General features: G+C 36.6%; 1 protein-coding gene across 1 annotated transcript; it reads right to left on the minus strand.

Annotated features, from left to right (window-relative positions):
• Positions 1-10596: 10596 nt before the first annotated feature.
• Positions 10597-59516, minus strand: LOC131067157 (prefoldin subunit 6). The gene is made up of 5 exons (XM_058002102.2): positions 59181-59516; positions 58993-59063; positions 58551-58675; positions 36666-36726; positions 10597-11158 (listed from the first exon to the last, which is right to left on the minus strand). Exons 1-5 carry the CDS (start codon positions 59254-59256, stop codon positions 11102-11104), a joined length of 390 nt encoding a protein of 129 aa, XP_057858085.2. The 5' UTR covers positions 59257-59516; the 3' UTR covers positions 10597-11101.
• Positions 59517-72089: the final 12573 nt, after the last annotated feature.

Below are 72089 nucleotides of genomic sequence, written 5' to 3' on the forward strand. Positions count from 1 at the left end.
TTGAACTTCCAGTAGACTTGGGAATATCTCCCATCTTCAATGTATGTGATTTGACAGCCTTCAAAGGATCGTTGACAGATGTAGCACATGATTCATCTCTTGGGGCAGAGGATGTAGAATGGATGAAGGATCTACCGCCTAGAAAGTCATTGGAGTTGGAGTGCATTCTTGACTCCAAGGTGATCAAAAAAACAAGGAAAGGTGTGTACAAAGACTATCTAGTCAAATGGAAGGGGCTTCTTGAATCTGAAGCTACTTGGATGAGCGAAAGTGATATCCTCAAGCATGGAACTGCAATCAACTGGTTGGCAACTCAAGGGACTTGAGTTTTCTTGTCTAGGGGAGTATGGTGCAGGAGCACTAGGACATGTGTCTACTTCATTTTGGCATGTGTCTACACATTTTGATTCATGGTTATGCTTAGGAATAGAATGTGCCATGTGTGTGTTTGAAGGCCTATTGATTAGGCCTAGACAATGTAATAAGCTATGAGGCTCCAAGGTGTGTCAACTTGGTCAAAGGCCTTGTATGGGCATTTTATAGGTATTTTTTATGTTTAGGGATTTGCAATGTGTAGTATTTTTATTCTTGACCTTTGGTGTGAAGGAAAATCCAGCTTGTAAAAAGTTGTCAAAAGTTGCAAAGTTGCAATTGTTGTCTTAAGCAACTTTTCTTGCAACATTTTGAAATATGGTTACTCCAACAGTTGGTCGGTTGCTTGTATGCGTTGGAGGTAGTTGGAGGACTCCCTTGGCATTATATAAGCCTGGAGGAACGATTCCTACTAAGAGAGATGATTTTGAATGGAATGCTTGTCTTCAAACAAAAACGGTTACTGAGATTTTCTGCATTTTCCTTGAATTTCCTGTTCTTGCATGATTCCTTGTGAATGGTGGGCATGAGTTAAGAATCTGACAAGTTGTAGGAGAGGTTCACAAATCATTTTGAGTTGGTTTGAGGTCTTGAAACATTTGGGTTCTAGAGAAAGAGGATTTTCCATCCCACTAGCTTGGTAAAACCCTTAAACCAAGGGTTTGGATGCAAATAGTGGCACAAATCAACATCTCTCAATGGGATCAACCTGAAACCTGGGAGTATGTTGATTTGGCATGTATATTAGATGTTCCTAGTGGTTGTGAAGACAGTAAGTGTCATTTGACTTTCCTAAGATGATGCCCTAGGCTTGACATCGATCATGTGGCAAGCATGTGTAGTAGGAAGAGAAGGTAGAAACCCTGAACAGTAGATTGGTGGATGGTCAAAATAGGAATGAGAAGGACCCTTGACAAGTTTCATTATTTCATTCCTTTATGATGAGTGAAGCTTTTGAGAGGCTAAACCCCAATACCGGCTAAAAGAGGCAAAAATAGGGTCAGTAGGGTTTGACCATCCGTACTCAAAACCCAGATGCAGAAGTTTAGAATCTTGTAGAATGCCCAAAAGGGTATCCAAATATCAAATTTATTCAAGGGTTTTTTCAGGTAGGTTGTGATACAAATCAAGAAAACTAAGAATGGAGGGCTAATTGCTTGTAGCCCTACTTCCTAGGTCTAAAAGGGGAAATGATACAAAAGGCTAATAAACACCCATCTGAGGGTTCAAGATCTATGAAAATGCCATATAACACATATGTAAACATTCACATAATCCAAATTCCACCTTGTGAGTAAAGATCATGTTGCTTGGGGTGTGGGGTTGTTAGGTGTCTTTGGTTGAAGGGTTGGAACCTAAGGGGTAGGAGACTCCCTGTCAATTGTGAGTTGTCTTGAGTGAAGGGATACTTGGGAAGGATCTAGGGCAAGCTCTAGTAACCTGGGGAAGGTTAAGGACATTGGTCCATTGGGTGGCACCAAGTGGAGACCCTTATTGAGCAAAAAAAACCAAAGAAAGTGATAGAACATCCCCATCCCTCTGCACCACTTGCCCATTAACACTTCCTTTTTCATTGATTTCCCTTCTTTTCAGAAAATAGCTACAATCAAAATCGTTCTTTTTGCTTCATGTTCTTTTATAATGCACTTTCATCTTTACTAAAATCTACACTCACTGCATTTTTATCTATCTTTTTTCAGGTTGCCTAAGGTTCCATACACCACATAAAAAAGCCTCAAAATACACTTCTCTCACATGCACGATATTTTGCCAACTTTTTTTTGTCATCAAACCTCTAAAAATGGCCTGATTTTTTAGTGGATCTCTCTTTTAAAGTGAACAATAAAACACTTTTGCGGTTTCTCGTCTCTTTATGTACATTTCACATTGCAAAAAAGAAACAATTTATTGATTTCTTGTATATCAAATATGTTTTCTTATTGCATGTTACAATAATCATGATCAATCTTTTTTCCCTCTCAAGTCATTTTAATGGAAAAGAAAATAACTATGATATCATCGATTGAAGCTCGTGGCAATAATGCGTTTATATTATTTATTGTTTGAAATATCAGTTTTATTGAGTGCGATAAAAGACACTATAGAAAAATGGCAAATCTGACAATATAGAAAATTGGTCTTCATGATATATTTTGTGATAGCATTGCATTGTCATTCCAAATATAACGTTTTTTACCTCTTTTTTTGGTTAAATAGCTGGATTTAAAAAAAGGAGACATTTTTAGAATATCTTCTTATTCATTTTAAATGAGATTATTAATGGCTTGCCCTTATTTGTGCAGGTTGATTCTATGTTTGAATACCTGACTCAAAACCCTATATTTGGAGTTGTGAATCTAGATAGTGTTTTCTATGCTCTAGTGATTGGGTTCTTTGCCTTAACTGGTTTACCTACTTCTGTAAGTTGAAAATTGCTATTTTTATTGCACGTGCTACAATTCTTTGCTTGCATATATTGTTAAGTGGTTGTTGGTTGCTTAACACGGAAATTTCTTCCTCGCGCTGTAGGGCTTCCTGTGCTACAAGTCTATTCAAGCTCCCAATAAAGTAGCAAAGGAACATGATAAGAAGGTTGGTTATCAATGACAGTTTATTGTTCAGTTAGATACTTTCCTTTTATACTTGTGCCCTTCCAATATTCACAAAGTATATACAAACTAAATGTAAATAAACAATTCCATGATCTTGATGGTCATTCTTTTTCTATATTAACTATTAATTTTGTTTTATTTTATAGTTGTCAAACAATAGCTACGTCCACTAATATATTTGATATTTAATTTAATAAAAAAATGTGCATGTTCTTATCTTCAATTTTTTAGCATTGAATAAGATAGCTGATATGCAACGAATTCCTATCTTGCAGTCTTTGAGGCTTGCTTACAAGGATGATTGTGTAGTCATGGTTTAGAATTATTCAATTCTGAAAGTCTTGTTCAATTTTAAGTTTTGAAAATCAAATTTAAGCATTGCCATGATTCCACCAGTTTATCTAGTTTATTGCATTCTCTTAAATATATACTTCTTTTGTAATGCACTTTTAACTTTGTCGAAGCCTCCACTGATTAAATTTTTTCGTTTTTTGTTTCGAGGTTCCCATATCTCACATTGACCATTTCACATAGCTCAGAAAGCTTCTTATAGATGCATTGCTTTGCCTTATTACAATTCTTGAATTTGGGGATCGTCAAACTTCAAACAAATATTCTTTTAGATGTTTTCCGATTGTGAATTTCCTCCTCTGATTACAATAATAATTGAACACTTTTTCATTTCTACTTTTTTATCTTCTTTCAGGTTGCCATCTCTCACATGTGCCATTTTAGAAAGCTTCTTCTAGATGCATTACTGTGTCATTTTACAATTGCTAAATTTTGGGGTCATCAAACCTCAAAAAAACTCTAGACATTTTCCAATTATGGATGTCCTTTTCTTATTGCAATAATAATAAGACACTTATTTCCTTGTCTATGTCATTTCTCTGCCTTTTGCATTTTAAAATTACTTTTTCTTGCTCTCATTAACTATGTTTGTTTAATCAGAATTGTTCGAACATAACCAGCCTATTGGCGCCCCATTGCTAACAAAAAAAACGTGCAACTGCTAGTTTTGATTTTGTTACTCTATTTTTTATTATTATTTTTATTTTATTTTATTTTTCTTTGTGTGTGTGTGTGTGTGTGTGTGTGTGTGTGTGTGTGTGTGTGTGTGTGTGTGTGTGTGTGTGTGTGTGTGTGAGAGAGAGAGAGAGAGAGATGCTCTTCTCTTGCATTTTAAGATGATCATGAGAATCATAATGGTTTGGCCACTTGTGTCTCATAAGGTGACCTTAGAAATCCAAAGTATTTGTGCCTTTCCTTTTTCTAGTTTTAGTGGGTCGCTCTCTTGAATTTCATCATCATGTGTTGACTAGACTCTATGTCCTAGTAAATTACACAAATCTCTTAGAGGAGTTGTCATTCTTAGATAAGCAATTATGAGTTTTAAGTGCATTATTAAATGAGGTGGTTTTGCCCCATTAATACCCAAGCCTTAAACAACACCTTTATATTACAAATATTACCTAAGGGTTGCAATTAAGGAAAAGACTAGACTTCTAGTTGTGCAAATGAAAAATAGTCCCACCATCTTAGATGTGAAACAGGTAGAGGGACAGTCCCTAAGGAGTGGTATGAAAGAACTTATCTTTTTTGCAATAAAGGGGTAATTGAAACTTAATTGAGCTTCATCTTTGAGTGTACAACATATGAGGATATTTGTACACAATATAAGGACAATTTGAAGGTGACAGCCTAAATTAGCTATTATTTTAGGAGCCAAGACTTTTCAAATTTCACAGGCTTCTAGATCAAGATCCACAATAGAAGAGTTGATAATGAAAAGAACTTGAAAATTGTTAATAACGATGTTCTTAGTCCCATAGACTTATGGTCTCATGGATATCATTTAGACTCATTCATCAGTTCATTCTTCTCTATTTTGAATACCCAAGTTTGAAAAATACAAAGGAAAAGATGATCTAGAGGGCATGCAAAAGAGTTTTTCATGGCATGCACCTACTTGATTAGATTATTTCTTCAATGTTTAAGATACCAAACTTTATAATGGTTCTTGCATCTTTCCAAGGGATCCATCACTACATTATGTAATTTAGCTAAAATATTTGTAAGAAACTTGTCATATTATTAGGAAAGATGCCTCAATCTTGCTCCTAATATATTAAAAAATGCAAATTTTAGACTATGAACACAAAAACCCAATTTCTAGGTAATACAATTAATTTTTAGGCAAAATACTTTTTTTGGGTTACTCAACATTCTTCAAGAGATGCTTATTGTGTAAATCTTTTTGAGCTCTACAATTTTGGACTCCCACAACCTTCTAGATCAAAATTTATGGCCTTTATAAGTTGGGCCTCCTGCATTGGAAATCTATAAAAATGTTGGACATAGAGAAGTATTATAAAAGGGAGTTACACTTGTTGACCAACTTATAATGCTTGTTTTTATATTAAAAGTAGCAAAACATGGGTGTTGCCCCCAAAATACAAAAACTACATAACCGCACATTAACAGCACATTAGCTGCAAGCTACGAGGGTCAAAACAATCACAAGCCAAAAGGCATTTCCACAAAACTAACAAACAATTAGACAAGTGGGAATAAAAGCTTGTCTACACAACAACCCAAACCTAGCTCAAGAAGGGGCAAAGGCTCCCGAATGACATGACAAAGATGAGTTTGGGGGAGGGGGGAAGACTTCCCCTTTGGCTTGTGACAAACAATAGTCCAAGCAATACTGTCATTAGGACCATCAAGAGAGAGATTTCCCTGGATGGACCCATCAGGGTTACAAATAGGATCACTAGCAACATCATGTTGAGGAACAACAGCAAGCTATTGCAAAACAACAGTAGACTGTAACAAAGGAACAACAATAGGAGCAATAGGAGGAACAAGAATTGGGTCCATAGAAGCAGTAACCGCAGCATCAACAACAACTTTAGCAGCAGTAGGAGACACAACATCATCTTGAGAGGGGGTCTGATCCTCCTGGGAGGAGTCATCATCAGCATAAATCGTCAAGTGATCCATAGTATCATCTTTCCGCCATGTAGGAGCACCCTTATGATGTGAAAGGGAACAATTCGAAGCATTTTCAACAACGAAAGGGGGGGGCCTCAAAGTCCAAAGGTTGAGACCAAGGCATATCCCTAACCATAAGTACCACATCCCCAGGGAGAGGCAAGGAGATGTCAATATCAACCAAGATGCGGGTGAAGGTGGAATGACCCATAGAAATCATGGCATCATCAACCTTCCAGAATTGGCCAATGGAGTTATTGAGGGCCTAATAGCAAGACTGCTCCCAAAAATGCAGAGGAAGGTTTGGAAGACGAACCCAAACTGATCACACATTAAGTGGTTCCGTGAGGGGGTTAAAAGAAGTTGTCCAAGGCTTAAGAGAGGGGGCTTGTGTTGGAAGTGGATTCACTCTGAGAGGGGGGGTTGAATCAAAGTGAGTGAAATTCTGACCCAAATTGAGCAACTTTGTGACAACTTGCAATCAATGAGTATTAAAAAAAAAAAATCCCTAGAGGTTCAGACAAGACTTTATTAAAGCATATGAAGTCGATTATTCAACATGCATTTTGAATAACCTTTGTAATGCTTATAATCATAACAGACTGTTGCAAATGGAAATATAACTTGAACAATTTAAGTAATGCAGAAAATGAGCAAGACAAGATTTGTGAACAGCAAACCATATACATAACTTAGGTATCGGAGCATTAACCTTAATGAAACAAATTGAAACAAAAATGAACCCATAACACAATAGATTTCATGAGTGGAAAACCCTCTTGGGGTAGAAAAACCACTCGGCAACGAATTTCCTTTTATTAACTCAATGAGCACCAACTCAATACATTGCATTTAGAAGTATTAGACTTCAAGGAGCACCCACCCCTATATCTCACCTTATATCAATAGCATCTCAAGTTACAAGCACTGAAAAACTTATATCTACACTATTTTTGTGCATCTACAAATTTGCTAGTGTTTGAACGAGATTTCCAACACAATGATATGCAATAATCTCAGTTACAGGGTATTGTTATAACAGTACGATACATCTCTCTGAGTCAATGTATTAATAAAGACAGAGAGTTCAACATATACTGTTTTATTTTCAAAGTATACTTCATAATCAAAAAATTTATACACTATGTTACAAAAAACCCATCATGTTCTCCATTTTTACCGAAATACACCTCTGTTTCAAAAATTACATCTTTGTCTGTTGTGAGAAATTCAATATATATAACCTTCGAAAAAGAGTTATCATACCCTAACCAGGGTTTTATCAACTGATCCTGAAAAACTTCTTTTTTGTTTTAGCAAGAAGAAAACGGATTATGAAAAAAATGATTACCTCTTATTTCAACAACTCATTTTTTTAAATGACATTTAACCAAAGAATCTTTTATATCTAACATGGAAACAACTTAATAGAAAATAGTCCCTTCGAATAACCCATGCTCTTTTTTAGATATGCGAGAGACAAAAATAAATAAATGACATTGTATCTTTTGAAATCCTTTACCACAACCACATATTCCATCTTTTTTTTTTTTGAATTTAAAAAACTGAGATAATGAAACGATAATACCTGGAAAAGAAGATGTTAATTTTGCAGACAAGAATCTGTAAAAATCGGGATGAAATCCCCATATATGCAGCCACAAAGTCCACCATCGGTATTGCCTATGACTGCAGATTAACATATGCAAAACCCACATTAAGAAACAACCAAAAACAGGTCATTGTAACTACCTTCTCCTTACCCACGGCGGCGGCCTGTTAGGGTTTGCAATATAACAGAAACAAAAATATCTCTTGCTTTACAAGAAAATGTCGAACCCTTGTCATATTGGAAAGCATTTTAAAATCCATATCAAAGCAACTTTGATTCCTCAAAACATGTCACTTAAATGCCACTCCACGTCAACCAACCAACAGTCATTTACAATACAACAGCTCATCTCCAAGTCATCAGTGGAAAGGGACCCACATCTTATATTGCCGACAGCACTATACAAAGTGCTTTTTAAACAACATCTAAGATAAATGCCGATAGTGCAATTCTTAAGTACTTTATGTTCATAACATAAACCATAAGTACCTAAGCATTAAGTGAAAGGTATACGCTGGCATTAAACAAAGCCCCATAATGTCACACTTTTTGTCATCAAGGACAACTAAGGGGCAACAGTTTGAACTCCCCAAACCCACACTTTGCCCAAAATGAAGTCACGATTAGAAGAAAAAGTGAAGGAAGCAATGAAGAAGCCTTTAGCACAAGGAAAAAGCTCAATATTATGTGCAACCAAAGACTTTTAGGAGTCACTCACCCAGAGATGAAGGTCAGGTAACAAAGGCCAAAGCCCAGAGAATCTGCACACCAAAGCATAGCGCCGATAGAACCCAATGTTATCCACAGCATCCTATCCACAAACCAACACAGAGGAGGACTTGGCATAGGGAAGAGGACGAGCCCCTTTGGGGGGCTGGGCAGTAAACCTGACCACACAAGCAAAGCTACGCTTGTCAGTGAATGAAGAAGGTCTAGTCTTCACAACAAGGTCGCCTATAGTAGCAGCCACACTAGGCAAGGTAGTTGTACCATTAGTAAGAGTATCCGCAGTAGCAGTATTCGCAGTAGCAACAGCCTGAGAGGGGTGTCTGAGGATAAACTATCAACCGCCTAGGCAAAAGAGGTTACCACAGGAGGGGGACAATCGCCACCGATAAGGGGAGAGCCCATTCCATCCACGGTAGCAGGAAGGGCACCCTCAAGGGGTGAGAGGCACGAACCAACAGCAACCTTTACCATACCAAGAGCATCCACAAGGGAGGTCATGTGAGGGAGACCAAAGATAGCACGAGGCATATTTGCAGAGGCGGGCATAGAGAGAGCGTTCAAAAATCCAAAGGTGGGAGAGTCATTAAACATCTTGTTCAGTATAGTTCTATTGTTGTTATAATACATAACCTATGATGCTTGCTATGACACATATTAAGACATATTTGAATGTAGATAATTTAGCAAAAATAGAACACCTAATTTGGTGAATGGATTATGACTTGCTGATGATAAGTGGAAGGAATATGTTGTTTTTAGCTTGTAAAGTCATCTTGCGATTTTTGTGTTGGTTTTCTACTTAGGTATTTCAATGCCACTTTTTTAGTGGTTTTTACTCATGATTTTGTAATCGCCATTTAATATTTTTGTGTACTACTATGTTTAGCATTAGTGAGATGATAGTGAATTTGTTGGAATAGTTATGCTATGAAAATTATTTAAATATATAGTTGGTGATACTCCCATAAAGGCTTGCTTTATATATGTATTATAACTATATTTAGATTACTAAATAAAAAATTATATTTCTTTGTAATCTGGATTTTCCTCTTGAAATGGTTTTGTCCATGTACACCTATGTCGTGGTATAATTATATTCATGTTCTATATGTGTCTCTTCTTTTGTAATTATAAATATCTAAAATGTGCACAATACTCTTCTCTAAGATTAGTTTAAGAAGAGGGTTTATACTTTTCTTTCCTTTAATTTGATATTAGAGCCTAATCGCCTCAAATTATAGGTGTTGGGTAGAGAGTTTTTTGTACGAATCTTTGTTTGAGTGAGAGCTTGAGAGAAAAAGATTTGATCTTATTACAAAAGATGAAAAGATAATCAAGAATAGAAACGAAGAAATTCTTAGACACAAAATTTGAGCTTTAGAAATTCAAGATGGGGAATATGCTCATGGATAGAGATCTATGGAATGTAGTATCTAGATCCAAACCTACTGCTATTTCGCAAGAAGACTAGTACAAAAAAGAATAAAAAGGCTAAGGGTCCCAATAGAATCTGTTTGGATAATTTAGTTTTGTTGAAGGTACATGAATAGACCACTACAACAACAATTTGGAAGAAACTGGGAAATTTGTATCAAGCTAGATCTTTGATTAAAAAAAATATTTTAGTGTTGTATCAAGCTAAATCTTTGATTAAAAAAAATATTTTCTCACTAAGAATTTGTAAACCCTTAGGATAGAGGATGGTGGTTTTTGGAAGAACACCTAAATGTGTTAGTTGAACATTATCTAGTTGCATTACATTTGAGTAAAGATGGAGGATCGTTACATGAATTTAACTTGTAATGTTTTGTATTCAGAAAACCATCTTGTTATAGCTATTGGTTTCACTACCACCAAGTTGATATGTAACTTAACTGTTCTATAACTTGTGTAACTGTTAATATGTTAGGATGTTCTGCCATCTCCAAATGCTATCTGACAGCCAGACGTCCCTGATGGCAAAGCAACTTTTTATAATGTTTCTTTTGTTTTAAATTCCTTCATTACATCAAAAAAGAAAACTTAAATTTTCTTCATGAATCTGAAGAACTTATATAACTGGTATCTGTTATAACTGTTTTTAAATTCTTTCATGGCATTAAAAAAAGTGTTTGTTATATCATTAACTATGATTCTGAATCATGATATGTTTATTGCTGTTTTACTAAAATGGCCTCCAGACTGCCATCCCTGAAATGTGGTCCCCTGCCATCCCCATCCCTGAAATGCCATTGAACATAGTAATGCACTCAAAAACAATAAAGTAAACACAAAATATGACAGCTTGAAAGTACAACGTACTAATTCCAGAATATTACTTACAAAAGCTTAAAAGTTGTCCAATTGTAGGCTCAAAAGAAACATGTAGATCAAAAATTGAACTACTACTACATGCTTAGTACAGGCAAACCCATTCTGTGATCAGTTAACACGCACCATCCCAAATATTCCAGGGAGTAATGTCACTGTTTTTACATTCAACTTTATCTAGAATAATTATAACAAATGCATGTAGTCGATAGTGGGATTAACATCCATACTAGCATCCACCAAAGACAGCTTATGCTACTGCTTAAGGGCCTTAAAAACAATTTAACTGTACAAGAGCCAATCTCACATTTTAAATGTAACAGAATTTTAAGCCTGAAAGTAGGATATATAGTTGTGAAAGATCCAATTCTACACCAAACTCTCACTCTTTCAATGTCCACCACATTCCATGCATTGCACAATTCACAGCACACCTCCAAAATCACATTGATCCAATTTGAGCCAAAATGCATTAGGCCTTGGCTTTTCCAGCCTGGAGGACTTGCACACGTTGTTGAATCTTTAAAATCTGCAAAAAGCAAAGATCCATTAAGTTAGATTGGATTATTGAGAAAATGTTGAGCAAAACATGTGGTATAAATCCTCAAAAAATGCTGCCTCAAATGTTAATAAAGTTTCACCAATTGTATAAATTCTCATGTGTCTTATTCTTACTGGAAGCCCTGACCTGACTTGGAATGGCCTTATCCAATATACAATTACACTAGTTACCATTATACTTTCAAATAAACTTACAACTGTAAAAATGAAAAAAAGGGTAGGAGCAAACTACGTACTCTCTGTTAGGTTTAGACAGTGTCACAATCATCAAACTAGAAAAACAATTGCATGGCTTCAAGTTCTTAAAAGCTAAGAGCCTTTCTTGTCCTGGGCAACGTCTATGCAGCCATCAGACAGCACATTTGATCGTATTACTATATAGTAGCAATCAGATCTAAAGACTCATGAGAGCTGGAAGTTTCAAAATGTATCTTTTTCAAGTGTTGCTTTTCACCGTATGAGTATTTACCCTAGTTGATTGGATCTGGAACTTTCCTTGGTTCAGTTATCAGCTTGAATTTGCATTTCCAGGCCTCCTACAAGCTATTTCTTGTGACCGGTTCAAAGCTTGGTTGGTATGTTCCCATTTGCTGATGGCTTTGAGGCAGCCATACCTTTTCTAGACATCCATCGTGATGATAGATCCAACAACAGAATAATATGTTTTCATCATAGCATGTTTTCATCATAGCAGCAAAAATCTTTTGGGGAAAAAATAAGCAAACCAAAAGTAAAAGATTTTTTCAAAAAATTGGGGAAAAATGGACTGTCCAAAAATAAAAGAGAAAAACCTACTATTTTTTTTATTTTAAGTCACTTCAAAAGCATAGATTTATAGAAAGAAAGAAAAAATGAAAGCATAAATCTAGGGTGGAAGCCCCTGGCACAGTTGAGGGGCAATGCCAAAGTTGCATGGACACGGATAGAGATACAAATATGAGTATCTGATACGGCCATTTTTTAAGAACCCCAATATGGATACAGCTAGATACGATATTCACATAAAACGCATACATATAATTTACATAATTTTCTAAGTTTATGAAGGAGATTTCCATTACTTCAAAAGCAATATAGACACATAGTTGCTACATAAATAATTATAAGTTGATTCAACAATTTACAATATGCAAAAATAGTAGAGTTGCATTGAAAGATAACCCAAAAAATGGGTCGCTGAAACAGAAAAACATTTCAATTGTCCTCATTTGGTCTATGTTTTGTTTATACCATTTTATTTTTTTATGCATGACTGAAGTTTTTTTAATTTAAATTTAGGAAGATTTATGTCAAATTTAAAAAAAATCAAATCACATGGTATTCTGCATGGTTGGAAAATCAAGGTTTGTTGGGCATGCATGGGTACAGTATCATATATATTATATGTAGATGAAATGAAATTTCCACAATCCATAGATTATCTGTAAAAGTTTCTGGAAGTGATTGTGTGTGAGTTTTTTTATCAACGTTTCGGATCACTCTGTGATCCATCATCAGGATAATGAGAGCATATTAAGCAAACTATGAATGATTGCAGACTAGGAAGATACTTAAAAAGAGGGGAGAGATGAAAGAGAAGACCACAAGTACAACAAAAATATAAAATTAAAAGTTAAAAAAGAAAAAGAAAAAATAAAATAAAATAAGAAATGGAAAAGAACCAATAAAGGAAAGAAAGAATAAAAACTACAAAAACACACCAATATGTATGTATATGTATATATATATATATAGACATATGTATATATATATGAAGACACATATATACCAACATATGTATAGGTGAATAAATAAAAACCAAGGAAGAAAAGGGGAAATAAATAATAAAAAAAAAAAATTTAAATAATAACAATAAAAATAATAAGATTAAAAATAAAATAAAGTAAATAAAAAACATAAATATACATGCCAACGAAAAGCAATAAAGCAAACACAAGCACATTTATATTTCTGTGCTTTGTTTGGCCTCTTGGTTTTCTTTAGGGTTTTTATTTCCTCATTTATACTTCTTTATTCACACAAACACACACATTTTATATATATTTGGAGGTATTTTTGCTTTATTGCTTTTCGTTGGCATGTATGTGCGTGTGTTTTTTATTTTATTTATTTTATTTTTAATCTTATTATTTTTATTGTTATTATTCTTTTAAAATTTATTTGTATTATTTATTTCCCCTTTTCTTCCTCGGTTTTTATTTATTTGCCTATATACATATGTTGGTATATATGTGTCTATATATATATATATATATTGGTGTGTTTTGTAGTTTTAATTCTTTCTTTCCTTTATTGGTTCTTTTCCATTTCTTATTTTATTTTTTTTCTTCTTTCTGTTTTTTAACTTCTAATTTTATATTTTGTTGTAATTGTGGTCTTCTCTTTCATCTCTCCCCTTTTTAAGTATCTTCCTAGTCTGCAATCACTCGTATTTTGCTTAATGTTCTCTCATTATACTGATGATGGATCATGGAGTGTGATCCGAAATGTTGATCAAAAAACTTGCACACAATCGCTTCCAGAAATATATGCATCCGGGCCGTTTTGGATACGGGGATACGCGCCTTCAGGGAGGGACAAAGGAATTTCCGGCTACTCAGGCAATGCTTGTCATGGTGGTCTAATGAATAACGTTCCAAATTAAAATTATTTAATTTTGAAGAAGATAAAATTACTCAAAAAATAATTTTTGGATAAAAACAAAATAAACAATATAATTAAAATAAAACTATTTAAACAATTTCAAAATAAAATAGCATAGCTAATAATCAAGACACGTTTGAGAGCTAGGTCTGAGGAGGAAGCAGTTAAAACCCTAGGCCTTCTTGTCATGGAGGCTGTGAAGGGAACTCAGAGGATGACGAAGATGATGGCAGGCCTTCTTAGGATGATGAGGACGAGCTACTTCTAGATATCTTGCACGGGAGCTTATTTAAAGGCACAAACAATGTCTTTGATGGTGAGCTAAGCTTTGATGAGGTTTATGGGCCAGATCTATCAGTTCTGGCTGATACAGAGGATGATGTGGCTTTTCATGAGACAGAGTTGTCATTTGAGTCTGTTGTGGCCGCTCTCTCTAACCACAGCTTGAGGGGTTTCCTCTTTGGGCCTCTTGCCATTTCGAAGGGTAGAGGTGTGAAGTTTTTCACTAGCGCAACGACCGCTATTGCTAGTGGCAATACCCTTGTTGGATCTTCTCAATGAATGAACTAAAAGGCAATTCTCACAACAGGGCTAGATCCCTTGCTGCAGACTATGGTGATGATTCTAACAGCTCCTGCACAGGCACAGAGGCTAGTGATGTTGAATCTAAGTTGGATGCTAGCCCCTCAAAAGATACTGCTATCGAGGGGGTCTTGCTTGGTTCTTCCTCTACAATTTTTGCCTCGACTCCGATTGTTCTTGGGGCAAAGTCTGTTGGGTTGGGTGTGTTGATGGATTCCCCTATCCCTTTTGGTGTGGGTGTTTCCTAGAATGAGGTTTCTACCACTTTTGAGTCTACTTGGGTTGGTTCTAGCAAAGAGGTTGTCTCTATTCTTGACCCCATTATGGATTATGAGTCTGGTTGTAGTGATGATGCTGTTTGGAATGTGAGCTCTGGTTCTTATGGGGTCTTATGGGGCTTCTAGTCTGATGATGGATGATCCCCCTTTGCCTCCTCCTAGAGATTGCTCCACTTCAGGGCAAGTTCTTGAAGTGGAAATCCATGATTCGTAATTTGTTGAGTCTTCAGATTGGCTAAGACGCTCACTTGTCGAGAGGTTTTGAGGTAATACTCCTCATATTGATACAGTCAGAAGATGTATCATTCGTGTTTGGAAGCTAAGAGGACATGTTAAGGTAACTGTAATGTTAGCCCCCTGTCTTCTTTTCTTCTTTCCTGATATTGAGGATTGTTTAAGGATTCTTAGTGAGGGACACTGGTTCCTGGCCTAAATGACCTTTGTGTAGGTGGTCCCCTAGTTTCAACCCTTGGACCAACTTCTTCTCGATGTGGGTCCGTGTGGGTTCGATTACCGTGCCTACCTCTAGAATTTTGGGGTGAAAAGATCCTCATGTCTATAGCCAACTCCTTGGGGAGATTTTGTGCTATTGACCCTATCACTATGTTAATGAAACGAATGCTGCATGCGAGATTTTGTGTGCTTGTAGCAAAGAATGAGGTGATTCCTTCTCATCTTACCCTTTCTTCTATGTTGGGTAGATAGATTCAAGAAATAGACTATGAAAATTCTCCAAGTGTTTGTCGTTATTGTAGAAAAGTGGGTCATTCTCACAAGGCTTGCATGACAAACAAGAAAGGAGATTCTATGCAGTCCTCTACTCCTAGAGAGATTGATCAGATGGTGGATAGAAATGAGATTCTCCTCCTCCTAAAGCCGTGGCTGCGATTATTCAAAAGGCTCGCTACAAGAAAAGATGTTTGGAGGATTTGGATTTGCAAAGCAAGGAGAACAGGGAGAGTAGTCTCAAGCAGTCCTCTACTCCTAGAGTGATTGATCAGATGGTGGATAGAAGGGAGAATTTTTCTCCTAAATCTGCGACTATGCAAAAGAATTGTTACAAGAATAGATGTTTGGAGGATTTGGATCAGCAGAGCAAGGAAAATAGGGAGACTATCGATCAAAAATCCCTGAATCACTTCTTTAAACCTCCTTAATTTCAATGGTGTTTCTCTTGCAGCGTTACGCGCTGCTGTTCTGTTGGCTGCTTTAATTGGTTGTGTTATGATGTTTTGTGGTGGTTTTGTGGCTGTTTTTTGAGTTGTCCTTCTGCTGTCCTACTTTGCTTCCACTCCTATCTTTCTGTAAAAGGATTCAAGGCCCTTTCAAAAACCTGCTTATCTAATCAAATACAATTTATTTTTGCATAGATGTATATAAAATTTCATATTAAGTTGGCCTGTCCAAGGGCTTTCTCGGGTTTATTCTGAGCCATCTAACTCGAAGGAGAAATGGGAATATCCTGAACCGGGGTGAACAAAATTGAATTTTGATGGGGCATCTAAGGGAAATCCTGGTCCGTCTGGTGCAGGGTTTGTGGCGCAAGATTCTCAGGGGAATATCATGGCAATTGGTGCAAAACGATTTGTTGATGGGACCAATAATGAGGCACAAGTACAGGCAGCTTGGGAGGCTATTCAGATGGCAAAAAAATTGAACGTTAACCATCTACATTTAGAAAGGGATTCGTTATTAGAAGTCACCACTATTGCAAAAGGGGATTCGTTATTAATTATTTCTACTCTCTCCTCCTTTGAGGATAACAAAATATCACATGTTAAAAGATGTGGCAACCAAGTGGAGGACACATTATCAAACATAGCCATGTCATCATTAAGAGTTAATGGACCCGATTTGTTTGAGGATCTTCGCGAGATATGCATTCATGATTTGATAAGCCTGGCAACAGCGGACAGTACACTCATTTAACAATGATACAATAGAATATTATTCAGCTGATGATACCAATTCTGAAATTTCAGACCAACATACTGAGATTTATGACAGTGAAGCAGAGAGTGCTTCCGAGGGTTCAGTTAAGGAGCAGGAGGGTGATAGACCTATGGCACAAATCTCTAGCATTCAAAATGAGGGGTCTTTCAGGATTCGTGGAGTTCTTGATGGGCAGCGAGTGATTACCTTACTAGATACAGGGGCTACACATAACTTTATTGATGAGGGGTTAGTGGCCAAGAGGGGACTCAAGGCTGAGGAGTTTGAGGGATTCCAAGTGAAGGTAGCAGATGATTTCACTCTTCCTTGTATCAGGAGGATCCCTAACTTGACTTTATAGCTTTATGATTATGTGTTCTAGGCGGATTACTATGTAGTGGGCATTGGAGAAACGGACATAGTGTTAGGCATGAAGTGGATTCATGCTATTGAGGAGTTCACACTCAATCTTCATAACAGACCCTGTTTTTTGGCAGACCATTGAATGGATTATGGGTTATGAGTTCCTAAAGTCTCGGTATCGCTCCAACATTAATATTGCATCGATGTCCATGGCCTAGGGGTTAGTACTGATGTCAAAGGAGGTAGTTTTAAGGGCTATGAAGGAATGTGTGCGGCCGGAGTGGTGTAGTGGCATGACAATAATTCTGGCCATGGCAGAGCCTGGAGTAGGATTGTGGGCGCATCATGGCAATTGGCGCCAATTTGGCTATGTGAAGACCCCAATGCAACCTTTCCTGGTGTGGAGTGTGTTTGGTGACAAAGATGAGTGAAGGGTCGAGGCTCAAATGGGTTGGGTGTCGCTGAAGGAGTTTTTCAACGCACGGGAGCTGGGGAGGAAGACTCAGATTGTGGAGTGTGATCGTCTGCAAGGCCAAAGAGGCAAAGATGACACGAAGACCCAGGAACCCTATTCCAAGGGTAAGCTGCAGGAAATCTAATCCGATGCATCTTGTGGTTGTTGGGGTTGGTGTTTTGGTGTTTTTTGTTAATGTAGGGTTTGTTGAGAAACCCTTTTAAAATGATAAACTTGTTTATACTGTATCTCTGCTAGTTTATATGTAAAAGGGGCTTAGGATTTGTGTAATATGGAGCATGGCTCCGATTTTGGTAGAGCATTCTGCGAATGCTATTTGAGGATGGCAGGCGATAGATGTTGTTTTGACACAGGTATCGCATTTTCAGGAACAACCTATATCTCTTAATCGTATCGCACCTGCCACCAAAGGCATTATGCCCAGATCATCATCTTGCAGATGATTCACGCAGATCACAGCAAATATTCTTTCTTGTTAACTTTCTAATGCCCACGACTTGGTGGTAAAATACCCGATAGGAGGGACGAGGACTGACATGTCCCCAATCGGGGAGTCACTAAGAAAGGGTGTGATTTGTTAGGAGAAAACACCCGATACATAAAGCAATCAATGTGCAAATTGATATTAGTTATCAATAACAAAAAATGCATGTTAACAAAAAGAACTCTCCTAATAAGAATTGCGACAACAATCGAGAAAGATATCTCATGTCGCTACAACATCAATAATAGATGTAGGGGTGGCAGGGGTGGCAGGGGATGGGGGTTTTAGTAGTTAATGGTGATATTACAATACATGTATATTTTCCAGACTAATTAATATAAATACCAATTATCAATCAAAAAAAGAAAGATTCTATACTAAGTTTTATTTCACTTAAAAATATTTAATAGTTATTTTATTTTATGTATATTGTTTATTTTATTTATCTATGAACATCTATTTGTATTTCTTAAGAGCTATTTATCCATTTCAAAATTATTTTATTTTCATTTAAAATCATTCAAATATTATTTTATTTTACAATACAATTTGTTTTGTAATAAAATTTATTTTGATTATAATGTTGTAATATTTTTAACTTTTGAAAAATATTAAATGAATATTAATTAAAAAATATAATTTATCTTAATCTATAGATATTAATGTATTTTAATCAGAAAAGAAAAATCGTCGGAAATCGCCCAAACTCAGTGAGTCCGAGTCCGAGTCACCCGCCACGAGTCCAGCAAACTCGGACTCGGACTTGGCCGAGTCTGGGGTCCAAACTCGCGTGGACTCGGCCAGACTCAGCCAAACTCGGCCAGCCATAGACTGGGGCCCAAAATCTTTAAAAGTTTGACTCCGAGTCCGAGTCCCGTTTCTTTGATTTTAATACATTCCAAATCATATGAAAAAGCTACAAATATTATTTCATATCCATAGAAATGAATAGTTAATGAAATAGTTTAGGAAAAATGGGAAGCTATTTTATTTTACTTTGGAGCTAATTATTTCATAAGATCTATTTTTTTTTATACAATTGTAAAATAATTATGAAAAACAAAATATAAAAATTCACCTTAGACAATATTCTTTTTGTAGAACCAAAGACAATTGTGGAAGCAAAACAAAAATTATTTCATACACCTCTAGAAATAATTAAATAATTCTACAATAAAATAAAATAACTCTTAATGAATAACATAATTATAAATAATTACTAACTAAATTAAAAAAGTATTTAAAAAATAATTTAAATTATTTTTTAACATTATTTAAGATTTATTGATATATATTTTAAATATAAATGAAATATAAAATTACTAATACTATAAACATTAATAGCTTTAAAGAAAATCAAAATAAATTTTACAATATACCATTTAACTTTAGAAAATGGGTGAATAAAATGATAACTTTAGAAAACAGGGGAATAAAATGATAAACTTTAGAAAACAGGCAAATAAAATGATAACTTTAGACAACAGGGGAATAAAATGATGACTTTAGAAAACAGGCAAATAAAATGATAGGAAGGAAATGATATTGTGTTTGACTACTTTATAAAACGACAACAAACATGCCTTTGTTGATTGCATATGCCCTATATAATGTAACTTGTTTGATCGCAATCACATTTTTTTTGCACAAGCGTAAACCCTACTTTGTGGCACATAGAAAAACCTAGTGAAATTCATAAAATAAGCCATCAAAATCCGTAAAAAATCGTGTTTAATCGCAAAATATCCAATCAAAGATCAATCAAAAACGTAAGTCAACGATTTATTTAAAAATCACGACTTTAACAAGGAAAAACTCGACAAATATGCCAATCCATGATTAATCCCGTTCAATCATGATTTTTTCACGATTTTTGCTTCTTTGGCTTTAATAATCTAGAGGGCTGCTCCAACACCACTCCAGCTAGGTCTAGAAGGATTACATATGAAAGGTGCTTCTCCAAGTCAAAATTGATTAAAATCATGGCATTGTTCAGCAGTGTTTATTGTAGAGTCACTTTGATGCAATGATAGTACACTTATGGCACTTTCAAACCTGTGCAAATCTCACCTATTCCCAAGAGTATAACTAAGAGTAGAATGTATCATTGCCCAAGTTGACAAAATTGGGTGTTCTTCCATTCAAATATGTTATGAAATAACTTGCACAAGAGAGAATAAAATATAACATATGTTGTATTTGATAATAATATGCCACTTCAAGGGAGCAACTTCCTAATCCACTTGAGGGGAATACCTCCAACAATCTTCATCAAGAACACAATACTCAACATAATGATAATAATTAACCTATACCTCTTATATATACCATACTTATGCCAAGGATATTGTCTAAGGGCTTACTTAGATAACAACAAATAATGCCTAGACCAACCTAAATAACCAAATAATAGTATAATCATGATAATATGCCTTAATTAAGAGTTAAGGTAGCCACAAGCCAACTACTCATAACCCAATACACACTATAGGGTTAGGGGCATAAAAAATTGAATCAAGGAACCCTTGGAAGAGAAAAATGCCAACCATTCATACTAGCTTCCAAATCATGTAGATCAATCCACTGAATGCACTTGACCCTCAGTAAGGCTCCATGAATCTGTATATCCAGTTTTTCTTTAGTTACCATGAGTCTTTGCTTTTGTTCTTCCCCTTTGTGGGGCCTTTCTAGGTTTCTCTTCCAAGAACTTTCAATTTTAAAATGCTGTACTTTTGAGTCCAATTGACCTACCTTTGGTCATCTGTAGACATTAAAATCATTTCCTTCTTTCTTTCTTTCTACCTACTCCTGCATGCTGTGATTTATTAACATCATTTCCATCTTCAAGAAGTGTACACTAGCAATTTCGAACAAGAAGTTGGGCCGACCAACTGCTTTCATGTAGTGCTGATGTATAAATCTGACATGCTGAAGTAGAGACATTGGTACTATACAAATCACATTCTAGAAGTGGAAGTTGAGTAATCTAGCTATAAGCCTCATCTTCTAAGAATTATTTTATATTATTCTAATACCCCATCATAAGGCTTACTTCACTGAAAACAAAACATATCAAACTAAAAACACCCTGAACCATGAATTTGTCATTCTTCAAAAGCTTTTCCTTGAAAATAGACCATTCATTAGGTGGAAATCCCTCAAGCAATTGTAAACGTGTAGCTCTCAAGCTGAATTCCCAAGTTCCCAGATTTCCACCACCTTTAACTCCAGAATTATAGATCTCCCAAACCATTGAACAACAATCCATACTAAGCTATACTCACAAATCTCCAGCAAGTTGTCTCATAACCCTAATACGAATATGATTCCCAAAATTCAGACTCCCAAACTAACTAGGCAACCATCAATTATGAGCTTTGACTACACTGGCTTCCTACCTGTCTTCAAACAACTAGGCCTCTTTAAAATGCATATAAAACTTCTCCTTCACCATTGTCAACATTCAAAGGACCTTCAACATTAGCTACATTAGCTCCTTTGAGCTTTCATTTGCAAACATCGTGCGCTCAAAGCCTACAGTTCCAAGTTCTGTAACCCATTTCCTTGCATAGTAGCATTTTGTCCCTTTTTTGTCCTTATCAGATCTTCTACTATTCGAGTATAATGCTACCTCAATTTGAGGATCATCTTTTGTATCTCCTGCAATAGTCTTTTTTCTTCAGCTAGTAGAGCTGGAATCATATCTTCCAAACTTATAGAGGAAAGTTGAGTAAGAGTAAAGATGGCATTGCTGAATTTTGAAGATAAATTGTTTCGTAAAATAGCTTTAGTGTTCTCATCATCCACTAGCATTGACTTTGCTAGTTGTTGAAAAAGATATCTTAGATTGTTCACATGGCTTGACATAGTGACTCCATCAATCATCTTGAATAATTGATACTTTAAAGAGAATCTTGTATTAACCACTGCTGCTCCAAATAGTGTATTCAAATGGCCAGAAATCAGGTTTTTGTTACCTTCAATGGGGGTAGTCTTCTCATTTTAGCCCAAAGAAATGATATAACAGTGGCCGCATTAAAGAGTATACCCTATTTTATTGGTGAGACAACTACTACTCCATAAGCACATTCAAGATATTGCAAACATCTGCTCCGTCCATAACGTCACCGAGGATGATGTGGGTAGTCTTCTCATTTTAGCCCAAAGAAATGATATAACAGTGGCCGCATTAAAGAGTATACCCTATTTTATTGGTGAGACAACTACTACTCCATAAGCACATTCAAGATATTGCAAACATCTGCTCCATCCATAATGTCACCGAGGATGATGTTGTTAGGCTCTTGGCCACTTCCTTGAAAGGAAAAGCCTTGCAATGGTATAGAGAGTTGTCGCCTAACTCCATTCACAATTGGGACAAATAAGGGAGAAGTTGTGTGACCATTTTGAAAACAAAAGTGATCACCTATCACTTGTTGAACAACTAACTACAATCAAGAGAGCACCTCATGAATTCTTGGGAGACTTCAATTCAGATTCCAAAAGACATGGAATAGAATCCTGCTCTAGTAAAGCTATCTCCCAATCATGCCTTCTTGTATTATCTAAGAGCTCTCAATAGTGATGTAGCTGTCATGATACAATCAATGGACGGAACCTCTCTACCAAATGTGTATGACATAGCCATAAGGGCAGAAAATTGTTTGATACAAGCTAGGAAGATAGCTCCAAGGCCGCCAATGCCTCTATTCCTAGAAGCTCCTACTCAACGACCCACCTTGGCTCCTATCCCCATGGCGTCCACAAGCCATCCATCCACATCCACTTCATCCTCAAACGAGCTCCACAAGGTCAAGACTCTATTGCAAAACTTTGGCAATGAGTTGGTGACACTAAAGAGGCAACAATCTCAGCAAAGTAAGCCTTATCAAGCACAAAATCAGAATTACTAGCAGAATAGGCCACATTTTCAAGGGCAAAACCAATGGAGTCATGCCAGGCCCTTGAATAATTTGAACCCTATAGCTGCAAATAACTCAAAGGCAATAGTTCCAATGCAAAACAATCTCGCCCAAAAGCAAAACTGGTGTCAACCATGCAATCAGCCACACAATCAAAGTGCATGCCAAAATGGAGAGTTTGTCCAAGCTCTAGTAGTGCAGAATGAGCCAACCACCTCCAGCCAGCAATATGATCCAAATCAGCCAAGTGTTGGCAATCAGGTTCACGTACAAGGAGATTCTATTTTTGTCAAATTGGCAAGAGGTAGAATTTTGTGGTATAAACCAGACAAATTGTGATACTATGCTACAATACACAAGGTCAAAAAGGAAAGCAGTAAAAGGTGACTCACCTTCAACATTCGCCCAAGCTCCAACACCCAAAGTAGTTGTCCAAGATACAAGTCAAAATACCATTCAAGGGAGAAAAGGAGGTGAGAGGAACCCCAAGTCACCCCATCAAAAGGGATAGACCTTGTTGCTTCAAAGTCTTCAAAATCAGTTGGTGTTCCTTTCAATATAGTTTACCAAATGAAGAAGGCCAATCTTAATGTCACTATGTGGGAGGCCCTTTCCATCCCATCTCAAAGGGATTTGCTTAAGGAGGCATTGAAGGACATCAACCCATCAAGTGTTGAGGCAACAATCAGCAAGAAGACAATCTCCACCAATTTGGTACAACCCAAGGAGGAAGAAGATTCAAGCAAGATCAGTGAGCCTACCCCCTTCTATCTCTCTTTAATCATAGGAGATAACTTAGTTCACAATTGCATGATAGACTCAGGAGCTAGTAGTTCAGTCATTCCTAAGAAGGTAGCTGACCTTCTTGGTATAGAATATGAACCTGTGACTTGAGGGGTTGTCCATTTGGATGGCACTTCTATTAAGACAGTAGGGGTTGTTAAAAATTTGAAGTTAACCTTGCACACAAGCCCTGGTTGCACTATCTTACAAGACATATAAGTCATTGACCTCCCTACCTTCTTTGCCATCTATCTATCTAGAGACTTCAACACCAAGATAGGTGGATACTTGTCTTCTAATTGGTCCCACATACTATTTTGAACAAGGAATGGTACCAAGGTTACCATAAAGGCAAAGCCCATTGCACAAAACCACATTGAGCCCTACATCGCCAACCTTGTAAACATGAATTGCACTTTGCACGAAGACGGGGAGGAGTGTATTGTCCGTGAGCCTGCTATTTGTTGTTAATTTAGGGTTTTTGGCAATCAAGTGGCAATTTTGAGCTTTCAATGCCTGAGTCTCATTTTTGATATGATCATGTCCAAAGGTCTTCAATGTGCAAGCAATGTTAAAAATTTTGATTTTGAAGTCGATAGGATCAAAGTGTTGAAAGATTTTAAAATGTCAAAGTGCTCATGAATTTTTTCTCTGCGTTGAGGTTGCAACTAGCTTTAAAATGTGAGCGTAATGTGTTCAAAATGTTGCAAATTAGTGTGAATTTTGTGCTTGAGCGCAAAAGTCCCTATAGGAGTCATTTTTCCACTCCTAGGAGGTAGAATATGTCAAAAATGCACAAAGTCTCGATGGACTCCTATTTTCCACCCCCCAAATCAAGCCAAAATGTTAAAAATCCCGATGGAAATAGAATTTCCATTCTGCAAAATGATAAAATTTGATAAGTTTGGGCCTTTAAAGTGTGAAAATCATCACAGTCCCGATGGGAAACATTTTTCCCCAAATGAAAAGCCCCGATGGGAGGCGTTTTTCCACTCAATTTTAGAGTTGAAAATGATGAAAGTCTCGATGGAGCATGAATTTCCACTCCATCCTAAGCAAGAAAGAGTTGTTTTAATGATGAAAGCGGACTATCCCGATGGGGTGAGTTTTTCCACTCCAAGACTCAATTTACAGGTGATTTTGGGGAAAGTCCCGATGAATCGAGAATTTCCACTCAAAGCAAAAGAGTTGTCCCGATGGAGGTCGTTTTTTCCACCAAACCTACAAGAGCAAAATGCATGAAGAATGTATGTCTCGATGACCCATGTTTTTCCACTCAAGGGTAAATGACCAAGTTTAAGTGCAATTTGAGTGTCCTAATGAGGTTCAATTTTCCAACAAGGGGAAAATGATTGAAATAAAGTGAAATGACGATGAATTTGTGTGTCCTAATGGAGGTCGATTCTCCACTCGGGACAAAATGTGAGGAAATGACAAAGTTAATGTGTCCTAATGGAGTTCGATTTTCCCCTAGAGAGTATTATAATGGAATTTGACAAGATTTTGATGGGAAGTTGAGTCCAAATGAAGGGTGAATTTCCACCTAGAAAGTATTTTACATGAATTGATCAAATTTACATGTCCAGATGGAAGTCGATTTTCCCTTGGAGAGGATTTGCAAGAAAGTGAGTTACGTGATGGAAGTTTAGTGTCTAGATGAGGGTCGATTTTCCCCTCAAGGTTATAATCTAAGTCACCAAGTTTGAATTCGAATTCAAAGATCGACAACTTTGAAATTCAAACGAAGTTCGACAAGGAAAAAATTCAAAATGTATAAAATTCAAATTAAATTCGCCATATGTAATTTTTTAAAAAATTTAATAAATATATGTAATATATCTATAAAATTGCCTAAATAGTTTAACATTGATAAATAGATTTGAAATCATTACAAAAAGATGACACATTTATAAAATATAAACCATAGGAAACATATGCTTTCAACTTTTGCAAACAATGTCTAGTTCCACTCCTCGTAGAACAATCCCGGGTAGAAAAGATCCAGCTTGGAAATATACAGAACCTTTTCTCGAGCAAAAAAGAGGAGAGGCAAAATGTAAATTTTGCAAAACAATCTTTCATGGAGGCATAAATAGATTGAAATACCACCTTGCCGGCATATGTGGCCATGATGCAGAGCCTTGCACACTAGCATTTCTTTAGGCTATTCGTGAGTGCCAAGTACTATTAAACACATTTGAGACTCGAAAAGAAATAAAGAAGAGGCAAAGGGAGGAGTTGGCTCAAGTAGCATTGGTTGTGTTGGAGAGGCCTCTTCCATGCCTCCATATTGCCCTAGTGCGAGTGCTAGTGCTTCTGTTGCCGGTAGTGTCAGTGCTAGTGGGAGTATCAATGCAACCATTGGTCTCAGAGTTCGTAAATCTTGGATGGATTCATATTTTGAGCCACCCACTACTCCTAGTGCCCAACCTTCACTTGAGAGCATGGGTTGGAACAAAGAGGTACACAATAAGGCTAAAGGTGCAATTGGAAGATTTTGGTTTTATTGCAATATTCCATTCTTTGCAGCCAGGTAATTCCTTTTAGTTTTTATTTGATTGTTTTAAGTTTTTAAGTTTTTAATATTTTTAGTTTGTTTTGTCTAATATTCATACTTATCTTATTTAATTTATTTGTGATAGGTCTCCTTATTGGCAAAGCATGGTTGATGCCATCGCTATTTGTGGGGCGGGTTTCAAAGCCCCTTCTGATTCCAAGTTAAGTGGCCCAATTTTGACAGAATCGGTGGCTGATGTAAAGCCACATTAGAGGATCAGCGAGAAATATGGAAGAAGGGTTGCACCATCATAACCGATGGTTGGACTGATAGGAGAAATCGAACGCTCCTAAATTTTCTTGTTTCTTTTGTAGGTGATTGAATAACTTGAATTTTATTTAATGATTCGTATTTTATTTTTGATTTGAGATTTATTGAATGATAATTGATCACTGATTTTGCTTTGTTTTCAAATTTTAGGTGGCACCATGTTCATGAAGTCAATTGATGCTTCCGCACATTCTAAAAATGCCACTTACCTATGTGATGTTATAGAAGAGGTCATATATGAAGTGGGTGAGGAGAATGTAGTACAAGTGGTGACCGATAATGCAGCAAATTATGTTGCTGCAAGTAAACTTTTGATGGAGAGGCACCCATCTATGTTTTGGTCTCCATGTGCCGCCCATTGCATTGACCTCATGTTGGAGGACATTGGTAAGATTACATGGATCAGGACATGTGTAGAGAAGGCAAAAAATATTTGCAAATTTGTATACAATCATGCATGGGTCCTTAACTTAATGAGGCAATACATGGGGCAGAAGGAGTTGCTCGTCCTAGAATCACTAGATTTGCCACTAACTTCATCACACTGCAATCCTTGATTCGGAGTAAGGCAGCTTTGAGACGTATGTTTGTTGGTGAGGAGTGGCCTTCCTCATCCTATGCTATGAGTGTTGCATTAGTTGATGCCGCAGATTACATTTTTTATGAGCCGGGCTTTTGGACCCCTTGGGATGAGATTGTGAAGGTAAAAATTTTAAGCATTCTACATTATGTTTTAACTTTTAACTTTTATTTTTATTCATATTTTTCTTTTATTTGCTTATTTTCATTCACAATTTCACACTTACATTAACTGATATTAGATATTGTTTCACAATATTTGCAATTCATTGAGCCCTTGGTAGTTATCCTACGTGTTGCTGACGGGGAGAAGCCCGCAATGGGCTACATATATGAGGGCATGGATAGGGCCAAGGAGGGCATCAAATCTGCCTATGAAGGGGATGAGAGTAAGTATCGTCCCACTTGGGATATCATTGACAGGAGATGGCAGGCCTAGCTTCACAGACCCTTCATGCAGCTACTTATTACCTCAATACGACATTCCATTTCCGCCCTGATTTCAAGGCGGATGAGGAGGTTCTTAGTGGGCTCTACTCAGGATCAACCTCCTCTAGCTAGCATTCGCTCTATCACTGAGTAGAGCCCACTAAGAACCTCCTTATCCGTCTTGAAATAAGGGCGGAAATGGAATGCCGAATTGAGGTAATAAGCAGTTGCATGGAGGGGCCTGTGAAGATGGGCCTACCATCTCCTGTCAATGATATCCCAAATGGGATGATACTTACTCTCATCCCCTTCATAGGCAGATTTGATGCCCTCCTTGGCCCTATCCATGCCCTCGTATATGTAGCCCATTGCGGGCTTCTCCCAGTTAGCAACACGTAGGAGAACTACCAAAGGCTCAATGAACTGCAAATATTGCGAAACAATATCTAATATCAGTTAATGTAAGTGTGAAACTGTGAATGAAAATAAGCAAATAAAAAAAAAATACAAATAAAAATATAAACTTAAATCTTAAAACATAATGTACAATGCTTAAAAACTTTACCTTCACAATCTCAGCACAAGGGGTCCAAAAGCCTGGCTCATCAAAAATGTAATCTGTAGCATCAACTCCTGCAGCACTCATAGCATAGGATGAGGAAGTCCACTCCTCACCAACAAACATACGTCTCAAAGTTGCCTTACTCCGAATCAAGGATTGCAATGTGATGAAGTTAATGGCAAATCTAGTGATTCCAGGACGAGCCAACTCCTTCTACCCTGTGTATTGCCTCATTAAGTTAAGGACCCATGCATGATTGTATACAAATTTGCAAATATTTTTTGCCTTTCTCTACACATGTCCTGATCCATGCAATCTTACCAATGTCCTCCAACATGAGGTCAATGCAATGGACGGCACATGGAGACCAAAATATAGATGGGTGCCACTCCATCAACAGTTTACCTGCAGAAACATAATTTGTTGCATTATCAGTCACCACTTGTACTACATTCTCCTCACCCACTTCATATATAACCTCCTCTATAACCTCACATAGGTAAGTGGCATTTCTAGAATGTGTGGAAGCATCAATTGACTTCATGAACATGGTGCCACCTGAAATTTGAAAACAAAGCAAAATCAGTGATCAATGATCATTCAATCAATCTCAAATCAAAAATAAAATACGAATCATTAAATAAAATTCAAGTTATTCAATCACCTGCAAAAGAAACAAGAAAATTTAGGAGCGTTCGATTTCTCCTATCAATCCAACCATCGGTCATGATGGTGCAACCCTTCTTCTTCCATATCTCTCGTTGATCCTCTAATGTGGCTTTTACATCAGCCACCGATTCTGTCAAAATTGGGCCACTTAACTCGGAATCAAAAGGGGCTTTGAAACCCGCCCCACAAATAGTGATGGCATCAACCATGCTCTGCCAATAAGGAGACCTATCACAAATAAATTAAATAAGATAAGTATAAATATTAAACAAAACAAACTAAAAGTATTAACAACTTAAAAACTTAAATTAATCAAAAAAAAACTAAAAGGAATTACCTGGCTGCGAAGAATGGAATATTGCAATAAAACCAAAATCTTCCAATTGCACCTTTAGCCTTATTGTGTACCTCTTTGTTCCAACCCATGCTCTCAAGTGAAGGTTGGGCACCAGGAGTAGTGCGTGGCTCAATATATGAATCCATCCTAGATTTACGAACTCTAGGACCAATGGTTGCACTGACACTCCCACTAGCACTGACACTACCAGCAACAGAAGCACTAGCACTCGTACTAGGACAATATGGAGGCATGGAAGAGGCCTCTCCAACACAACCAATGCTAGCCTGAGCCAACTCCTCCCTTTGCCTCTTTTTTATTTCTTTTCGAGTCTCAAATGTGTCTAATAGCACTTGGCACTCACGAATAGCCTCGGGAAATGCTATTGTGCAAGGCTTTGCATCATGGCCACGTATGCTGGCAAGGTGGTATTTCAATCTAATTATGCCTCCATGAAAGATTGTTTTGCAAAGTTTACATTTTGCCTCTCCTCTTTTTTGCCCAAGAAAAGGTTTTGTATATTTCCAAGTTGGATATTTTCTACCCGAGATTGTTCTACGAGGAGTGGAACTAGACATTGTTTCCAAAAGTTGAAGGTTGCTGGAATAAAACACAATTACAAAAAAAAAAAATATTTGTCCATTGTTAAATTATAAATTAATACAAAAAAAAAATATAATAGCAATGTTTTGATTTTGATACAAAAATCAATGTAATAGAATTTGTATTCATTTTTTTTCAAAGCAATTAGCAAACCTACCATGTAGATTGTTTTTTTCATTTCAAAACATAAAAAAATCAGCAAATGTACATTTTTTTTTTCAAACATGAAAAAAAATATATACATTGTAGGGTTTGCTGATTTCTTTAAGTTTTGAGAAAACAAAAAACAATCTACATGGTAGGGTTTGCTGATTTCTTTGAAAGAAATGAATACATATTACAAATGTTTAAAAAAAAATGTAATTTTGCTTATAAAACACCAAAAAAACCAAAAAAAATAAATCTTACCTCCTATAAGAAGGTTGAAATGAAATGCAACCTCTTTCCAATCCTCTCTAACAAGCTTTTGATGCACCAAATGCAAGTATTACACTACTCCAATGTGATTTGTTGAAGAAATTTTACTCCTCCTCCTTGCTGGTTGCCCTACTATGGTCTCTTCTTTTTCCTCACAACTCGCTCTTCTCCTCCTATTTTTTCAATAGAATGAAATGAGATGCCTTTTACAACTTAGAATCAAATATAAATGAAAACAAAAGCAAGTAAAACCATTGTTTAATGTGTTTTTATTTTACTTATTCGATATTTTCCGTCGACCGAGTCATGGACTCGGGACTTGCCAGGTCCGAGTCGAGTCACCGAATCACGTGACTCGCCATGACTAGGCCAAAACTCGGCGAGTCCAGGTCCAAGCCACCCAAGACTTGCCGAGGGTCACTCGGCCCGTGACTCACCAAGTTTTGGCAAGTCACGGAACTCTGGCTTGAAGCAACCAAGATCAAAGAGACCAATAGATAGCACAATAAAAAGAGAGATAAAAATAAGATATTATTCTCAATATATGCAAAAGAGATCAACTGGATCATTACATACAATGTATGATGAGCCTACTTATAAAGGCAAGGTTAAGAGACAAGAGGGCACACAATGATGACATGTGGCTCAATGAGATGCAAGGGCAAGTAAGGCTAGGTAGGAATAGGTAGGAGAAATAATAAAACATTCCACATGAGGTGGATCACCCACTGAAGGTGGAATTATCACTCCATGATAAGTGGATATGATAAAGTAATAACAATATCACACCATAAAAGGTGGAAATTCTCCCACATACACACTCCCAATGTATGCACATCTCCCTAAGTGTCTCATATGCAAACTACAATGTTATGCATCTACCTAAGTAAACTTAAGTAAAGTGTAATTATATCCAAAATGAATAAATAATTACACCAACAAAAATAAATAATTGGATCAAATTTGAAGATTTAGGTCTTCCTACTAGTAATGGTGAAAAGCAAGCCTAAGTCTGTTGTAGTGGCAGCAAAAGGATGGAATAGTTGCATGTTTGATAGTGATGAGAAACATTAACAATGAGGCTGGTGTTGATCGTTGGGGGATTACTAAACTTCCTTGACCATGGTGGAGCATGGTGGGCTCCCATCTTTGGTAGGTTTGTACTCCTGGTTGGTTCTCTAATGTCCTGTTGTAGAACATTTCTTATTTTTGCCTTCAAACAATATTTCTAATTCTAAAATGATAATTGCATTTATATTTATATATAGAACTTAAATAAAATTCATGAATTTTATTATAATATTCAAATAATTCTGAAAATAATCTTATCTTGATTTTCTGCTATGTTTCTTTTTCCAATTTGCAGCTTTTTCCTTAAACGTTGTCCTTGATAATTAGACAAGTTATGGGTTTTCGTCTAATAACTTAATAGGAAAAATTTAGGGTTTTTAAAAATCTTGATTTTCCTTGGAGGGTTTTTCTCATGTTTGGCTGTAATAATTACTTGCAAAGTCACATGATAATCATTCCAAATTGACGCCTCTTTCTTAATGAAATGATTTCTCCTTTATACACTATTGGTGAAAGAGTCACCACCTTTCATACCATCGCTACCCTTGGAAAACAGAATTTAATTTTAGTTAAATTATTTGGCTAGCACTACCTCATGAATATTCTAGCGCTATGTTTAACATATTATTAACTGCATCGGCTTTTATGATACGGGCACTATTTTATACTTCAATCACCTAGTCAATGATTTTAATATGCTGCGATCTGTGGCATTTTGGGATATCGTTAGTACAACCCACTTTATCCCTGGGCGTTGAACCACATTTGATCCCAGACATCATCACAACAATATAACTTATGCAGATGAAAACAAGGCCAGCTGCTCTTTGGGCTCCTTCAGCATCAGTTTGGCTAATCCTCTATTTACTGCACTCTATCTTCTCTTCTTTGTGGTCATAGCATGTCCAACCATTTTTATGCTTCCTGATTCACTATTTTTCCATCCTCCATAACATCCTTCTCAAGTCATGGCATCGCATCAATGTAACACTTTCCAGTGCAAAGCATTTTTCATTCTGTATTGAATTGTTCACAGAAATTTGCAGCAGTTTGCTCTTAAACTCAGGTTCTCTGATTTCTTCAAACAATAGACTTCTAATTGTTCCAAAACGTATTTGCATGCTTCTATTTATTTCTACATTGTCGTCCTTTTAATTATTTTTACCCAGATAGTTCATTATCTCTCTTTAAACTTGAAACAGTTGCTTATGATTGATATCAAAGTTATTGTTCTGTCTCAATTACATTTCCATACTACATGCCTATCGCTCAAAAGAGTGGACATTAGTCATGTTTATCTCAAATAACTGATGTTACAATAACTGGTCCACAAATCTCTCTTCATGCAAAACCATGGTGGCTTTGGTTGAGTGATAAGCAAAATGATTTGTTTTTTAATCTTACTAGTAACCATTTAAATTTTTTAGCTTTATCTTCTATATCTCAGATCTTAAAGCAGCTTTCAGTCCTCCAACTTGTTGATATGTTTTTTATGCACATGCAAACACAGAATAAAATACCCAAAAGTATCTTATCCTCTCTTGATCAAAGTCTCTCAAATGCTGAAGATTCGCCTAAGGATCACTTGAGATAACTCCAAGGTTCTTAAATGTCAAGTCACGACGTGTGGATAAGCTCGTTGGTTTGATGTGATTATGCTGGAATCACAAGGGGACTTACGTTGTACATGAATGCTTGAATTGTTGGAACTTAGATCCTAGCTACTTGCTTGGAGAATAAAAAAGGGCAAAAGACATAGGGTTTAGGAAGACTACAATACTCCTAGGAAAGCAAGAGACAATGGACAACCTTTAGTGAAATTCAACTAAGCCTTGCTTTGACATGCAAAGCAACAACTCCACAAAGCTTAGTGCGATCTTCTAAGGAAGGTAAAAAATGATGTTCGAATCACTATCAATAACAAGGATATCATCAAGGTGATGCATATCAAGGTACGAATAGCAATTGAAGTTAAGCTCATTCAAGGATTCCAGTTGACCATGCAAGGCGCACTTACAATCAGCAAGAGGCTAGTGGTATGTATTAGGAGTTTCACCATTGATCATACACAAAGATCTTCCATTCATCTAAATAACATGAAAATGAATTGAGAAATAAAGACCATGCAAGTTGTTGAAGTAACAAATCAAATTCACCATAACTTCAATGAAATCAATTGTCCTTTACAACAAAGTTTTGGCATCAATCTTTGCCTTCTCTTAATCTTAATTCTCCTCTAATTACTATCTGCTATTGAACTATTCTTGAACTACCAACTATTCTCTATTTACTACTTTATTCTATTCACTATTAGCTTTTACAAATGAAGAGCTTGAGATTTATATAGAGAGCTCATTACAATGAGTGGCTCAGATCATTTTGAGATCAATGGCCGAGATTTTACAATAAAACCCTAAATAGGGTTCATTACAAGAAATTCCCTTTTGGCCAATAAGATCATTACAATGAATTGGACACATGTCCATTTTGATTTCTAACCAATGAGAAAATAGGTTAGGTACACAAAATAGTAGTTGATGAGGCGCCATGTGTCACTTGCTCCACCATGAGATGAATCAGGTTCGTTGAACTTGGACTTGCTGATGTGGAAGTAGCTTGATCGGCTTGAATGCGAATAGGATGCCACATCAGCCTCTTCTAAAACTATCCCCATTCCTTGATCACATTCATTCTCCTTCACTCTAACTTGGAAATTTTCCTCCTTGTGATGCATTCACGATCTCAACCTTTGAATCATGAAGTATTTCCTTCCTTAACCTTCTTTGATCTTGAACATCTTTGCCTTGGACTTGGAACATGATGTTGTCTTGAAAAGTAGACTTTGATCATTTGGAATCCATGTGACGTGTATCCTTCTTCCTGCATCTTTGAAGTATCCTCTATCATATCGATGGCCTTGATGTTGAAATGTGAAGCATGTCCTTCCCTTCGAACATTGAGCTAGACCTCAATGTGTGGATCTCATTGTTGACTTAACTCAAATGTCTTGATGTCGTGATATTCCTTATCTCTACACTTTCAAGCTTTCCGCCTTCCTCTATGATGCCAATTCACCTTCTCCAACTTGCCTTGATTCGTAGTGGTATCTTCCCCTGACATGTTCATGTACGAAGCTAGAAGTTCGAAGATTCAAAGTATGTTTAAATGATATAACTAAGTTCTGATTTCATTGATAAACATACATGCTTTCAGATTTACAAAATTTAGAATCACTCATCAAGTTCTGAAATTAATGTAATGATGCATGCAATTCATATTCAAAATCTGAATTTTGTGATTTAGAAATCTGATTACACTCAGAAAGTTAGAAATATATCTTTCTTTCTGGAAAATTTGATGAGACTTTATAATCCAATTTCTGAGATAGAAGTATTCTTAGCCAGCACTTAGGATGCAAGACGATTTAGGCCTTGGTATTTGACCAGCCTTTTGATTTCTTCCTCTACGAGCTGATGTCTGAAACCCTTTCTTTCCAGATATAATGAGTGGATCTGTGATACTGATTGATGGCGAACCTGTGTATTCAAGGCCAGCGAACTCCTTTACTTCCAGCAATGTCACTAATCTTAGGCGATTTTCCCCCTCCAATCTGCTGTGCGAATTTATGATCTGCATTTGAATTTATGTTAGTGAAGGGTATTCTTCATTATAGTTTATACTTATACGATTTCAGGTTTAGAGTCCCACCCTCTATGCCAGCCGACTTAACCTCTTAATGTTCTAAATCATGAAATCGCACTCATTCACCCCTTCTCAAGAGGCCGACTTTAGCAAGTTGGTTGAGCAAATTTTTAAGTTGAAATTTTAATTACCTTTCCTTATGCGATTTTGTCAACCTCCAGCTGTCTAGGTTGAAATTTGCTTTTGTCATTGTTTTAACTCTCATGTTTGGAGGTTTGAATTTTGAGACTTAGATTTTAACCTGCATCCATGTGAGTTGAAAGTCTCATCTTTCATCTTTTCAACCCTTATCCATGGACTTAAGATTTTCACCTTAAGTTAATTTGCTTTGTCACCTTTTGAGGAATTCACCTTAGTTGTTTAGCTTGTCTTTTTAGAGGTTCGAGTTTTGCAAACAATGATTTTATTCTCCAGCTATGTAGGTTGGAATTTGTTTTAATTTGGCTTCAACTTGCTTATTTAGAGGTTTGACTTCGACTTGATAATTCCCAACCTTCATCGTTGCAACTTAGAAGTCTCACCCTTCTTACCAACTTAAGTTGATGCCCAGGTTCCTATACTTAGAAAAATTTTACTCATCATCAACTTATGTAGATCCCCAAGGTCTTCTCTAGAACTTCATATCAACCTGAGTTGATTCGCACTCTTGCAAGATGTTGGAAGTTGAAATTTCTTCACCTTGATGGTTGATTGTCCAAGTCATTGCCTTAGAATTTTGCTCTCTCCTAAAGATGAAAATTGAAATGCACAAGAGAGAGAATTCATTATACCAAGAAGATTTTATTTCCTTCAAAATCATTATTTTCTCAAAATCAAAGCGTAGAAAGGAATTTCTTAGTTCATTCACCTTGACTCTTTCCCGACAACCTTGGCAATTATTGCAACATGACTCCAACTTAACATCTCTTACTAGCAAAGGTTAACAACTAAAGAAACTAAGAAACTAAGACACCTAATCTAAGCAAAAAGTGGGGGTCCCCATTTGCAATGGGGCGATGTGTGAAAACGTCACAACACAACAAATCCTTGGGACATGCCTCCCATCATCATACCAAATTGTAAATAAAACCAAACATTTAAAAATAACTTTAATTCTATGTCCACACCAGTCATTTTTCCATTGGAAATTACCAATGAAGTTATCAAACTAAAGCCCAAACCTAACCAAAAACTGACTAACGACTCAGTGATAGGTGATGGAAGTAGAAATGGACATGTACAAAAACAATGATGGTTAAAGGAAAAGTAATCACATCTCAAAAACATTAATTTATGAAGAGGTATTGGAGAACATAAGCAAAGCAAAATTCATGATGCTACAAATCCAAAAGTCAAATACTGAGGATAATTTATGATTGTCCAATGACCCTAAAGCCTCTCAAGAAAAACAAATGAAAGTCAATGCTATACTTAATTGCAAACACAACCATTGTCATTTTGCTCTAAAATTGTAAGCAGGTCCCATTTGTGAAGCACAACCCTATCAAAGATGAATCCATTACACAATTCAACAAAAATAAGATGAAATGATAACCCCACCCCCATCCCATCTCAGCTCTCCACTCCTTGCCACCTCCCCAAGAAAAAAGAAGGAACTAGAATTAAATTCCATACTCTAATCTTATTAACTTCAAATATTGTTATCTTTTCTTAAAAGCAAGCAGAACTCATAGACCCTATAGTTAATTCATTATCTTGGTGATTGGATGCATGCAATTACGGCTGCAACATGACCTACTATGTCCCACATTTGAATCGAAATTCAAAAAAGAGGTCGATTCCCTCAAAAAATATGATTAAAATATATCACTACATACCTCCTCTTTTTTGGCATTTTGTTGCTCCTCTAATCCTTTAAGCATCCCATCCAAACGTCTCCTACATATCCAATATAATCATGAATGAGTAGAACATTACAATTATAACCCACATTAAACCTAGGAGGGTTTAAGGTGAGAAACTAAAAACTAGCAGTAATGCTATCTCCAACAAAAACACATATCCTCCTTGTGTAGAAAACATTGAATTGAAAATTTAATGATCACACAATAAAATCTTATCAAATAGTTTCTCAATAAAATACAACACTAGAACAAGATGAAAAACATAATATGTTACTCATTGGAAAGCAACAAATCCAAAACTAGTGTTCAAAGCATTTGAATATTACAAATTTTGGAGGTTATTTCAACAAGTTATGCACATATTTTTATTCTTCCTTTTATTATTAAAAGCACGGACGAAATGCATTGAGAGTACTCGCAAACTCGTGAGTACTCGCCCATTAGAACTGGCCACGAGTTACTCACTTATAAACTCAGCGCCAGTTTTTAATCAAACTCGCCACAATTTTCCACCAAAAATCATCAAATACTCACCCTTTGAAGATTTCTTACACATTAGCTACTCGATTTCCATCAAAATCCAAAACCCTATTTTAAAAAGAACGTGAAATGGCAAAATAAATATTTATTATATCAATAATAATTTTATTTATGTTAATATAATTGTAAAAAATGCATTTTATACTTTTTTTCATTTAAAATATATTTTGAGATGGCTATTCTTAATGTATATATGTGTGTTTTTGAAGAATATTTTGAAAAATTGTGTATTTTCAAATGTTCAATAAACATGGTTTTTCCGAAGGACCGAGTTTTTAAAATTTTTGGGCCTCCCAAGTTATTGCTGAGTCCAATTTTTTCAACTATGATTAAAAGTACCTTTGAGCTATGTTACACAGAGCATACCCCTGTCACCAAAACCTGCATCCCTATCCCCTAAGGCATTTCTGAGACATGGTGTTGAAAAAATGGGTGCAAGGGACTGTTGTGACCATTTCACACATCGCCCCATTAAAATGGGGACCCCCTCTTTTTCGCTTTTGTTTTGCCTATTCCTCTCTCTGCTTTTAGGATTTTGAGTAAGTGTGTGAGTCGTCTGGACTAGGGTTAAGCCTTAGGAGTTGCCTTTTGATATTTTCGAGCCGAGTCCAGTTAAATTTTGAAAGATAATTAAGCATCCTAACTGAGATTGCAATTTTGAAATGGCCTGAGTCTGTCAAGAAGTTGAGTATGTCTCAGGATGGGTCCAATCAGGATTTTGAGGGCAAATTCAAGTTAGGTCTAAGTGATAGCATTTTAATGATTAAATTATGCATTTTGTCTGGGTGGATTTTGACCAAATTTTGGAAGCAAGGTAACCGATTCCTGGCCTTGGAGATGACCTAGCCCTGCATGATGAAATGATCTGAAGACCTAAATTTTTGATATTTTGGCCTATAAGGGCAAAATCGCTCCTGTCCCTCTCTCAGGCACCAGGGCGAAAGTGATATTTTATGCATCTTGGTTATTGACTTGTTTTAATTGTTTTGTGCAGGGTCGCCAGGAGATACAATCGAACGTGAATTGAAGATTTTGAAGATTTTGAAGACTCAAAATGACAAGTTTTTTTAAGTTCAAGACAAGTTCGCTCCTGTCCCTCACCCAGGGACCAAAGCGATTTTCTTCAAAACACACCTTCTTGGACATTTTTTGGATTTGGACTTTTGTTCATAACTTGCGAAATGATGGTATCTTCCCCAGCAAAGGAAATTTGAGATGAAAATTATGAAGATTTGGTCTTAAGGACCAAGTTCGCTCCTGTCCCTCACTGAAGGACCGGAGCTTGTTTTTCAAAGTTGCACTGTCCTTGCAGGACCAAGACAATTTTTTGATTGGAAGAGATCAAGGAAAGTACGTTTTGCTCATTGAATATAACTTGAATGGACCACAATAGAGAAAATCGATCCAAATTGGCTACGGCGCTCCTGTCCCTCTCTCAGGGACCAAGGCGAATTTCAAAGGAAGCTCCTGTCCCTCTCCCAGGGACCAGAGCGATTTTCCCTCAAGACAAGTTTTTGGCAAAAGTGAAGCAAGTTTTACGTTTGGGATGAGTAAAGGAAGGCGTAATCGCTCTATTGAAGATAATTTTGAAAGATTGCAAAACACAAGTGGAGCCTATTTTGGCCAAGGCGCTCCTGTCCCTCACCCAGGGACCAGGGCGAAAAATGCATTATCAAGTCTTCCCTTCCAAATTTGGTCGAATCCAGGCCAAGGCACAATATGAAGATGATATTTGAACAGCTTCAAGAGAAAACAAAGTGGCAAAGACCGCAAAACTAGACGAGTAATGGCCAAGGCGCTCCTGTCCCTCACCAAGGGACCAGAGCGAAATATTCAAGTATGCCTAATTTTAAAATGCCACTTTCATTTCAAACATTCAAGATGGAGTATGCAATGACGTTTTTCGCCTTGAAGGCAATTGGAAGTTGACACGATCAAGGGTTTGCACCAAGAACTAAATGGCGCTCTTGTCCTTCACTCAAGGACCAAGGCGATTTTCATAAAAACAATCATTCCCTTCCAAAAGCCACGCCAAAGCAAGGTTGTACAAAGTCAAAAATGTCTTTCGAGGGGCGATGAACAAGGAACCAACCTTAAAAAATTGACTAACTCAAGCACAAATGCGAAATCGCTCTTGTCCTTCATTGGAGGACCAGGGCGAAAATCCTAAGAAGGTCAATTTTGCCTTGAGAAAACAAGCAAAACGTGCATACAACGAGAGATGAGGATCATTGCCTACCTCACATCATGAATTGGCGATTTGGAAAATGAAGTCTAAAGATAAAAGGTAGAGCGCTCCTGTCCCTCACCAAGGGACCAGAGCGAAATCTTCAAATTTGCCTGATTGCCTAAAATTTTGGAGTACTACTTTCGTTTGCAGGACTCGAGATGGATTAAGGAACAACGTTTCACGCCTTGAGGATGATTTGATATTGATATGATTAAGGATTTGTGCCATGGATTAAAGATCGCTCCTATCCTTCACTGGAGGACCAGGGCGATTTCTATAGAATCAATCATTTCCTTCCAAAACCACGTCAAGGCGAAGTCATGCAAAGTCCAAAATGTCTTTAGGAAGACAATGAATAAGGAGTTAACCTCAAAAGTCGACAATTTTAAGCTCAAAAGCAAAAAATCGCTCCTGTCCTTCACTGAAGGACCAGGGCGAATATCCTTAGAAGAGCTCATTTGGTATTGAAGAAACAAGTTTGGCATGCATAGAACAAACGAGGAAGATCATTGATTTCCCCCCAAACTTGAATTGGCGATTTAGAAGATAAAGATCAAGGCTAAAATGCATGAGCGCTCCTGTCCCTCTCCCAGGGACCAGAGCGATGTTGATAGATGTCCCTTATTCCTCCCATGCTTAGGTGCCAACATTTTTTGAATTGCATTAAATGCTAAGTCCGCTAAAACTTTGGAATATTTTTAATTAAAATGGGCATTTAATGAGTTCGCATAAGGCATTTAATAATTAATTTAGCCTTTTAAAAGATCGAAATTTTAATTGAAAAGGCATTTAAATTAATTAATTATTAAATTAAATAAAAAGGAGAGCGCTTGGGGTTTTATTTTAAATATTCTAATAAAGGTCGGCCTCCTCTTTATTTAATTTTTGTTTATTTTCGCCTATTTTCCAAGTCGGCCTATGGGAATTGCAATACATGAGCGCCTATATAAGAAAGGTACTTTGAAGCATTTTAATCCATCATTCAATCATTGTTTACATGCGATTTGGAGAAGCAATAGAAGGAGCGAAATCACATCCAAGGAGAGGTGTGAATTTCAATCCAAGAAGGAGTGCAAACTTTGTTAGAGGTGGAGCGAGTTTCCTTCAAGGCGTTGAAGACCCAAAGGGTGGTGAAGTTGATGAAGGAGGCGCCTTTGCTAGAAGACTTCGATCTTCATTTTGCCTAGCAAATTTCTTAATTTTTGCATCGTTTTTTAGAGCTAGTTCTCAAAGAGAGGTATGGCAAGATCTCCCTTGTTTAAATTTTGAAATTTTGAATTTCCAATTGCATAACCATATTTAGGAAATGATAATTCAAAGATTTATCATGAAGTTTCCTAAATTTAAAGCTTAAATCCAATCTATATTTCTACGTTCCAAGGTATATTGCTCATTATGAAATGTTGTGTAGGTGTCAAGATGGCGACCCCAAAGGCGGGAGCATCCACCAATCGTCCAGCCCTTATGAAGGAAGATCAAAGGAATGAAGAAATGGAGACCAAGATCGTGTCAAAATGGAGCAACATTGGAGATACCAACTTGGGAAACTTCAGTGTGAAGAAGTTTCGAGAGGTCCCTTACATTGGAAAGCCATCACCTGTCGCAAGAAGAATAATTGAAAGTGGCATTCTCAAGGCGGTCGGCTTCCCTCCAGCAGTCCAGTGCCATGAGCTGATGATCGAGTGTGCCCGCCATTATGACCCACAATCAAGATCGATCGTGTCCAAGGAAGGAAACACTTTGGCTTATCTTTCAGATGAGGCTATCAGTGAAGCTCTTCATCTACCAGAACATAAAGATATGATTTACAAAAGCTTGGAAGGAGCTAGATCTAAGTACGAAGATGATCCAGACACTTGCTTGAGCATCATCAACAAGAATTGGTTACTCAAAAGTCGTCCTCGCCTGAGCAAGATTCCCAACACACCACATAGGATCGACTTCCAGGAGGAGTACAGAGATTTGATAACCTTACTCAATCGAGTTACAGGGGCTCCTCAAGCCTTCTATTTTGAGAAATGGATGTTCTTCTTCATCCAAGTGATAGTTCAAGGAAAAGGAACAATTCATTGGGCTAGAATTATTAGCCATTGCTTGGACGTGCAGTTGACAAGACTGAAGGCTACCAAGTCATTCCACATGAGCTCATACATCATATATGCCTTGATCAGGAGTTTTGAGTATGCAGGACTACCTCACAGAGGAGCAATTGGAAGAGGACCTGGAGAAGTCAGAGTTTGTGACTCTTATGTTCATTTGCATCATCCACCTAGGAGTAATTACAAGTTAGTCAATGATACTTTCACAATGAACATCACCAGGACACTGCAAGGCGGGATTCACAATCGGCTATCTCAAGAGGCACAAGAACTTGTAAAGAGGTATGGTGCTTGGTTTATCCAATTCCAGAAGTTTACATATATCAAAGTTCATGGGTGTCCTTCACCTCCATATATGTTGCCAAGATATCCGACAGACAGAATAGTACTACTTGAGGTGACTAGGCAGTTGGCAGCTTATGCGAAGGCATTCAAACACAGGCATGGAAATGGGATTCCTGTACCTATCATACTAGGCAATTCGGTTGAGGTATGTCCTAATGTTCCAGCTTTAGATGATGCAGAAAGGGAGTTGGCCTTATATTCATTTTCATTCTTTTCATTGAGGGAGAATTTTGATCCTTATGGATATATAGAAGAGACAGTTGGTAGAAAATACAAGCATGAATGTCAGGTAGAGGACTTTTGGATGAATCTCTCAGATGATTTAGAAGTGAAAAGAAAGATGCATTCCAGATTGCCTTTGGATTTCATCAGGAAATGCAAAGTTTACAGAGTGGCCGATCAAGCTCAGGATAGTGGCAGGCACCTCCAGTCATCATATGATAGAGAAGACAAGGCAGTAAAGATAGATTGGAATGAACCTGAGGTTGTGGACTTAAAGGCTTTGATGGCCCCAGTTTTGTCCTGTACTCGCAGATGGGTTGATGTGCAACATCAAAAGTTGAGAGAGCAAAACATATCTATGACTTTTACTTTGGAAGAAAGGACGACAGGAGGAGCAAGCGCAAGTGAAGGCCATCCTCATCCTAGATGCACAAGCGAGGGCAATCCTCACCCCAGAAGCGTAAGTGAAGGCAATCCTCATCCTAGAGGTGCGAAGAGAAAGGAAAGACCTGAGAAAAGAGAATCTTCCAAGAAGAAGCAAGAAGCCAATCGAGATCGCTCATCCGGCACATCTTCTCGACAGGAGAAGAGGACACTTGAAGTGGAGGAATCTATGGAATCAATGGTTCAAAATGATAAACATGAAGAAGGACAGGCACCTCAACGTTCATCAAGTCAATCTCCCCAGGTCAATGAGCTACATGAAGACCAGAATGATGATGAAGCGACATCTCCTCTCTGGAAAGAAGAGCCACTACCTAAAGAAATACAAGTTAGAGAGACAAGGTCCGCCATTCCAGATTGGTTGAAGGAGAGACTAACAAGGGTGATTGTGATCGAAGACGAAGATAATGTGATTGATTTAGATAGCCTTGTCGGAAATTCTCAGGGAGTAACAGAAAAGAAGAAGGCCACCAAAATGTCCAAGATGATCAGAGATGAGACAGGGTCCAGGAAGTTGCAGATAGCTACACCGGCAGTGGACAAGTACGAGGGTGAAATCCTTGCAAAAGAATATGATGTAGAAACCGTTGAGCTTGGTCCACTCACCACCAAGCAGGCATTGGATGAGGCAACTGATTCATTTGAGGCACTTAAAGACAAGCTTAGAGGAGAAATGGAAAAGAATAGAAAACTTGAGAGAGAGGTCGGTGCTTGGAGAGGCTACTTTAGCCACCTCAGTCAGCCTTTGGGACGGCAGGATCCAGCAGTATCTCCTGTGCAAGCACTTCCCCTTGAATTAGTTGGCGAGGCAGAGAGAGTTAAGAGCTTGGTCCAACTTATGAGCTCTTGGATTGGCAAATCCCATACAGTTGCCGTTGAGTTTGCAACAAGAATGATGCAGACCATCCATCGGGCTATCCAGGTCCTTGAGATCATCCACAACCTAATGATAACAGTAGCCGCCTTTGCTCATACTAAAGATGTTATCATTCCTGTTCTTCAAGTAATCAGGCAAACACCAAGGAAGACCTTAGCACAAGAAAAGATAATGGATGGAGGAGCTCATAATTTACTCCAGTGGTCTACTTTACTCCAGATGAAGGAGGTTCTTTTTGAGGATACCAGCGCCAAATGCAATCAAGTGGAGGAGGTCATCCATCCAATCCAGGACAAGGTGTTTGGGGTTTTATGCACTATTCTTGGTAGAAGGATCGAAGTTGAGACAGATGTGGATCTTCAAGAGTTGGAAGAAAGGGTCAAAGTCATCTTTTGCAAAGATGAGAATGTTATTTCAGATGAGCAGAGAGATCAAATGTTTGCTACTGTGCTCCTGATTGAGAAAATCAAGGAACTCGAACCTGAATGGGACGCAGCTCTTCTCAAGGCCTTTGATCAGATTATTCACTTAGAAGAACGAATGAGGAATCTTCCCGAGATTCCTATTGCTGAGATTGAGGGAATCGTGTCCAGATTCATTGCATATGCTAAAAAGGAGCATTGGAAAGGAAATAAGGTTCTAGAAGAGAGGTTGTTATAGATGACATGGCACCTTAATTGTCATTGGTCTATGTTTCCTAGATTTTTGTGCCAAATTAAATATTTGGCTATGCATTTAATATTGTTCAATAAAAAGGGAACTTTTGTAATAAAACCCTAATTAGGGTTTAGGTGTCAGAATCTCAGCCGTTGATCTTCTTTTGATCTGGGCCGTTCATTGTAATTGAGGATGCTATATATAACCTCATTCATTTTCATTTTGTAATTAGAAATAGTGAGCAATAAGAAATAGTTAGAAGATTAGAGCTTTTGGAGAGAAGAAAGTTATTTTGTAGCAAGATTGAGTTTGAAGAAAGAATTTCAAACAATTGTTGTCTATTTTGGCTTGGAGATCAATAAAATATTGAAGTTATGGTGTTTTATTGCAATTCTTGTGGCTATCTTCATGGTTGTTTGTTTTCTTGAATCATTCTCAGTCGAAGTAGTATTTAAGTTTGAAGGACTAAGTGTTGGGCTTGATCTTTGGTGAGATTCATGTTCCAAACCACTAGCTTCTTACTGATTGTAGGAACGCCTTGTGTGGTCAACTGGAGAGACTTGAATTGTTTAAACCTTCAATCGTCATTGAGCTTTGGATATGTGCCTTTGTGGTAGTGTCAATGATCCTTGATGAATTGAAAAATCATTTGTTACCTTAGAAGATCGCATCAATTTCAGTTGGGTTGTTATTTCATGGCAATATTGAAATTGGTAGAATCTTGCCAAGTCTAGCCTACATTGGGTCATTCTTAGGATTAGATTAGAATTTATCCCTTGCAAACCCTATCCTTTGATCTTTTTGAAAACTTGTTAGTTTAGAGAAATCTTGTTCCTGCAGCTTGGAGGACGTAAGGCCCCTTGATGAAACAGCATTCACAACGACCACTGGTGCTTATCCACACGTAGAGACCCTACATAAAAGAACATTGGAGTCACCTTGATTGATCCTTTTTTGCGACATCTTCAGCAATCAGAGACTTTATTCAAGAGAGGATAAGGTACCCTTGGGTATTTTATTCTGTGTATGATTGTGTACAAAATACACGTCAACAGGGACCCACATAAACAAATTGACCATTTGTCATTTTATATCATTGAGGCCTTTTGTTGTAATGAATAATGGATTTTTTTAATTTGGTTGCTGCTATACTTTAATCAATAAGCATTGATCATTAAATATGTATTATAAAATTCAAGGCATCAATTGAATGTTGATGTCAAAGACAGCCAAACTTGTAAAATTTTGAATTTCCAATATATATAGCCATCCCCTGCCATCCCAAAACAATGACTTCCAGACTGTTTTCACTCAAATGAATCCTGCAGTTCCATGATGTACCCATCCTGAAAACACCATGGAGCATGGCTATTAATCTAATACAGAGTAATCAAGAACACCAGAACATAGAAGTTAAATTTCCCGAGTTCAACCAAAGCAAATATAGAGCCTGAAAAGAGGGTCAAGTTAATTTCCAAGCTATAAACTAGTTCTTTAGATTGTCAAATAGTTTTGACCAATAGCAGAATTTAACTAATTCAAATCATCTGTAATGTCCCTACTTTGAAATATAATTTAATAATAATAAATAATATTAATAATAATAATAAAATTAAAATCCAAAAGAATAAATATAAAAATTACATTAAAAAGAATATAATTAAATATAATTATATTTTGATTAAAGTTAATGAATGGTCAAAAGGCATGAAATGATAAGTTGTGACTCCCTCAAACGTGAGATATAACCAATTGAAGAATATCAATCAATTTTAGTATATTGAAATAGATTAATTATGCTAATCAGGTAGGGGACATTACATCATCCTAAAGAGTTTTATTAATTCTCATCTCATAGGTAAGCAAACTTTATAAGCTGTTTTTGCCCAATCACTACTTTTTTTAATCTACTTTATCAAAAATAACTGAAAAAAACAGTGTTTCTCCAAGCTTCCAGGAGTGAGGGGAATGGGGACGGGGTTTGGGGGACGGCAACTACTTTCCTATATTTTGAGGATGGACACACACACTTATATGTATTATATATTATTATATATTATAATGTATATATATATATTAGTCGAATACAAATTCACAAATGACTCTAAGGCCATGGTTATCAATAGCCATTTGTAAATCTCAAAAATAATTAATAGTAGTTTAACTCTCCATGCAGCCTAATAGTTTACCATTATTTGGCTCTTTCACTAAAATTTATTTGACAACATATTCTTCAGGGCAAACGGGAGCAGGGTACTGTACTATATATATATATATATATCAAATCTTGATATTAGTCTATTACAAATTTACAAGTGGCTCTAAGACCATGGATATTAATAGTCATTTGTAAATTACAAAAAAGTTATTTAATAATATTAAAATATTAATAGTAGTTATTTATAATAGTTAAAATTATTAATAGGAGTTTAAGTTTATATTCTCCATGCAGCCTAATAGTTTAAAATCATTTGGCTCTTTAACTAAAATTTATTTGTTACTAATTTTTATGAATGCATCTAATAAAGCATGTCACTGTCAATGTATTCTTCAGAAAAAAGAGGAGCAGGGTACTGTACACTAGTTCTAAGAGTAAGAACATCATTGTGGCATATCCAGTGCTATACAAATATGTCAGTAGAGTTGGTTCAAGATGGCTGGTGGTACTGTGAAGAATGTTTGATTGTCCACCATAGGATTTTCAAAGTGCATAATTGACCTCATGATTCATCACCGCACAGCTATTTCAATCAGTACTCTCTTTGGATATTCTTCATAGCACATAAGCACAGTTTCCCCACTTCAATGTTGTTTATAACTAGGTAAGAAGGGTTCGGATTGCATTAAGGCAACATCTGAACCCATATAGGACTGGGTCCTATCCTAGAAAGGGTAACGTGCCCCCAAGACAGGACCAGCCCATTTCTCCACGCCACAATTAAATCAAATTGGCACCAAAATCCATTAAGGCCGACTTAGGAGTTATATGGGTTAAGAGCTCATATAAATAAAGATCAAATGCAAACTCAAATCAATCAATAATTCCTCATGCAATCAGCGAAATAACTCTGCAATCAAAGGCGTGAAATATAGAAGAGGACTGTGCGAATCAGTTCAATAAGATAGAAGGCATTTGGTATTCCTTAATGCAGACTTGGTGTAATTAGAAGGGGCAGATCTGATATGTTAAAAGGGAGCAGGTTTGAAGAGTCAAGCTAAGTATTGTATTGATACAATTAAGATTAAATACATAATCTGACCTGTGGGTCTTTAATGCTGGGTTCTTCCTCCTTGGAGGTTTTCCCAAGGTATTTGTGTTGGTCTCTTGCTCTCTTGTTTTCATTCTCGCATTTACTTGATTATGGTCTACTTAATGTTAGCAAATAATTAAATGCTCCAAAGCTGATTACTGAACTAGGTCACAAATTTAACATGGTATCGGAGCCAAGTTGTAATCAGATCTAGCATCTTGTAGCCTAGATCTTGCACCTTCTTGCTGTCGTATAATGATGACAGGTTCCAGGATTGAGGAAAGTTTGAAAAGGTTTTGTGATCAAAGGTTTAGCATGGTCACATCTTGGTCCAGCATGCTTGAAGATCCGACTCTTCAGCGTCATTCAAGCTAAGTATTTTTGAGTCATTGCATTCTTGATTGCAAGATATATTATACTCAGCTTATCCAAAGGATTGAAGTATTATCATTTGGCTGACCCAGTTCTAGGTCGTATTGATTTTATGATTCTAATTGTCTTAGTTGGTAGACTTATCTAATATAGATATCATCATGATTTGCATACTTCTTTTGGAACTTAGAAGGTAATCTAAATTTCTAGTTGAGTATTGCAAGGTATTATAGATCGACTCTTCGTTAATACTTTGATTGGAATCAAGAATGTCTTGGACTCATCATCCACAGTTGTCATCTATATAACCAAATGTCTTGGACTCATCATCCACAGTTGTCATCTATATAACCATGATCTAAATACTTGTTATGTTCTCTGCACATGTAATTTAGATATTGTTATTATGTTAAATAACATGGACTGGTTCTATTATTGACTTTTGCTCTAAAAGTTCTAAGTATCCTTGTGATGAATACTTATATGCATTCTAAGTAAGTAGCGATGCTTGGTTGAGTTATGTTTTTTTTAGAATGATCTTCATTCATGACACTTCTTATTGACTTGAATTTCTACTTGACATGAACAACTTATGGAGATGTGTACAGTCATGAGGAGCTAATGATTGTTTGCCTTGGCATCATTGATATAAGTATACCGTCTGAGGTGTAGGAATTTTATGAAGATGAACTCTTAATGAACAGATCGAGATCACTTTGACTCAATATTTTGGCCTATGTGTAATTTCACTAATAGGTGTTCCTGATAGAAAAGTTTAGTTGAAAGATGACTTGCAATCATGTTCATAGTATGCAAGGATTAATGTTAGACAAAGAACCTCATTTTTCCTGTCTATTACACAGCCTTGTAGTTCGTACAATATAGATCTTCTTCATGTGCCTTTTGACATATGGGATTCTTCTATTATCATAAACTACCTTGAGATTTGTTTGGTTTTGATCAAGTATAAAATTGTGCTTGATGGTTAACAAAGAGTATAACTAATGAGTATTTTATTAATATCATTTTGTAGAATGATGTTGTTATTAGATCAATTTTATCAATACTCACTTGTTTTGATTTACTTCTAATTACTTCCTCTGGACTGAACTGCAAATAGATGAACTAATGGATATTATGGCTGCATTCAATCTTTGGTCTTTTCTAGTGTTTCTTTTGAGATGTTCTCAACCTTCAAATCTGACCATTGATGTGAAGAATGAGATCTACTACAAATGTTTTATGAAGAAGTTATGTTTTAGGGCAAATCTCTCTTGTAATACCAAAGATAATGATCAACCATGGACCTTAATGGAATCTTGAGTCATGTCGTCTGTTTCAAGAGATTGAATTTATATCTTGCCTTACTAACGTTGCACAATGTTGCTATTCATTGGCTGAAACTATTTTTTACAAATCTGTGATTCTATTTGTGATTCCCCTTTGAAAGACTTCGCAATTGATTTCTTAGGATTTTCGTTTTCTATCGATAACATTTATTGGCAATCTTGTTGTGTAATCTCTTGATGAAATTTATCCTCATCTTATCTCAAACAATTGTGCTATGGGTCCACCTTATTGAAAGATAGATGGACAGAATCCTTGGGATTAACATAAAAGATTGATTGTGCAGAAGTTAAGGGGGAGCACCTCCTTCTGAGTTGGTATGCTCTAACCTATGTTGGTTGATTACCTTTTATTATGAGTATTAGCGTGTAATTCTTTTCTTGGGTCAAGCATTTTCAATTTCATTATAGAGTATGATTTCCTATCCCGGAGTACAAGAAATTGATTGGATCTTTCAGTGGCTTGGAATGCTTCTGAAACAGGGCATACTAAATCTTCAAGGGAAATTATTGGGATGGGCATACACTCAAAGGAAGTTCAAGTACTTTGGAAGCTGTGATTGGACACAGTTGCTGCTGAGAGGGAGTTCCATCTATTTTGGTGTATCTTAAGGGGTTATGAGATTCAGGTGTGCAGATTGAAGAAAGCCCTGTATGGCCTCAAACAGGACTCTCGTGCTTGGTATGAAAGAATACTTGTTAAGTTTAGAATTTTGTAAAATGATGCTGACACTAACATCTACTTTAAGTCATCCAATGATGAAATGCTAATTATAGTTCGATATGTGGATGATTCATTTCTTACTAGTAAAGATGAACTTATCATTAGATGTAAGAAAGATCTAGCTTCAGAATTTGAAATGAAGAACTTAGGTTTAATAGGTCTACAAGTATGGCAAAGGTCTATCAAAAATTTTCTAAGTCAAGGAAAGTATACTATTGATATTTTGAAAAGATGGATTGTAAACCCATGTCTACTCCTATGGAATCTAACTTAAAGAAGTTAAGTGTTTCTGCAGCTAATTCTAATTTTGCAGATCCATCAGAGTATAGGCAGTTGATTGGATCATTGATGTATCTAGTTAACACTAGACCAGACATATGTTTTACAGTGAATGCTCTCAGCCTGTTCATGAGCTTGCCCAAACATGTTTATTGTGTTGCAGCCAAGCACATCCTAAGTTACTTGCGAGGCACAGTTGATTATGGGTTGAAGCTGCTTAAGTTCAGATTGGTCAAGAAGTGTTATGGACAAGGAAAACTCTTCAAGCATTCACCCACTGTGATCTCTTGGACCTACAAGGACAGTCCTCAGTTGCATTAAGTATTACTGTAGATAAATACATTGTTGCAAGTGTTGCATCAAGAGAAGCAGTGTGGTTTCTCAAAATTCTTGTTATGCTATTTTGATTTATCATCAGGGTTGTATATTGATGCTTGACAATTCAGTGTTTTATGGCAAGACAATCCTGTATTGCAGATGTTCTCACCAAGTCTCTTGAAGCTTGAGATAGACTTGGAGCTGTGGAGAACACCGCCTTGGTTGAGAGGGAGTCTCAACCTTTGTGATACATTGTGTTGAATCAACCATCCTCTGCGGGTAATGTAAGATGGTAGAAAAGATCCTCTCCACCCTCTACGGGCAATGTAAGGTGGATCCAGTCTATGCTTGTGTGCGAGCTGGAAGACTATGTTATGTAGCTCCATTCTATGCTTGTGTGCAAGATGGAAGACTACAATATTCTGATTATGTCTATTCCATTTCTTGCTTGTGTGCAAGATGGAAGATTATGATGTTACATTCTTCTTTGGGAGAAGACTAAGGTAAAGACAATGAATAATGGATATGCGTGATCGATGGCATGGAAAGACTCCATGATGTGCATGAATAATTGTGTATGTATTCATGACTTGCAAGTGTGCATGTTAAAGTTTGAAGTTATAGATTTAACCAACATATAATTGAAAGAATGGACCATTTTTTGACTTCCCCCAGTTGCCTAAAAATGACTAGCTGTTGGAATCTAGCATCCATAAAGTTTCAAGCTTATAGCATCCCTCAATTTTCTAATCCACCCAGAAGAATGAAACTCAGAGGATGTCATAGTAAGTTTAAATTAATGTGACTCTGCAAGATCTTGCGAAGAAGTGGTGGGGAAAACCCTTCAAATCTAGGACTCACAATGTTTCGTCTATATAGGGTAAACTATGTTGGTATTTGTGTTCAAAATTGGTGTTTATGTGGGTATTTAAATTAGTATTACAAAAGGTATCATAATATTAAGTTGTTGAGAAACAACTTATTATTAGTCACTTGGTTTGTTAGAATAATATGTTGGTTAATATTTTGTTAGAACAACTCGTCTATGAAAAGTGAGTTGTTATAGGAGGTTTCCTAGAATATAGGAAATGAAAATCCTATATACATAATGGACTATTAGAGTGTGATATAACAAAATATATGATTATTATTTTGTTCTCTGAATTCTATAAACTAAAACATGCCAAGAATTGCCTAAGAGACTGGTAAAAACAGTATCTTTGGTGGCATCTTTTCTGAAACAGATATCTCAGGAGGAAGACATTCTAACCATCCACTATAAAACCTAGCAATCTGGTTTAGACAAGCACTATTAAATCCAAAAAAGAAACCCTTCAAAAGCCTAGTCCAGAATTCTTATTTTCCAAGAGTTGCCTAAGGCTAGAAAACAAGTTACAGATCAACCATGTCTCTCTCATCACTGCTCAAGAGGACACTTCCTTCAACTCCCTGCAGATACTTAGTATGAGGCTCTAAATTACTTTCAAAGTTTCCTTTCAAAGAAAAATTAGGATACAATACTAGCACAAAGCGATCTGCTTAGGTTCATTTCTAAATAGAGTTCTTATGTCCAGAAATAAGCTCTACTGGCACCCATACCAAAAGAAGCATAATTGCCCTCCTCATTAAAAATGTTAAGCTCTTAGACCTGATAGATACAAATCAAGTTTCTATCAGGATTTAAAGGAAGCTGAAAAATGTTGCAAAAGCATGCAGCACAATAAATGAGGCCTGAATCCTCCCAGTTAAAGGCATAAAAGGCAATTGAGTCTGTTAGAAAAATGTATTTTCTGAAACTTAACTTCAACAGTGCTTCAAGGGTAATCCTACAAATGTGGGAGCAAATGTTATTTTGAGAGAGAAAAAGGGGTTGTTTTTGAAAAATGGGCATTTCAGTTTCTTCCTGAGTCTTTGGGCTAACAATAAAGCAGAATGGCTTGCTGTTCTGAGAGATTTCACCTTGCGATAGAGATGGGTTGTAAGCCATTAATTGTGGAAGGGAACTTGATGGGTTGTCTTCCAGGGGATGTCCAAAATAGACTGCTCGAGTCAAAAGCTAAAATTTCTCTAGGAAGAAGTGTAGCTGTTTGCAACTTTATGGATGTTATTTTTAATCATTGTTTTTGAGAATGCAACAAGGCAGCTGATTTGCTAGCCAATGCCGAGGCGAATCTTAATACTCTCTCCTATCTTGAGGCCACCCATGCAGACATTTGGAACAAACTCAGTGCTCTTTTAGAAAATGATCTCCTCCTGTGAGGTTAAGCTTTGTGCTGAGATGTGCTAGGTGGGGCCGTCAGATTAGGTTTTCTTTGACCTTAGTACCCCCTCTTTTATTGTTAGTCTGTTTCCCGATGAGATGTAACAGTTGGCTTAATGAGATTTGTGCTTCAAGTTGATAATGTGATAGTGGATGCTTGTTGGCATCTGTGTCTTCCATTTTAACCAGCTTACCTGCCTCTGCACGGCAATGTGTCTTTGAATTATGCTGTGTACTCTGTGTTTCTGCCTTGTCCATGTTGCTTCTCCTATGGTTGTTGGTGGGGCTTGCAGTATTTTGTGGTGACCTACTCTAGGTCCCATTTGTCATGGCTTGAGGGAAGATAGTTTCCCAATCCTTAGACGCTTTTCATCATAGTGCAGTGTCAACTGAGCATTTCAAAACTGTTTTTGAGTGTTCATCTCCAGGTTTTTGTTGTGACACCCTCACCTACGGTTCACTTTATTCTGCAAGCACCAGCATCTTTTGGTGACCTTCATGTGCTCAATGAGGAGGTATTGGCTATCCATCACCAGCTCTGCAACCTTCAATCTTTTTGTGTGGAATTGCATGCAGTGGTGAAGCACCTTCTTGTAACTCATGTGCATGGGACGTTGGAGGTTACAAGTTCAAATAAACCTGTCATTTATAGCTGATGGGCTCTTCTTTATTCAGAACAACACAAGGAAACTATTAAATGTATTAACTTTCCCCAGCTAGCAGATGCCTCTTTGCCTCGGTCACAAATGTGGGTTCTACTCCTGCTTGCAGTAAGGGTGTTGGTGGGTGGGACTTTTTGCCTTTCCTCTAGGTTATGATGATTCTCTCAGCTCCTTTGTCGGCAGATTTTCTACATTTCCTGGGTCACTTTTGTTTCTCTGTTGGCTATTGTTTCCCATCTGTATGCTTTTTGTTTGGTTGGTGGGCTTTTTACCCTTTCTGTCAGTATCTATGTATTTTGCTCATTTTTCAGTGAGTTAAGGCCCCATAAAATTCCTCCTTCAATTGTCAACAAAAAGAATGATGAGACCAAAAAACCTGGAAGAAGTTTTACGGGGTTCAACTGCACCTTCTTATTTCTCATACCAAAAAATCAAATGCACATAATTATTGTCAATTTCACTGCTCAACAGCATTACAAAATCATCATCAAGATGACAAGATCATCCCAACAAGACATAAGTCAATTTTAAGTCCTAACAGACATTATTTATCTGAACACGATGACTTGTCAGTTGTCAGGGGCAACCAGATTTTGGATGGCATTATTATTATGCATGCATTAATGTATTATTTGTGATGTTAAAAAAGTAGGTGGTCTGCTTATCAGATTAGACATTGGTAAGAATTATGTTCAAGTTAACTGGGAGTCTCTTCCAAGATTTACTTCACAGTTTGACTTTGTTTTATCTCAAAAGGTGCGTACTTAGGTTAAAAATGTAATCTATTCAGTCATGTTCTAAATATTGTGTATTTAAACCTTGTAAAATTTATTTTTTACTTTTGATTTTCAAACAGATTGCTAAGATCCATTTTGCCTCCAACATAAGATGACTTGTAAAGGTTCATGAGGCACTTTCTAACAGTGTCATCAGCCCATATTGGTCCCTATGGAAGCAATCTAGCACTGCAAAGCAGCAAAGGTTAAGCAAATGATCCTAGGTGACATTTGCTGGGATTGTGTTGAGTATCTCCTCATTTTCACCAAGCCTATATTGAGCATGATCTGTTATAGCAACATGGATAGACCCTGTTTGAGTGAGGCATATGATGGCATTGACTCAATGATTGAGTAAAAAGTAGTCATCATAAACACACAAAAAAGCAAAATCCTAAAGAAAAATTCTTCAAACTACACAAAATCATTGAAGAGAGATGGAACAAAATGACCACTTTGCTACATATTCTTGCCTTTGCATTGAATCCCAAATATTATAGTGTTGAGCTCCTTTTTGTGACAACAAGAATTACCCCATATAAAGATGTTGAAGTCAATATAGGGTACAAGACAACACTTCATAGACTCTTCATTCATCATGACATATGTGATGCAGTGAAGGTTCAGTTCATGGAATTTGCATGCTCCAATAACTGTGGACTTGATGCTCTTCAAGACAAGTATATGGTCGATGCTCATAGTTGGTGGTACTTCCATGGCCAGCCATTTGCACCTACAAACTCTTGTGATTAAAATTTTATTGCAAGTAAATTTTATTAAAAATATAAAATCATCTTTTAAGTTTTATTTATATTTTAATTTTTTAAATTCATTTTTTTAATTTTGTAACTCTTAACTCTATAATTTTGTCTTAATTGGTTGCTAATTCATCTACATTTGAGGGAAATTGGAGCACAACTCCTTCATCCACTCAATAAAGCAAAATCAACTACACTCAAAAGAAAAAAAGGGCTTGGTTTATGTGCATTCAAACTTGTGGCTCCTTACACAAAGAAAGTGGCTACAAAGAAGGGGGCATAGTGAAGTGGGATATCTAGCCAGAGCATATTGACTTGATGCTTCCACTTCCCACTTTGTCGCACTTGATGTTGATGATGAATATGAGCCAATGAGTGAGCATGGGAGTGCTAGTGCCAGTGCCACTAGCACTATTTGTGGTTCTCCTAATTTACCACTACCTACATCATCAAATATGGATGGTGATAATGATATTTTTGAAGACCCATATGATGTTTGATCAATGATGGCTGGTTGTTTACACTTGACATTATTATTTTTTAACTTTGATAATATCATGACATTCAAATTTGACAAATATTTGACAATTAATATGGTGGTTTTGTTTATTATATAATATAAGATGCAATGTGTGGTGTATTTTGAACTTAATTGCTGCTGCAAATATGTATATATTCCTGATTTTCATATGTTTTTGTATAGATGAACCCAAACCAAAAAAGATTTTGTCTGAACCTGCAAACCAAACCCTCAAACCCAAACCCAAACCCGAAACAGTACTACGACTGGTAACTTAGAATATAAACATTATCCTACTACACCTAGGATTATGTACAATAGTGTTACATTCCCCCCTTAATCCACTAGGTTAGTGAAAAAAGTTAACAAAATTAATGTTCGTGTTGTACATTGAGCAACTTGTTTATGGAGCCTCATTTGCTTGATATGAAGCTCCAATCTTCTGCAGAAGGTTTTCCCTGAGAGATAACTTGTTCCCTTCTGCAATTTTAGAATTTTCAAGAACCAAGATATTGACTAAAGACTTGAGTTTGTTTTCTCAAGTCAAGTCAATTAATTGTCCGTGATGCTATATCCCATTTTGATAGAATATGGCACCCATTTGTTGTGAAATTTGTGAATCCATCACCATTTTTTGTGGTAAATGAAAACTCAGCATTACTTCGAAGTGATGAAATTCTATCCCCTTTCATGCATAGTCATCAAAAAACCATTATGTAGTGTGCAATCTCAGGAGTTCAGATGTTGAATTGAACATTACTTGCTGAAATGTTGTAGTGATAAGTGACAATATGACATAATTTGAAATGACCAATCCAAAATAGACAATGCAAGAAATCTCCAAGTACCATATTCAACAAACTCGAAACTTGAATCTTGATATTCCCCACCATAAGATGCAAGTGAAGAGTTGCTACAAGAGCCTTCCTGGAAAGAGAACAACATATATGAACCTATGTATAGAGATGCACAACTCAATGGCACCCTTTCAGGTTTTCATCACAAGTCTCCATTAAGACACCCATTCAAGAATTCAACTTAATGGGGAGAGTTTATAAGCCACCCTTTCAGGTTTCCAGCTTACAACTCAAGTGCAAAAGAATAATCAACAAGAAGCTAGCCTCAAATAATTTGTGCTTGGTTGCATAAAAGATGATCCCAACATGTTCATTATCACTATCCCAATCACATTGACTGCAGAATTATCCTCTGTGGAAATTGGGTGTACCTCTACAATATTCTTAGTAGATTGTCACTCAATAGTAGAAGTATCAATATCTGCAATGCCAAGCTAATCATTAACTAGATCAACAGCAGCATCCACATCATTAGTGGCCAAGCTCAACAAGCTCACATGCTAATGCTCAACAATATCTATAATGTTGAATTTATTATCAACTAGATTGACAACAACATTTGAATCACAAGTACACAATCTATCATTTGAAAGGGTGGATTAGGCTCTCCTAGTGGATTTTGACAATAGGCAAACCTTAACTTAACATCTGGAGTGATCTCTCCATTCAGAATGCATATACTTCATTAAATTGAGAGGCAGATCTCTGACATAACAATCATTTGAGGAATGTGTATGTTGACCACATGATAAACAAGGATGTAGATCAATACAGTGACTAGAGATATGTCCTCGATGTCCACAATGAAATGTTTGGACTTGATGGGTTTTAGTGGCAACTTGTCGATTTCACAAGGCTGACCAACAAGTAAAGACTCAACTTGATTGTTGTTTAGATAACCTCCGAACACAAATTTGATAGGTTTCAAATATTCTAGTATATGAAAATTCACAACACTTGTATACACTAGACAAATATGATGTTTGTTGGGTTTTTTTTGTCTCCCGAACATGCATAGCTATTGGAGATTCAACAATAGGACTGACAAGTATTCTATCAATGATGAAATTGGCCAATACACTTTTAGATTTAGACACAACAATGTTTTGTGACATGGGAGGAGGCTCAACAGTTTTCTTTCTTCATGAACCTTTTGTCTCTATCGGTCTTTAAAGTTGAATTTCTTGAAGAAGGAACATAAATGTTGACAACATCTTTTTTCTCTACTAAGGTGTTACATGTCTGGTCTTATATTTGATCTTGCAGCCTATTAATTTCTTGTCACCATGTCATGTATTGATTGCAAAATTGCATAAATAGAGGCCTATATTGACACTAACATTCAATTATTATTTTTATGCTTTTTATTTGTTCCTAATGTTATTTTGTAATAATAAAATGCCATTGGTGTATGATGTGGACATGATTACAAAGATTACACACACATCTAAGTCAAATTCCATTAATAATGCTCAAAGACAATAAAATTAACAACAAATATGACTTTTGTTATCAAATAGATATGGACTGGATCCTCATCACTACCATAGCTTTCCTTTTTTTATATACTGCCAGATCAATATACCAAACCTCATGATATGCTTGCCCTTTCAATATACCCTATCAGTATGTGGAAGAAGCCCATCCTTTCAATATACCGAACGGTATGTGGAAGAATCTTGTCATTTCGATGTACTTGGTAGTACATGAAAAGGGCATTAAAGCAGATGAGAGTGGAATGGAACGTAGCTCTTAGGCAACGCATGAAAAAGATTCACCCTATCAACGAAACCTTAGAAAGAAATCAGAATTTCTTCTTGTCAAGATTTATATCTTACAATAGCAACAAATAGGTGAGAGAAAGGGAAAATAAAAATGTCCTCATTTCTCCTTGACGATTTATAAAGACTAAGCCACAAACACCATTGTCGCACTTAGATTAGGTAGTAAATACAGAAATTCAATGGCAACAAATTGACCTATAAACCTGAACTAGGAACATCATGTATATCCAATCCTGCAATTTATTTTTGGTTGCAAAATTTGTTTGGATTTTTGGACTTTTGATTGCACCAAAGAAAAAAAAAAGACGACTTATTACTTGAAATTTTCAACAAATCTTAAAAATGTCCCCCCTCCCGAAATATTCTAAAAGGATAAAGTGATGCTAAACATGACCTCCACCAAATAACCTGCTAAATATACCCGCACTAATAAAAGTTTCCCTTTTAACCAATTATAATATCTATCTCCTCTAAAAGGCATTTACAGTATAAAATACACTTAACTTTGAAACACGCATTTAAAACCAATAAACTTACAGTTCTGCAGTTATGTACTCAATCCTCTTGCTAACATTGGCCTTCGCTTCGGCAAGATCCTGCTTCACTAACACAGGTCCAATCAATTTATATACATTGGCATCCTCACTTAGTAACTCCAGCTCCTGCGCACATATAATACACAAGTGAATTAAATTATAATAGGCCAACTCTGACAAAGGGGTTGTGGCGCATTGGTCATAGGAGACCCTTGCAAAAACATGAGTTGGTTTCAATGCCCCTATGACAGTTCATAGCACTCGGGGGCAATTGGTGAGGTTGCAATGTCATTATTATACGAAACACTCTACTAAACCTAAGTTTATCAAATACCGATAAGCCTACAAAACAAACCTAACCCCATTCAAAATTCACAAAACAAAGAAAAAACCCACAACACTAGTGAAAATAACATAGTAAGAAGAAGAAATAATGTCCTTACCTTCTGGACCATTTCATTTTCACCATGCTGGATCGTATACTGTTTTCTGACTTGATGATTCTTTGCAATGTCTGTAATTAAACAAAAGATAAATCGTGTGTATTGCATTATTTTATATACTGTTTTAAACGAGAGCTGTGTGACCTTTTTTTTAATAACAGATAACTGAAAAGATATAAACTGCATACCCTTTTGAATTTTGCTAAGAGAATTGGCATGGTTTTCCAGCTGATGCTGCAGATCCCTGATGGCCGGTGTACTCATTATTGCAAAAATGGATGTAGAAAAGCCAATGAACCGTTTCCAAAAACAGTGAAAAATGTCAAGGTATTTTTAAAGTAGCTATTCGGGTTCTCTTCTAAAATTTATGAATTTATTGTTATTCGTCAGAGCAAACTAATGAAAACATCAACTTACTTCGCTAGGGTTTCTTTCTCGAGGAAAACTAAATTGATTTCCGACAAAACAATACTACCACGATTATGGAAGTTTCCGTGGAATTTTGAAGTTATACAATCAAGCTGAAGGGCACTTGGTTTAATCTTAAAGACAACCGAAAAAAAAAAATTAAGTCTCTTAGAATCAAATTTTAACTACATTTTTTCAGGCATTGTGATTTGGTCGATGAAAAGATAAAATATATGTTAATTAATCTAATAAAATAATTAATAATTAATTTTATTTACATAATTTTGTACATTTAATTCACATAACGTTGATGGATTCAATATTTGTTTTATTTCCTTCTAATCGAAATTAGAAAAATGGATCCAACCCATTTAGTATGAATATGTCATTGTTTTTTGTCAAAACTACTCTAATCTGATCATCTTGTTACTGACTGTAAAGCTCCAAAAAAGTAAATCCCCAAACAAAAAAATACAATCAATCTGTAAATGGATGCAAAGGCTTACTACTTTTTTACTGAAGAGTTCATTAATATTATGAAATCTTTGACTAAACAGACTGCTTAAAATTCCCTTATGCCCCCCCACTCTTGCAGCAAGTTATACCCCCTCTTGTTGAAGTTGCTAAACCCTTAGATTTCTTATGTACCCTTGAGGAAGGTGAGATCCCCAACCCCACTACTATTGTTGTTGTCCACAGTTTTGGTTCCAAGAGTGTCCCCTTGGATGATGTGTTTCCCACTTCTTTGTTGCCTCCCAAGGCACCTATTATTGGCTTCTCTCTACAGAACATTCGCTCCTCATCTACAACAATTCAACCCCCTAGGGGTATTGTGCTTTCCCCTAGAGCTAGCCTGAGTGGTCCCTCGAATGGACTTGGATGGACAACACCAAATAAGAAAGCTAGGATCAAGAAGATTGATGTGGGGTTTGATTCAAAAGTTGGTTAACCCTCCTAATGTCTAACAAGATATAAGGAAGTAGCAAGAGAGATTGTGATTGGAAGGTAGAAGACCTCGGATTCCTCTACAAAGTGCCATAAATGAAGTTCATCTCCAGAAATATGAGAGGCTTAAATAGTCTTCAAAAACAACACTCTCTCAAGAACTGTTAAAAAAGATTGACATCCTCCTAATCCAAGGAATTAAAAAAGATACCTTCCATTATGCGGCTAACTATATCTAGTTAGCTGCCAATTTTCTTATAACTGATGCACAAGGTGCCTCTAGGGGAGTCTTTACTATGTAGGACGCTATGCTTATTTTTGGCTCTCTCCTTTCATTCTTTGTCAATAGTTTGGTTGTTAAGTTTTCCAATATGCTTTGTTCTTGGATCCTTGTAAATTTGTATGCCCCTAACTTCTATAGTACTTATGGAGTTGTTTGGGAGGACATTAATTTGCATATGCTAGCTAACAAGGATTCCTATTGGATGTTTGTTGTGACTTTGATACCCCCCTTTTCCCCTCTAAAAAAATTGGATGACTAATAGATTACTGACAGAAGGGTTGACATGGTAGACTTCATCAACACAATAGGGCTAATGGATATTGATCTTCAAGAGTAGCCTTTTACTTGGACCAACCATAAAAAGGGTATTAACCTTATCTAGGTCAAACTTGATCAGTTTTTGATCTCCTCTAATTAGGACATTGGTTGCAACTCCAATCTTGTGGCTCTACCTAGGATTGTCTTGGATCGCAACCCCCTACTACTCTCTTGGGTTGACAGACCCTGAATGGGACCTTTTCATTTCAATATGAAATTAGGTCTACCCACTCTAATTTTAGGGATTGCATCCTTAATTGGTGGAACACCCCCATCCAAGGGATGGTTATGTACATGGTTTCCCAAAAACTGAACCAAATTGAAGCCAATGTGAAGGGATGGAATAAATTTACTTTTGGTAATATCCTAGTTAAGGAGTTGATAGCTAAACTTACCAATATTCCAATTCAAATGGAAAATGGGGACCTTTCTAAAGTTCCCTATATTGTTGAAGAATCCTTGAGGAAGAACTAGAAAGATATTTTTAAGAAAGAAGATTTTTCTGGAAACAAAAATCAAGGATCCAATGATCGAAGGAGGGGGATAGAAATCCAACCTTTGTCCACAAATATGCTCTCAGACACACAAAAAAAAAAAAGGGACACTATCTCATATCTTAATGATGAGAATGGTCAAAAAATCATGGAAGATACTTAAATTGGTCTAATGGCTTCCAACTACTTCTACCAGGCATATTTGGAACAATTCCTTGCTTGTGATCCTGACATGGAAGAACAACTATTAAATTGCTTAGCTAAAACCCTGTCTCTAGAGCATAATATCCAACTCCTTACATTCCAAACACTGATAAAGAAGTTAGACTTGCCACCTTTTCACTGGGAGCTTATAAGGCCTTGGAGCCAAATGGTTTCCCCATGACTTTTTTCTAGGAATTAAGGTACATAATTGGTTATGACATCACTATGGCGACAAAGGACTTCTTTTGAAAATGTAAAAACTTGAAGAAACTCAACAAATCTCACACTGTCATGGTTCCCAAAGTTCGTGCGATCCTACTAGGTTATTTGATTTCAAACTTTTATCTTATGTAATATGGTCTATAAGATCTTTTCAAAAGTCCTTGTGAATAAAATCAAACCCTTTCTTGGAAAATTAATCAATATGAATAAAGAATGTTTTGTCCTTGGGCGCCAAATTCTGGATGTTGCTATCTCTACACATGAAATTGTGCATTTGATGGAAAGGATCCTTCTCCCTAGTATGACTCTCTAACTTGATATTTCCAAAGCTTATGATAGGGTACAATGAGACTTCCTATTTATAGTCCTTAAGAAATTGGGATTTCAAGAGCTCCTTATCAACCTTATAAGAGAATGTGTAACCATTGTTAAGTATTTTGTCCTTGTGAATGGGATCTTGAGGGGTTTCTTTGGGATGGAGAGGGGTATCAAACAAGGGGACCCCATTTCTCCTTACCTTTTTATTATGATGGTTGAGGTGTTGGGAAGGAACATTCTAAAACTTATTATCAATGGAGACCTTAAGGGTGTCAAAACTGCCTCCACCCTCCCTCATTTTGCTCTGCAACAATTTGTCACTTTTTGTGTTGCTTCAATGATGGAGCCTAGGAGATGGAAGAAATGCTTAAACAATTATGCTAAGGTTTTGGGCCAATGTATCAATCATGAGAAAAGTAAGATCTACTTCTTTAACACCATGACTTGCTCAAGGAGAAAAATGTAAGACATTCTAGGTTGTCAATGTGCTAGATTCCCTGAAGTTTACTTGGGACTCCCCTTATTGTCAAGGAGGTTTTCCATGCCTTCTAGAATTCTATTATGAAGCATATCCAAAAGAAACTAGCTAGTTGGAAAGACAAACTCCCAAGTAATGTAGGAAAATTGCAACTCCTTGTGGCCTCTCTCTAGGGTATTTTGGCTTATTTATCCTCTTTTTTTAAAATCCCTATAAGCATGGCTAAAAATAATTAGAGGAACTATGGTCTAGTATGGAGGAAAGGAAAATATTAGCTTTGGTCAGTTGGGACAAAGTCTACCTTCTGAAAAAATAGGGTGGGCTAGGAATAAGGAAAATCCTTCACCTAAAAAAAGCTTGGATGTCAAAGATTGGGTAGGATCTAATGCTAAACAACAAAGATTGGTGTACAATAATGAGTGTTAAATACCTTAATCATGCTAAATTTTGTAGGGTTCTTTCTGCATCTGGCTTCTTGAATGGATCTCGGATTTGGAACAACATTAACAAAACCTATAGTTTGATATCTTTGGGCCTCAAATGACGGGTTGGTAATAGTCCTCTTATCCATTTAAGGGATAACAACTAATTGATTAACGAACCCCTCACTACTCACCCACTTACAAGGATCAACATGGTCTTGCAAAAGGTTTTTTTGGTTCTTTTGTTTTCTAGACAACCTATTGTTTAACAATTCTTGGAATAATTTGTTGATGTGTTGTCAAGGTCATGATCACCTTCTCCAAAAAGCTTCTTTGCTACAATATGATCTTGAAAGGATTAGGTTTCTCCTCTTTCCCAAAAAAGATCTCTCCATTTGGACCAAGGGTCGTAAGGGAAACTTGCTAGTCAAATATGTTGTTAAAGGAAGACAATATTAGTGATTTCTGGGGGTGAGTCTGGAACTTCCAACTTCTTCTAGTGGATGGTGATGCATAACTAAATTCTAACACAAGACAATGTCATCAAATGTGACTTCCAACTATCGAATAGATGAGCCCTTTATATAAAGGAAGAAGAAATGGTCCCCCACATCCTCTTACATTGCACCTTTTCTCACAAATATGGGGATATGTGCTAAAGAAGCTTCAAATCAGCTTGTATATGACTAAAGTGTTGCCTTCCCTAATTGATGAATCTTGGGTTATCCCCTTCCATCACTCCCTTCATTACAGAATTAAGAAAGAAAATTCATCCACGCCTTATGAAAGAAATAATTAAATCTTTGTGGAGGAGGAAATGATCTCGGAGGAGATATTCTCTTTTTTTTATAAGCTCATGTGGAACAAAATCTTTGTTTGTCATTGGTCATTCCCGACTCCCCCCCCACCTTCCTCAAGGCCAATATAGCTTGTAATTGGGGCCTACCTTAGACCTTCTATAAATTTGACAACTCTACGAAGATCGGGTGGTTGAATACTAAATGGTTACCACCCATTTTGGGTTGGTACAAACTTAATTTTGATGGGGCAACTTGTGGTAATGAAGGCCTTGCTAGTGGGGGGAATGTTGAGATCCCCCTATAGGGTTGTGGCGGCTAGCAATGTTGGAGGCCTTAGTGGAGGGTATGGATCTTATTTGGAGGGTCAAGATTTCTCTATCTGTTTGTATCAGGTATCTCCTCATTGAAGATGATTCTAAACTGGGACTAGATTTGTTAAGTTTCTATCCATATGATTGAGGGATCCAACCTTGAGTGATTTTTATATTCACATTGGGTTCAAGCAGAAGTTGCTAGCACATTCGCAGTTTCCCAAAACTTATAGATCGATTTCCATTTCATCAAAATTTGAGTAGTTGAATTTTTGGGTCGATTTATTTGAGGGCACGAAAATCTAAGCAAAATTTAGGGATCAACAAAAAATCTAGGCACTTTGGAGTAAAATGAAGATCATCATCGTGCTTAGAAGGCCCAAGAACCCTAAGATAGATTGTCAAGTTGTTGAATTCCAACAAAGTTGATTTTGGGGCAAAAAAAATTCGTTGTATGGATTTCCATACGATCGTATGGCTTTACAGTTAGTTGCCTTTATTGCACAAATCCAAAAAAATTGTAGGGACTTTTCAAAATTTTCAAAAATGTTTTTGAAGGGTTCATTCAATTTTTTTTAAAACAAAAAGGTTTTGCAAATTTTTAAAAAGTGCTTGTGCATGCAACTTTTTGGGACTGCCAAGAATATTTCATCCACACATTCTACCCTAGAATATTCTAGCAAATCTTTAATATTTTGGCCCCATTTTTTCCTATCAACCTCAAATATTTTTCGACAAGGGTATTATTTTTCTAGGGACTTTTCCTGGTGAGGGTATTTTTTTCTAATGATAGTGAATATTCTCTAGAATATTTGTTGGCATTAGTGTATAGACAACCTTTACATGCACCTTCCAATCCCTCCAAACCCTAATTGACCTACGTGTGCTTTTTTGGTCATAAATTGGGCATACAAGCTCAAAATCACAAAAAATAAGATATTGTCAAAAAACTAGTTTTGGTGTTGATACACTGATGCAAGTCGTTTTGTAAGATTCTAGTCCAATTTTCTTTACTAGGCCTCTAAAATTAGACCTTCAATTTTGCACTTCTGAGGCCATATCTTGCACATTTGTACTCCATTTTTCAAAACCTAGATATCATTTGAAAGTTTGTGAAATCATTTATCCAAATCTTAGGTCATTTTTTGTAGAATATTCACCAAGTACTCAGTGATCTCGGTTTTTCCAATTTCTTGATTTTGTGATTTATTGACTTATAAAAGAACAAAAGGGTTCATTTTTCTTAGTATGGGGGGTAGAATCATCATCTTTCAAATTCCTTTATTGTCCTAAACCTAGCCTAATCTGAAAACCAAAATCCAATGAGGGTCCCATCTATTGAGAAACTCACACCCCATAACTATCATAGTTGGAAGATCAAAATGACCTTATTCCTTTGGTCTAGGGGTTTATGGTCTTGTTTAGATGAGACCCAACCTAATTTGACTCATCAATTTGAGACCATTCAACATAGGGATTGTAGAGGAGGAAATTTTCTACCTCTAAGATGACAAATCCTAGAGAATAAATCTATCTGCCACTACCCCACTCAAACTGGCGCTAAGGTGAGCCAGGGAATAAAAACAACATAGTTAAGCAGTTAACCGCTTTTTTAAGATCTCAGATGACTCTATCAAGCCCTTGTTCAAAGGACGAGTGCGTGGGTCTGGGACACCAGTGCGACACATTGTCGTCCTATACGGATGAGGTACAGAGTTCATACAGAAAGTTCCAAGTGCGATTATAATGCAATAAAAATACAAAAAATAATGAAGCTAAGCTAGTAAATGCAATATACAAAATAACCAAGATAAAATGGAAGGAGAAAAGGGAAGAAAACTAAACAAACAAGAGGTCCACACCATGAAGCCTCTCGCAAGTTAATCCCCTCTTCACGGTAGTGTACCTACACACATGCAAGAAAGGAAAATTTTGGGGGTTGTGTTTTGGAGCCTGCCTAAGTCAAACCCCAGTTTCGGTGTTTCCACCTCCATGGACAACCCAAAAAAAAACCACGGGAATAATAAAGTGTTAAAGATAATTGAAAAGATGCAACAAGAGATTGGTAAAAGATATTGGAAAATGAAAGAGAGATATCAAGAAAACTCCCTTTCCATAAACGATTGTTGGAAATGCTGGCGTAGAGTGCTTGAACTGCTGCAACAATGGTAATTCTTATAGAATGTTGTCCAAATATAACCTCCAAGAGCTTCAACCTGCAAAAGATCATCAATTTTCCAAGAGAATAATCCCCCAAAATGCCTTTGAAATTGATAGATAAAGGCCTTGGAAGGAAACCAGACGTCGGTGGGCACACACAGAGGCATTACGATTTCTTCTGGGCACAGACGTAACCCTCAAACAACCACCTGCGGACTATCAAATTCATGGGATGCTAGCGCGTTGTGCAAACATCTCCACACAACGCTTGTGTCCTCGAAGGTGACATGTTGGCGACGTTGGTGATACTTCAATTAGAGATGACAAGGATAAATCCAAGTGGACAAAAAGACAACGTGGCAAAGGCCAACCTCCTATGACATGGAGGAAGATGCCATTTGTAACATTGATCGCAAGGGGTAAGATTTTTGATATTACAAGGATAAGATGGACGAAGCTATGTCTTTGATTGACCTACGTGTTTTAGATAATCTCCAGTTTCATATTAATTCCTACACATCCTTGAGGGTTGTGTGGCTCAAATGTGACCAAATTTTTGGGGGTATTAATGAGTGTCATGCACTATAACTTGGACAAAATTGACATCATTGGTGCCTAATTCCTTTCCATCCATTGAGTACTCTTTGGAGAAGTTCAAGTCCAAATCACAACTATAGAGTTGTGGAAAGGAGTGTATCTTCTTGATTCTATCAAATTTTTGAGGTCAATTTTAGTTATTTGCTTCGTCATGTCTTTCCGCCTTGGATGATTTAGGTACCACATTTACTATGCCTTCATTTAAGATTTTTTGTAAGCGTCTAACAAGGGAGTAGGCCAAGTTGTCACAACTTGATTTAATTTCTAGTTCCAAATCTCAAGCCTTGGTAGCTTAAACTTCTACATCTATAAGGAAACAAAAGAAGAGGAAGCACAAGAATGGAAGTACATGATCTACTCAACCAACTTCATAGTCTCATGTACTTGATTTAGATTTGTCCACCTCTTCCAAGAGGTCTTCATCTAGGAAGGACAAGCCTAAGTGTTCTTATTGCACATAAACATCATATGATAAGCACTATTGTTATGCAAAGAAGATTGATGAGATGAAAGCACTTCTTTGAAATAATAATGTCCAACTACCTTCATCTAATTCATCGTCTTTGACCACTTTAGGACCTACACATTTTGAGTCAGCTCCTATGATATTTGGTGAAGATAAGATGAAAGGTCATGCTCTCTTTGTATCAACACATCTTTAGTCCTCTAGGTGACTTCTTTATTCAAGAGTCATTCATCACATGGCATCTTTTGAGGGTATGTTTTCTTCTTTTGAGCATCATTATTTTTCACAATTTTTGATGGGTAATAACACTTACATGAGTGTTAATGGGTGTTTGGTTATATTGAGGTTGATGATGGCACATTCAATGATGTTCTTTGTGTGCCTCTATTATCTTCCAACCTCCTTTCTATTTACAAGATTACTCACATTGGGATAGGAAAGAAAATTGAGTTCACCCTTGATTCAATGCTCATCAGAGATATTCATAGTAGAGAGCTTGTTGCAGTTAGTAGTGTCGATCTCATGCATCATAGTTATATGAGTTCTCTCATTTTGCTCCCACTGAGCATGTAGTTACATTGACTAGTCCTACCTCTCATGCATCGAGAGTGGATCGGGTATCTAAAGAGAGGTTTGGTCACTTGAATATATATATGCTTTAGTCATCCATGATGGTCCATGAGACTTGTGTTGATCCTCCTCCATCTCCTACTTCTTCAAAGTTTAGTTTAGCTCAATAGGTTGATTATTCCCTTCCAGTTTCGGTAGAGTGGGATGCCTACTTACCAGATATTGGAGTGTTGTTTGATACATCACACACTCCAAAAATTGGGGACATGGTTGAGGATATTTCAATCATCCTTGATGGTAGTATGAGCATTCTTGTCATCTCATCTTTAGTACCTTGATAGGTTGTTCATCAAGTATCTTCATAATTGTTTGGATTTGCTTCAATTGATTTGACATCTTTTCATCCAAATAGTTGGACAATTGAGTAGTCTTCCATGGAAAACATGATGAGACTATTCCTTTCATTTTTTGTTTTTATCTTGACCATTTGATTTGTTTCTTCCTAAGGGGAGGAACATTGGTCACCGCTCTTGGAGCTTCATCAACATTCATCCTTGAGCCTTCGTCTTTGGCATTGGAGTTTCTTCATCATGGGAGAATACATTGTCTCTTTATTTCTTTCCTATGGGGGGAACTTGATTGTACTTTTGTGATCGATCATTACTTGGGTGGACATATTGATTTCTTCATTCTTGTCACATGTACTCTTTTTTATCTCTTTTTCTCTCATTTGGAGATGAGTTTTCTCCCACAAGTTTTTTCTCCCTTTCTCCATTTGTGAGAGTTGCATTGCTTTGCATTGGTTTGTAAATGAGTACTTGATCGAGCTTTTATTGCCCGAACTCATTCATGATCGTATGTTTGCATTATTCATTAGCTCTTTAACTTATCCCTAAGTTAATCTTAAGGGGGGTGTTGGATTAATTGGGACATATTATCTAATTATTAATTAATTGGCTCCTTTAATTACTTTATTCACTTGAGCTAAACTTAGGTGCTTTTTTCAATTATTAAAATAGGTTAATAACAACTTAAGTTGTCTGAACCAATATAATTATGACACTTGGCACTAGCTAATTTAATCTTGCATTAGGGTTTCATTCGTCCTTTTAGAAGGATTCATTCATCGTAATAATATATTAGATTTTGTGCAATCAATATAGAATTATCAAGTTGTTATTCAACATATTATCTTTGCTTGATCTTTTTTGTGTGATAGGTGTTTAGCTTGCAAATTATTCTTGGCTCCCGTGTTTGTATCATCAACTTCTACATGGTATTAGATCTCAATATTTTCTCTTACACATATGAGGCCTACTTTTGCTTGTAGTAATTCATTGATATGCCCTTGAAGTGGAGATGTTGTGTTACATAGCACCCCTTGAGGTGTGGTTATCAATCTTTAGACCTTTTTTATTGGTCATTTAGTATAGTGTGGTTTTCTAGTGGGATCATTGTTGCCCATCCCTACTCAAGTGTTAGTTGTCATATTTTTGTTTCCTCAAATGTTTATGTTATTGTGAGGATCCGATTATTACTGAGAGGGGGGGAGGGGGGGTGAATCAGTAATAATAATAAACTACAATCTTTCACCAATCTGCAAAATACTTCACAAAATAGTTCATAACCAGTACCGATAGTTGATCAAATCGTCTTCAAATCAGATTTACCAAAACATTACCGGTAGCAAATTAATTGTTCATCATTAAGAAAATATAGTAAAGACATGAAATGAATAACTCAACAATCCATCCACAACATGAACACAAAGATTTTTCACATGGAAACCCAAATGGGAAAAACCACGGTGGGAATTGGTGCCCACAAAATTTGCACTCTTTCGGAATGTGCCATGTTAAAGGCTTAGCCTGATTAGGAGCTTTACAATAATGCCCGATTAAGAGCATACCTTGTTAGGAGTCACCCGGTGAAGGGATTTTAACCTCAGCTCTGTCAGTAGCTCTACCCTGTTAGGAGTAACCTTGCTAAAGGATTTAAACTCAAGTTAATGAGCCACTCGGTGAAGGGATTTACAAGATCAGGCCTGTTAGGACCTACCCGATTATGGGATTTTAATAATATTGTAGTTGTTAGGGAACGACAGATAAATGATCTAATTAATGCACTCTCTTCTTGCTAGTATAGATCCATTTCAGCTCTAATCTGCTTCTCTCATGCAGACATCTCAATTTGGTTCGGTACACACTTCTTCTCTGATCACCGACACAATAAACCTTCTCAAACTAGACTTAAATACACTTTACAATTACATTGGTTACATAACCCAAACCTACAATGAATTTAAATCATAGATCATATCATATCATTACAGTTCATCATACAGATCATTACAACAAATTTCAAGACAATTACAACCGTTGAATGATCATAACACATCATCGCACATCGATCTAATAAGTTGTCAAGACAATTACAACCGTTGAATGATCATAACACATCATCGCACATCGATCTAATAAGTTGTCAAACACTTAACACAATTTGCTAAGCACTTCGTTGTTTCCCAAGAAATTTGATCCACATCATCTTATCCATTCACACAGATTTTGACACGTCACCACTAAGTTAAGAACATGAAAATAATCACCGCCAAACCATAAAACATCATCGGTTAAAGATCTCGTTACTGGTTCTCAAACCCTACACAGAATATACAATAGTTAATTACAAACATGACTTATGGTTCTCCAAACATGATGCGGTTCCATTCATAGACTCATTATATTGTCATAAGCATATATTCCAAACCGCAACACCTTACTCAACACAGATCTCTACCACAACCATCTCCTTCTATGTTCCTGCTTATCGGTTGACTACATCTTAGTAGTTTTGTTGTCCAACTCAATTCATTATCGGTTAGGCTATACTGGTAGACTTAGATAAGTTAGATTCCATACAAAACATAAACAAACATGGTTGTCATCAATGCCAACACAAATATCTAATCATAAAGCATCATATCATAATTATATCATCACCAACAAGCCATCAATATCATCATATCAACATCATCCTTTACCGGTACATCATCATCTCCATCAGTTATGCCAACATTCCAACATTCTCCCCCTTTGGCATTGATGGCAACACTAAAAGAATGCAACAACTAAAAGAATCAACTGATGATAAATATCAAGAACTCATCATGCCATACTGCACTAATCTGTTCTTCACCTCTTTTGTTCTTCTCCCCGTTTCATTTCTTCTCCCCCTTACTATTACATTTCTTATCCCCCTTTGACAACAATGTCAAAGGTGCAAAAGCATCTTCAGTCTTCATTTCTGCTGCCCTCCTTGAGAAGTGGCCCACTTCTCATCAATCCACAATGAAAGATACTCAATAAGTCCACTAGATTGGTGCTTCCACATCTTCTTACTTGACCTTGGGTAGGGGTATAACCCCTAGCTTGCCTCTGATATATTCAAAGGTTGCCTTAGGCAATGGATTAGTGAATATATATGCCAATTGCTCCTTACTTGACATGCTCCATTCTCACTTTCTTTTCCTGCACCCTTTCTCTCAGAAAATGATATTTCAGTTCAATGTGTTTAGTCCTAGCATGCAATATAGGATTCTTTGAGATGTTTATTGCACTTGTGTTATCATAATATATAGTCACTGGTTCAGTCATATCCTCCTTGAATCCTTCCAAGACATGCCTCATCCATATAGACTATGTACAATTCATGGATGCAACTACATACTCTGCTTCTGCTGTAGACTGAGATATACAAGTTTGTTTCTTACTGGTCCAAGATACCAGTCTACCACCTATAAAGAATGCTCCATTGGTTGTGCTTTTCCGGTCATCTACATTTCCTGCCCAGTCAACATCAATGAATACCTACAAAAAAAATCGCCTTTATATGGATACCACAATCCATAATCAATTGTCTCACTAAGATATCTGAATATTCTCTTCACTGTTGTCACGTGTGTCTCCTTAGGGCTCTTTTGAAATCTTGCAATTGGGCCAACTGCATGGGCAATATCTGGTCTACTATGAACAACACAATGAAGTTTCCTAATCATAGATTTGTATTCCTTCTCATCTACTGAGGGTAAATCATCTTCTT

This window comes from Cryptomeria japonica, chromosome 11, assembly GCF_030272615.1.
Source record: "Cryptomeria japonica chromosome 11, Sugi_1.0, whole genome shotgun sequence".
In the NCBI taxonomy this organism is placed as follows: domain Eukaryota; kingdom Viridiplantae; phylum Streptophyta; class Pinopsida; order Cupressales; family Cupressaceae; genus Cryptomeria; species Cryptomeria japonica.

What these genes read in the sequence shown, in the direction of transcription:
- LOC131067157 (XM_058002102.2), bottom strand. Translation starts at nt 59,256, where the DNA reads ATGAGTACACCGGCCATCAGGGATCTGCAGCATCAGCTGGAAAACCAT. An exon ending in GAGTACATAACTGCAGAACT is followed by an intron (nt 36,727 to 58,550) that starts GTAAGTTTATTG and finishes TTGGATATGTAG; the next exon opens with GAGACGTTTGGATGGGATGC. An exon ending in AAAATGCCAAAAAAGAGGAG is followed by an intron (nt 11,159 to 36,665) that starts GTATGTAGTGAT and finishes TGCTTTTTGCAG; the next exon opens with ATTTTAAAGATTCAACAACG.